A 59,133-nucleotide genomic window follows, 5' to 3' on the forward strand; every position below is an offset into this window, starting at 1 on the left:
TTCTATATTGGATGCTTTATGCAAAAGCCATGATGTTGACAAGGCAATTGCATTATTGAAAAAATTTAAAGACTTGGGTATTCAACCAAATATGTGCACATATAATATTCTTCTCAATGGATTGTGTAAAAGTGGACGAATAAAGGATTCACAAAAGATTTTTGAATATCTTTTGGTCAAAGGCTACAATCTAGATGTCTATACATATACCATTATGATACAAGGGTTTTGTAACAAGGGCTTGTTGGACGAAGCGTTGGATTTGTTTTCAAAAATGAAAGACAATGGCTCCATTCCAGATGCTTTAACTTATGAAATAGTTATTCATTCCCTCCTTGAAAAATATGAAAATGAAAAAGCGGAGAAACTTCTTTGGGAAATGATTGTGAGAGGTCTTCTTTAAGACTGAAACTAGGTGAGATATTTTTCTATTTAAACTTTATTATTTTGAATCAATGTTTCAACATTATTTTATCATTTCAATCAATTTTGTTAAGTGTGTTTATAATTCACAAATTGGTAGATCGGTAGTTCCAACTTGAGAGAAATTTGTAGAATATTAAAATTATTCCTGTCTTATGAGTGTTAGGTTTTTTGTTTTTTTGCATTAACTGTATTGCATAGCCAATACCTTCAACAATAGTAAATATCATGATGGTTAACTATATGATAAAAATTTGATTTCCATTGAGACCAAGAGGATGAATCAGATAGTCTTGTTGTAACTGATAGACCGTAAGCTCTGGTTTATGATTATTCTTTTTTATTCTGCCATTCCTGATATACTGTTTTGGAATCTTTACAAATACATGTAAAATTTGATGGGGATTATGGATATAAATTAGCTTGTTGAGGCCTAAAAGCACGGTCCATAATATACCGTTATGATCCATGGGTTTTGTAACGATGACTTGTTTGATGAAGCTTTCGCATTGATGTAAAAAATGAAAGACAATGGATGCAATCCAAATGCTACAACTTATGAAATAATTATCCGTTTTTATAAAGATGAAAACGAAGGCAGAGAAATTTCTTGATGAAATGATTGCGAGAGGTCTCCTTTAAGACTGGAACTAAGTAAGATGTTTTCTAGAAACAAGGTTAGTGTTTAGAACTTGAGTTCTTTGTAGAAAGCATTATCCTATTTTCTTTGTAATTCCTGATTTTGCATTGTTAGATGAGTATTTATCTTAAACTTTGGTTTAAATTTTTCATAGAACCTGTACGAATTTGTATATAAACTTTTCAAAGATTTAAGCATGAATTCATTCCCCAAAATCTTCGTACTCAAACGGTACTAGTAAGGTAGGCTTGTTTGTTATCTTCTTTGCTTCTGCTTGGTTCAAGAATTCATAAGGTTCTAAAATTAGTATACATGACAAAAATCAATCTGAAGTTTTGTAATTATAGTTAAAAGTTAAATGAATTTAATCAAAGTTAAAAGTTTTGTAATTATAGACTTTTTTCATGTTTCAACTGTTTATATCTGTTTAGTACAAATATCTTACCGTTCTTATATCGATTGGCGCATAGTAAATCAGCACCATGATGAATTGTGCCATTGTTCTGTCTGCAACTCATGACAGGGACAGGGAACAAACCATCGGTAAAACCAGTGACATATTCACAATTACATGTTACATATAAGGTTACACACTTACATCGATGTTCTTTAACCTACTTTTGCTTATATTTGATATCTGAGTAGTAATTTGTATCATGATAGTCATTTGAACCTCTACTAAACCTATTTGTTATCAGCACAGGTATCCACACACTTTGTATTGCAAAAATATAACACACAAAACCCAAGAATGTGTACAGGTGGCTTCTAAGATGATGGAGCAGTTAAGTCCCTCACTTGCGTACCATTAATAATATACCATTAGATCACAATTGATGCATTTAAGTCACAATTGAGATATATCCTTTTGTCCAATTTATAAATTATGTCCGATAGGAAATATATTATGATTGACAAGGAGATAACTTTCACATCTCAAAACAGCATTCTATATACAATACATATTCACCACAAATGAAAGTATTTTATATTAAACAGACAATTATGAACCTGAAGAATCAACCATTTGCTGACCATCAACAATGACAATATGTACCTTCTTGTTCATTGGATTTACTTCCATCACTATATGAAATATCATAATAATCTAGAAACGCTATATAAAAAGCTCAATGCAAAATTCAATGGTTTGATCTAGTGGTAAAAAGATAGGTATTGGGTTTGACATGTTGCGGGTTTGATCTCCGCTTGTCCTATTAAAGGGAGGCAAATGTCGTCGTAAGGTTGGACTAGTGCACCATGCTCTAGATGTGTATACCTTTGATACATTGGTTGATGCTTTTTATTAGGAAAGAAAAGTGAAAAAAGCTAAAATTGTGGTTGCAGTGACGATAAAAAAGACATAAAACCGGATGTTGTTACATATAACACTTTAATGGATGGATATTGTTTGATAAATGAAGTGAACACAGGCAATAGTATATTCAACATAATGGTCCAAAGGGAAATGACTCCTGACATTCAAAGCTATAGTATCATGATTAATGGATTTTGTAATATTAAAATGGTGGACGAAGCTGTGAATCTCTTTGAAGAAATGCAATGTAAAAAATTCATTCTTGATGTGGTAACTTAGAATTCTCTTATTGATGGTTTGTGCAAATTTGGGAGAATCTCACATGCTTTGGAGCTTGTGGATGAGATGCATGATATAGTTCAACCACCTAATATACTCACTTACATGTAGAGTAAACCTGCCTTTATCTTTTATTGCAAAATAATCACTACATATCCACTTGATGATTTCATACATGTATCCTTGTGGTTCTGTCATAAACTGAACAATACATGAATTGGTTCACACATCACACTAAATTATACATATCTGTGGAAAGATACATGCGCGATCCACGTTTGCAACCTTCAACATATCCTGATGTTCACTCTATGCCTCAACCAATCCCACAACAAAATATCATGCACCAAACACCGTCTTTCTCATCACCACAACATTTTCATGAAGCTGCAGATATACCGACTCAATACTACGTTCCTTCAGTGCCACTTCTGGAAAAAATAAACATGCTGAAACTAAATTTAATGCTTTTAACTTCCATCATTAATCATCATTCCTTTGACACATCTTTAATCTCTATAGTTGTGCATGAGATGTGTCCAAGGGGTCTAAGGTGTATCGAAGTGAAGAAAAACAAGTTTTATTTTTGTGACACTTATTTGAGGTGTCGTATGAGTGTCAGAATGATGCATGTCAGACACAACGATAAATCTAACCTCAAAGATGTATGAACTTCATAGTTCATATCCATTTCTATTTTGTAATTAGAATGTTGAAGCAGGTCAGTTATTTTCTCAAACTGTTTGCATTGATAGTCTTTTTTGTCAATGTGCATTTTTTCTTACTTCTGATAATTTTCCTACCAGCGGGTTGATATTGAGAAAACAAGACATCGGACTGCTGTCACTTCAGATGTTCGACATCAAATCATGGAAATGAATAGGAAAGCAAGGGAAGAGTGGGAGAAAAAACAGGCTGAAGCAGAGAAGCTCCGGAAACCGAAAGATGTGGGTCCCACTTCGTACTACGTGGAATTTTTGTTTAGTTGATGATACAATACCCACTCTGGTCCTCAAACATTTCCTGTGCATGTTTATATTTTATATTTTTGCATCCCAGACTTAAACCTATGTGCTTAACATTGTAATGCTATTTTGTAAGTATAGGTAGATGGTAGTTCTGGAGTTGATGGTGACAAGGAGAAGGATGAAGGTCGCAATAAAGCAACAAAGGTATTTCTATCTCATTTTTGGCAATGCAGTTCACCTTTATCTATGTGCGAAGTCTTTTTTTTTTATTAAGATGTTGTAGGTGAACAAGGAAGTAGATGCCAAGATGAGGACAAACGTTGCGGCCAGAGCTTCCGTTGGGGGACCTGACATGCTGTCTAAATTGCAACTTATGGCCAAGCAAGCCAGGCAGAAACGTGAAGGGGGGATGGACGCTGCATCTGATTCTCAGCCAACTAAAGATGTGAGTCGCAAATCTCCATCGCCAGGAAGGAGCACAAAAGAGAAAATGTCCAACTTCTCTTGGGAATTCGGGTGTGTTTCTTCTTGGTTGTTTCATATCATTTCAGGTATCCACACATTGAGTTTTTATCATTTTCCTTTTATACAAACTAGTTAGTTATGCTGTGGGTGCACGAGTCACATTGATGTTGATGCATATATTAAAACAACTTATATATAAATATTTACTTACAAATAAACATCAATTTTATGTCTATTGCCTAATATTCATATTTAATAAGCGGAATAAAAACTCTGCAAAATGCACACTTTCGTAGCAGAAAAGCAGTAGAACAAAACATAAAGTCCGAATGAGAATAAGAGAGGAAGAATGTACTGCCATCAACCAATATCAAACTAACTTATAAGTTATTATCAATGTAGGAAAATAAACCAAGATACCAATTCTCAAACAAATGAGGAAGAAGATTGGAGGACTTAGTGATGATCGCACATAAAAGGAAAGAGGCAAAGAGCTAAAGCTTTTGTTAATATTTGTTGTTTTTGGCTGAAGTGGTAAATATAAAAAACTAAATGTGGAATATCTTTCTAGTCTCAACTTTTTTGTTAAATAACATTGTAGGACAGTATTGCTTGTTTTACCCCATGTTCCCCAAGATCTGGTTGTCTGGAGTTTTGTGAAACTGATTCTACACGATCAAAATATGCATGAAAAATAAAAAAAGTATTGTAAAATTCAAATTTCACGAGTAAAACTTCATACCTCCAGTTTTATTTAGCAAGAAATTGTGGTGGTCTCTAGATAACTCATACTATACAATGTGTTTGTACCTGGTCTAATTATGTTGTGCAACGTTTTTGTTGATATTAAGTCCCTGTGATCTTGTTGCGAACAGCCGCTGCTAGGAAATTTGGTAAAAATCATTCCCTTGGATCTCAAACTTGCGTAGCTCGTAGCATCTCTGTGAAGGGGGATTCATTTACATCAGCTTGTAAACCGATAGTCAGTTGGCAGAGGGAATGTCTTTCTGAAGGAGCGCTTGTTCTGGGATTATAGAGATCACTCTCTGTAATAGTTCTTATTTCAGTCAATAATACGATTTCTTTTTATCTTGAATTCGGTTCCATATAAATGATAGAGTCATGTTTGTTGCTATATCAAATTAAGTAGCATTTACTGTTTCAATCTCCAAATATTCAGTAGCACAGTGCATTGGCTACACCTGCACTTAACTGTTCAGCTCAAATTTCTGTAGATAACAGGATATTGATGTACATCAGTAGGCGTGTAAAAAATATTTGATTCATTCAGTAGAAAGATACCTGATTTTTTATTTATTTTATTTTTTTATGTTTTAGTAACAAACATTAGCATTTCGCCTGCTGGACACAACAGGAAGGAAAATGTGTGTCGTGCTCGTTTTTCACAACAGTCATCCCTCATATCATTTGCTTCGTGGATAGGTGCCAAATTATAACATAGACGTTCAGAAAATCAGTTTTGGCGTACTACTGTAATTGGGTGGTGAAGAGTGTATATTTTTTATATCAACAAGATTGTGTATAAATGTGTGTATCTAGCATTGTTTCTACCAAAAACCAGTGTTTTTATTTTTTTATTATGTATTGAATGACAGTAACTAGTGATATTTATGATAAAGGTCGAATTGGGGAACGAACTCAGCTAAAATAAATATTCTTCAGTTTTAAATATAAGAGAAAATAGTCAACAAAAATAAATGTATTTGGTCTAAATTTTAGATTAAATACATCAACTTTTGTTGACCAGACTTTCTCTTATATTTAACATTAGATGAAGTATAAATTTTAGAATGAAAATAAAATACTTTCAAAAGATATAACCGATGTCCTAGTTGATTCTAAATGGTGAATTAGTTCATGAACATCACCAGTTGATTCTAAATGGTGAACTAGTTCATGAACATGGGTGACTTTGACATCACCGGTTGATTCTAAATGGTGAATTAGTTTATGAACATGGGTGAATTAAGCATGAATTTATTTTCTCCTTAGTACATTCTAAGCGTACTTTAAACATTTGCTTTATTGATATGTGTAGTACCTGGGTAAGGAATTGTCTCTCGATATTTCTTTCAGACGAATCACCTCTAGTTTTTTATGTAATTTTTAGAAAACGTTCATCTTCTACTACCCTTTGCAAATTTTAATTTGATGAGATTTGGTAAGAATGTAATTGTAGAATGAAATTCAAGTCTCTTGGTAAAGAATGGCAACATTACAATTTAAAGAAATTTGAATCTGTCAATTAATAAAGTCAAAACTACTACAGAGAAAGGTGAATTATCCTTGTTTTGTTTGATCCAATTATTATCAATATAAAAATATATTTGTTATGTTCTATAGTGGAGAATTTTGATGGTATTTCTTCTATTATAGAGAAAGATTGAAGAAGTAAATCAAAGTTTAGAGAATGAATTTTAATTCTTGAGGTACCTGGAAAATTCGTTGATGGCATACATGCTAAAGTGTTCATCTATTAGCTAAATCGATATCAAAGATATATCATTTGAATTGGGAAGTAGGTTGAATAAATTTAATTCAACTCGTGTATTATCACAAAGTAAATATTTAATTTAATTTTGGAAATTTTAAATTTATATTAACTTACCCGTTTATATTATTAATATTTTAGAATGATTCTTAAAACTACAAAATTGTGTTTACACTGACAAAATGACAAAAGTAATAACTTTTCATTTTAGTTTTAGTTGAATTTTCAATTTTCAATTTTTTTTCAATTTTAATTCTTAGTTTAATTTTTAATTTTTATTTTATTTAAACTGAAACATTCTCTTTACTAAGTGTCATTATGAATTCACTGAATATAAAAAAATATCAACACGTAAAAATAATTAAAAAAGACAACATAAAATAATAATAATATTATTTAATTATTTTAAAATAATTCATTATAAAATTATAATTTATTTAGTCACAATAATTTTAATAATAGTAGTTGAAAGTAGTAGCCGTAGAAGATGAGTATCATAGTAATCATCGATTCTCGAAGACGGCTGCAACTAAAAGAAATAATTGATAGTTGGAGGTAGTGGTCGAAGTGTGACAGACGGTGACTATAGTGGTGGACGGTGGTTAGAGATAGTGGTCGGTAGTGGTAGCGATGGTTGGAGGTGATCGAAGATAATGGTAGCAGTTCTTAGAGGTGGGTAGTCATAAATGGTGGTTGGTTGTGGTAGTGATGGTCGGAGGTGGTTGATCAGTGATTTTGGCGGTGGTTGGAGGTGGACGGTTGGTGATGATGAAGGTGGTTATCTATGGTCGGGGATGAGTGGTGGTTGGAAGCAATAGTTGTTGATGTTGTTAGAATGATGTGTATGTAACTGATAGTGATATGATAATTTTAAAACAAACTAAAACTAAAAGGTACACATATTTGGCGGAAAGATTATAGTTGGTATTATATACACCAAAAATTTCGATTATTTTTTAAAAACAAAATCGAAAAGTTCAGGAAAAAGTAATTTTGATTTTTTTTTCTCAAAAACTTTCCAAAAACTGATTTTTTGTTTTGTTTTTTGAAGAAACAAATTTCAATTTTTTTTAAATTATGTTTGGTTAATTGATTTGTTTTAAATATGTGGTTCAATTCATCAATTATTTAAATGATTTGATTTTTTTTGGTGCAGTGCAATTCAATTTATTGATATGGTCCAATTAACCATATATTTTACACACCTCTATTTGCTGAGACAAACTCCATATTTAAAGTTTTGATGAAAATAAACAAAGGTTAATTAAGAAAGTTAATTATGATTCTAAATTGTTATGTTAATTTGGCTTGTGCTTTTAAGTGAATTTAATTAAGAACAAAATCAAGCAAAGCAGAAAAAACAGCAATGAGAACATTCTGCATAAAAACAGAGAATGATCTCTTGTTTCAAGAATGTTCATCACAGCATATTGACCAATCATTCTCCACCTCTTTAACAAAGATTCTGCCTCGAAATTTCATTCAAATAGAATCAGTACATGACAAGGAACAATTAGGATTCATCCCAGCTCAAATAGGATATCAGATCACTAAAATAAAAGAATTTGAAACAGTCAAAGTAAAACAGTTTTGGAACTCTAAAAGTCAAACTGTCAAGAAAGATTGATCAACCTTGATATATGATAAGACATTACAAAGGACATCCAGAATGATCAAAACAGGAACTATAGATTGATCATCAAATCTCCAGAAAGATCAAAATGACAGATCCAGATTGATAATCAATCTCCGTTTCCTGCATAACTCCAGCAGCAATCTGTTCTCTTCTGCAATGGCTTATAATCTTTCTCCAAACTTCTCTTGGCTACATTCAAGACTCAAGATCGAAACTGTACCATCCTAGATTAAGGGAGAAACTTCAAAGGCTCTTTAACTAGAAGACAAAACTGATTTAAAAGCTGTAACAGAATAGTCAAAGCAGTTGTAAATCAATTCAAGGCTGGATTATTTTTATTCTGAAATATTGGTTTCAGTCAAAAATACAGAGCACTACCAACAACTCTTTTTGACCTTCATTAAATGCTTCTAAAGCCTATAAATAGAAGGCCAATATCCAGGAATAAAACAAGAAATTCAAGTGCTGTAAAATCCCACAAATCAATCACATACACATACTTGAAGTTCTCAAATTTCGCAAAGAAGAAGCAGTTCTAAAGTCTCATATCAGGTTGCTTGATCATTACTGAATTCTTTGTAAAGAATCAAATCTCAAACAAGAGTTGAGCTATCTCAGATTCTGTCAAAAAACAATCTTATTGTAAAAACTCAAACTATAAGAGTTTATTTATAGTTTGTTTAGATTGTATTGAATCCTATCAAAGTTAGATAGGAGCTGTTGTTACTTTCTGGGTGGAAAGTAATAGAGATTGAAACAGATCAAAGGTGATCTAGACTAGGTGCTGTAAAATCAAGAAGCATCTTTGTTTTAAACACTCAGTGGAAAAACTCACAGTGTGAGGACTAGATGTAACCCAAGTTGGGTGAACTAGGATATATCTTTGTGGTATTCTCTATCCTATCTCTTTATTTGTTAAACTTAACTGATTAACTAAGATAAAACACAAACCGACTTTCCCGTTTTAAACTAATCAAGGAACGTTCTCTGTTTTTGATAAAAACCAAGAACGTTCTCCGTTTTTCTGTTTTCATAACCAATATCAATCTTGAGTTATTTTCTTAAGTTTTTAACAGGAATTTAAAAGGTACATTTACAATTCAAACCCCTCCTTTCTTGTAAATTGACACTGTTACTTCAATTGACATCAAAGCTCGGTCTCTAGAAAGTTCAAAAAACACCTAACAAGTGCTTGAGAAAATATCTAGAAGAATGTCGAAAGCAAAATACATTGTTGAAGGAGGATCCTCAAACATACCACCATTCTTTGATGGATCGGATTACTACTTTTGGAAAAACAAAATGCAATTGTTTCTAAAGTCTCAAGACACAGGAATGTGGCGCATCATTACAGATGGAGACTTCATACCAAGGGTTGATCAAGATGACTCAAACTCTACCATGAAGAAAGAAACTGACTGGACAACCGATGATAAAAATAAGGTACTTTTAAATTCTAAAGCTCAGTTATTCTTATCATGTGCTTTAAGCAGAGAAGAAAGTGAAAGAGTAGATGAATGCACAACTGCAAAAGAAGTTTGGGATACACTGCAAACTTATCATGAAGGAACAAGCCATGTCAAAGAAGCAAGAATAAACATTGGCATAAGGAAATTCGAATTATTCGAAATGCAAGAAGGAGAAACTATTGATGAAATATACTCAAGATTTACTACAATAGTAAACGGAATGCGTTCTCTTGGCAAAACTTACACAGTACAAGAAAGAGTAAGAAAGATCATGAGGTGCCTTCCAATCATATGGAGACTGTGACACCCTAAACCCCAAAATAATATATATAATAATTTATATCATATTTCTATAAAATTTGCAGCGGATAAATAAAAATATGTTTCCAAGAAAATAAAAACTTTAATTTTTAATTTAGGATATCACGTTTCTCAAAAATCAAAAGGAACACTTTAACTTCTTTACTCCATAGTGCAATCTCAATAAGCTTGAGTTAAGTATAATTACTTGATTTAATTCTAAAAACCTACTAGTACTTATATGGTTTTCATACAAAAGTTGTTTCAAAATAAATAAGTAAAATACAAATTACAACCCTTATTCCCGGTATCACGTATCAGAGTGGGGTTCCTCCCAAACTTGAACTTCAAGACTTATTAACCTGTAATAACTGCGATTTCGCAAACGCATGGCCAAACCAGTCAAACACAAACAACGAAGGAGGTGAGTTTCAAAATCATGTTAATAGTATAATATAAGTAAGAAGAACACGCAACAATCATAATAGACCGTATCATAATCACATTACGATATATCAAAATATTTAAGTAAATAGTATCATATTATAACATCAAATTCACTCAAGTAAGATAATCATCTCATTATAATATGCATCAAATCATCTAAGAGTAATTATTATTACTTTTGAAACACATCAATCACCACAAAACAATCACAAGTAAATGCAATGTTATGCATGAGCTTAGACTCTACTTCACAATGTGGTACCATTCTAACTCTGAAGTACTTGTCTAGGAGGCTTGATACTATGCCACCATCCCGGTGGACGGACAATTCAAATTGGCCCTGTCCTCATAGGTCCCCTCAACTCAACCCAAGAGACATATATGCGACAGTCGAGGTAAACATGTGTTGCGTGGTAGCTCCCGACATTTGGAGTGCGACCTCCAAGTCACCTAGGAATTCCCCACCCGAATACCTCCAAGGGCTAACAATCTTGCCTTAAGGCTCGACAGCAGACCACCACGATCAAGCTCATTCAGTTGTACTTCCCCGGAATCACTAGGCTTGTGAAGCCCTACCTATATGATGACAAAATAATCTCCACTTCACAAATTCACAATATTTATTTTCTCCCCTCGTTGGTATATGATACTCCATTAAAATTGTCATCTCAAACACAATTTGAAATTACCATTATTTCATCAACTATGAGGTTAATTCAATATTCTCATCACAATATCACTATCATTAATCATATCTCATCACTTAAACTCATCACAATTTTATAGAATCACTATCATAAATCAAACGTCATCATTATTATCACATAAATTTATCATAAATCACACATCATCATCAATTAAACTTACATTATACACTGCATTCACATAAACTCATTTAATCAAACATATGCACTAAATTCATTTGAAATCAAATATCACAATGATATCAAATATCACAATAACATCAAATATCACAATAATTTTAAATATCACAATAATATCAAATATCACAATAATGTTAAATATCACAATAATATAAAATATCACATATTTAACAAAATTAAATCAACAAACACCTTATAAATATTTCTATTTTACATTTTAATCTCACAATTTTCTTATTTGCAGATTAATTAATTTATCACTTAAAGAGCTACTGCCGTACGTAGCGAGCCCCGGATGAATCGTTGGGAAATACGGTTTTCCCGTTCATCTCACAATATATTATACTCATGAATTCAAACGATCTCTCACCCCTTACCTTATTTCGACGCTTTCACACACGAATACGATTCCACGAGCAAACAGCCTTTGTTCATTGACTCTTTGTTAAATTAAAATATATTTATTAAGTATATTAATATTTGTTTTAGATCAGAGTGTTCAACCACTTGTCCTTTGGTGAAGCATTTGTTCCCAAGTTTAGATTCCCTAGATTTTTGAATTGGTCAATCTTACAGTGTCAAAAGAAAACAATATTAAAAGCATTTCAAAATAACATGGTAAATAAAAGGAAGAAGGAAGAATTATGGAAGAAATGGAAGATGAATGTGTTTATTTTTGTAGAAGAAAATAATAAAAAAAAAATAAAAAAAAAAGTGAAAAACAGAGACAAAAAAGGGGGAAAGTATAAAAAAAAAAAAAAATGAAAAGAGATATTGTGTGGGAAACCAATGATGCACCCAATAAACCAAGCCATACTCAAAACCAATGATGCACCCAATAAACTAAGTCCAATTTTATACACAGCATCGACCAGCTCTTAACTAAATGAACAATTAGAAAATACTGAATAAATGGATTTGTGATGACTTTTTGTTTATAATTTACTTAAAAACAATAAGTTAAAGTGACTAATTTTACTTAAATATGACTTTTTATTTTTTATCAATGCAATGATAATGATTGAATAAAAAAATGAAAAAAAATTAAAGGATTTTTTGTATTGTAGTTTTAAATCAAATTACAATCAACAGAACTCTATAAAATCTATATAATAGAGTAGAAAAAAATAAAATCTATTTCTTTCTACAATACTATCTGGATATTGTAAAATTAGAAAATATTATTTTATTGTTTTTTACTTATTCTATCAAATAAAAAATAAAAAAGATTTAATTGGACCAATCTATAAATAGATTTTCATATATCTATAAAAATCTATGGAATTCAAATTTCATAGAGTCTATAATTTTTCTTTGTTTCATCTAATTGATATTTTTTTTTTTTGTATTGGCTCCAATCAATTCAAAATAATAAAAATAAATTTCTATTCTTTTTATTTTAATTTTTGGATTTCTCATTCTTTTCAAAATTTTGATAAATAATAAATTAAAGTAATTGTTTTTGTATTTTAAAAAATTGATTGATTAACTAATTGACAAATGATACAGCGATTTGATAAAAAACTTTTTCATATTCCAAAAAGATTCATGGTAACTAGTTCATCAAAATAGAAATCTTTAAATGAATTTGGTGGGAATAGAAAACCATTTCCGATTATTTGTATCCCCTTTACTTTCAAAATAGGAAAATGGGAACAGTTTAAATTTTTGTTTCATTTAAAAAGTATTTTCAATATTATTATACATAAAATACATCATGAAATTAAATAGAATTTCAAAAGGCAAATAGAATTGCATTTCATTAATGAGTATTAATAAAATAATTAAATTCAATAGTTAAAAAATTACATAACTCCGCTATAACACAATTCACACAGTTTGATCATTTAACTCAATTAGTGTATCCTTAGAGTCCACTTCTTCCCCATACTACAAGGGAAAGTGAAAATGTAAAAACCACCATTAAAGCAGTCCAAGCAAGACTTACTATATCCATGTAAATTTTCTCTCCTATCTCTGTCAATATGAATGAATTATTTCATTATTGTTTACTAATTTTTCTTGTATTATGTTCTTCTTTTTTTTCACTAAAAATCGGATAATATCTAATAATAATAGTGGAATCGATGGTATAGAGTCAAATAAAAGATTCCATCGTAACACTATTGACGAAACATCCAATTAGAACATCTAACAAATTCTTATCTTATTTCTAGTAGAATTAAAAAACATTAAACATAAAAAATAAAAATACCATTGGAAATAGGGATGGAAATAGGCTAGACCGTCTGTCAGATGCCTATGACTTGACGTTTGACATGGTCTGACCTATTTAATAAAAAAGTTAGACTTAGACTATTTTTAAAATCTATTTATTTAAATAGGTCAGACTCAAACTTATAAAAAAACCTATTAGGCTTGACAGACCGACCTATATATATTTTATTGGCTAAATTACACCAGCGGTCCCTTAACTTAGTTTCAGGTAACGTTTTAGTCCTTTATTTTTTTTTTCCCGAGTTGGTCTTTTATTTTAATTTTAAGTGACAATTTAATATTTTATGTTTTAAAATATCAACAATGTTATCCTTTGTTTTACAAAAATTCAAAAATATCATCAAAATTTTCAACCAAAACCCATAAAACTAATAATCATCTTCAATATAATGCAAATTTCATCAAATTCATAACTCAAATATTCAAATAAACTCATATTTTCATCTCCAACAACATCAAATAAATAATGAAAATATGAGTTTATTTCAAGATTTAAGTTATGAATTTGATTAAATTTGTATTTTATTGAAGATGATAATGAATTTTATAGGTTTTTTAAAAAAAATTTGATGATTTTTTTGAATTTTAGTAAAAAAAAAAGGAAAACATTGTTGACATTTTAAAACATAAAATATCAAATTGTCACTTAAAATTAAAATAAAGGATCAACTCGGAAAGAAAAAAAGAAGAAAAAAAAGATAAAGGACTAAAACGTTAACTGAAATGAGATTAAGGGACCACATATGTAATTTAGCCTATTTTATTATTTATTAATATTATTTTTTATTATTATTTATTAATAATATTATTTCCTATTTTAAAGTCTATCAATTAGACAATCACTCAGTAGTCGTTTCATATTCGGTAATCGTTCCATATTCGATAGTCATTCAATTAGGCAGTTGTTTCATATTTGTTTGAGAGGTAATAATTGATGCATTGGTTTTAGGAAAAAAAATCAATTTTTTGAAATCAAAAATTATTTTTTAGGGTTTAAATGGTGTTTGCTTCAGATTTTTTTTAAATTATTTTGTTAGAAAAATCATTTTTTGTTTAATATATATAGATATGTAAAATATAACATTTAAATATTTTAATGTTAATAAGGCTTTTAAATAGGCTTTTAGACCAACCAAACTTTTAAAAATGTTAGGTCAGACCGAAAAAAAAAAAAAACAAAAAAAACCTGTGATAGGTCGTAGGTCAGACTTATGCCTAAAAAATTAATTGTATGTCAGACTTAGGTCTTTCAAAGTCTGATTCGGTCTGACCTATTCTCACCCCTACTTGAAAATAGCAAGGGAATGAATTTTACTAATAGGTAGGAAGAAAAAGAAGCACCTATGTTTTATTTTCCTCCCCATTTGATTAAAGTAAAAAATATCAAATCAAGGTCGATTCCTTCACATACTCATACTCTACATTTGCATCTCTTATTTTCATTTGATCTAATCCTTATTGTCTCCCGATTCAATCTAATCCTTATTATCTCCCGATTCGTTCTCTAAACCAATTGAAGAACAATTTCTGAAATTCTTTCACTAGTAGAGATTAACCAAACAGAAATAATTTTATGTTTCTTAGTATGGAAATAGAAAAGAAAATATTTTAAAATTATATTAAATTAAAATGAAATTCGTGATAATAAAAAAAAAGTTTGTTGTATCAACAAAATAGAATAAACTATTTTTATTCTCTTGTCGATCAGAGAACACCCGAATTTGAATTGGGAAAAAAAAAATTGCAGTCCATGCCTTACTTTTCGACCATACCGTCAAAATGATAAAAGAAAATATAAGAGAATACCTCTCCTCTCAAAAAACCAAATAAAGGGATATAAACTTCTTTTTATGTGTGTTTGTATCTTAAATTCAATTTTTTTATTGAAAAAACAAACGTATACCTTTCAAAACGGAACAAATTATAAGCCTTGACTCAAAATTCCTGAATAATTCTTGAATATGAATCTATTCTTTAAAAAATAAAAATAGAAATTAATACATAACTAATCAATTTTTCTTTTTGAATCATTCTCTATTTTAATTGTAAGGGCAACTATTGATATATGTCAACCCCATAACATAAATTTTTATTGTCACATAATTATTATATAATTGGGTATCTTATTCGTATATATCCATATTTATTATAGGGATTTTTCAATAAATTCTCGTGCTTTCATTTTTTTTGTCAATTTTTTTTATTAAATAGATTGATGAATAAATAGGAAAAACAAATTAACACCACATGTAATATCTGGATCGAATAAAATTGCAATAAAGTAATAGACAAATATAGATAGTTATAGCTGAAGTTAGATCTATACATCTTTAATAAATTCAAGTTTTTTACGCATTATAATCGTATTCTTAAATTCTTAAAAAAAAAGTATTTATATATATATATATATATATATTCTTTGTAAATTCTCCTTCTTTTTTAAACAATGAAAATCATAAAGTGCTAATAGAATAAATAGAAACTAGTGCATTTTAACCTTGTTACATCGTGGATATTAGATCCGTTGTTATACGTCCAATGTAATAAGCAAGATGGTGGCAAATTTGTTATTATGGTAAATTTTGTTAGATCTGTTCTAATTGAACTGTTCTAACAAACACATTAAAAAAATAAAACTACAAAAAAAAATTGTAGTAAATTTATTATTATAATAAATTTTATTAGATCAGTTCTAATTGAACTATCTAACATACATATTAAAAATAAAAATTTATTATTGTAATAAATTTTGTTAGATCTGTTCTAATTAAACCGTTCTAACATATACATTAAAAAAAAGACTACACACAAACAAAAACACTGAAAAATTTGTTATTATTAGAAATTTTGTTAGATCTGTTTTGTTAGACCGATCTAACAAGCCTTTAAAAAAAAATTCTCTGACTTAACTAAAAAATAACAACTCAGTGTGCCAACACTTTCATTTTTTCATCACATCGTTCCTTCTCTCTTCATCCTTCTGCAAACCCAGGAATCCAAACCCGCAAATCCAAATCCATTTTTCATCCTTCAACATTCCTTCAACATTCGTTTTTTATCAAACCCAACCACATTTAACCTTCATCCTTCGTGAAAACAAACGTTTTCATCCTTCCACATTTAACCTTCATCCTTCAGTGAAAATGTGAATCGTCGGCGAGTTGATCCGCCGCAGCTTTCAGTCAATTTCTTTCAGAACTCAAAACAAGGGCGTAAAGCAACTCGTCTCTAATAGAGCATGTTGTTCGGAGTCAAGAAGGGCAATGCATTCGGATGCTTCATTTAGGAGGAATTCCAGTACATCATGGCGTGGATAACCATAAACATAACCAAATGCAAATGGAATTGAAATGAATGAGATTTAGGAGAGGAAGAAGAAGAAGCAGACGAGTACGGTTATCATCATTCTGGTCAACATATCCAGAATTCCGGCTCGGTGCATCCTGCTATAATGCGCCTGATGCTCAGAGATGCCATGCTCCGGCTCCGTAACAATGGCTTCAGCATCCTAGCCCTCGCTATGAAGGTGAAGTACGCCGAGCTTGTGACTCTTAACAAAAACAATATGACGGTCTTCGCCGTTGACGACCTTTCGATCTTCTCCGGTTCTCACTCTTATATCATATCAGCAACATCAGGTTCCACATTGTGCCGAACCATTTCTTGTCGAGAAGTGTTTGTGGCTTTCTCCGGTAATTTTCTAATAATTTTTGTTTGTTACTCAACAATCTAAAATTATTTCCTTGTTAATTATTCTTATTATTAATCTTTAATTGATGGAGAAATTTGAGTAGTAGTACTTATCCTAATTTTCAATCATCCTTTAAAACTGCATGTTATGTGTTTGTGATATTGTCTCTGTTAATAATAAGTCTAATGCTATAATTTTTTAAACACATTTGTCAATTTGAGTTTGTGATTTGTGTTGGTTGTTGCTTAATTTGTTCATACTCTTATTTTTGAAATTGTAAAATATATCTACTATAATAAAATGTCAGAATATGTTCCTTTTAAGCGATAAATTAGAGCTTTTTGGTGATGCTAAAAGTAATACAGAGAGAGGTCTGGTCCAAAACTCTGCCATAGAAGATCTAATGCATCATCATCAGGCTTAGTTCCTAAAACAAGATTTCCAGATTCTAAGAGGATAGCTACCACAGAACCTGACTTAGGAGAACTCACGTTTGTTGACCATACTTGTTTTGAAGACTTGTTGAATAGAACTAAATTACCAGCTGATATATTTAACGTGGCAGTGTTTTTATCTGAGACAGGGTTGTCTCTGTTGGCTACCCAAACAACTGTTTGCTGGGTGATTTTTTTGTACCATATACCTATGTAATAGTTAGAGGAATTACCGGTCTTGAAGTAATCCAGTTCAAAGATTTCCCCTTCAGAGACTAGAGTTTGATCACCAGAGAAAGGTTCCTTTTGTTCTTTTTACAATATATATATTTTTCTTTTGTTACTTTCTCATTCCTCATTGCAGATTCTTTTTTCACGAATTTTCAGTACTAGAATAAGTTTTAATTTTAACACGGGCATGAAAAAGCAATGGAATTTTAGTCTCTCCATCATCATGTTGTTCACTGCAGCTGATGAGTAAAAAGTGTCTGAACTATTGAAAGTAGCATCAAAACACATAGTCACACCATATGCATCATCTTGACAAAATAAAATATATGATGAGTTAATGAAGTGAGCGAGCACGTATATACAGACTTGTATTTGTATTAAATTATTCATGTGCAATTAATATATGTAATGTAACTTGTGATGTCACAATTAGAGCAGCACTTATATTATTTTCTGAAATCTCTGGTTGTTTTTGCTTGTTAAACAAGGTATCAGTTGGTAGAATAATTAACAAGTTAATGAAACATGCTACCAACAATTGAAACATGGAAGAAAAACTGTTTCTTCTTCCTCGGATCTGCACGATGCCGTCCCGAAGAAGAACTCTGTTGAAGGTCATCATTCTCGGTGACAGCGGGTTCGTCTCTCTCTCTCTCTCTCTCTGATTCTTCAATTCTAGGGTTCGCGGAGGAGAATATTCTATAGATCCTTTCACTTTTCATGTTTTCCAATAACACTCCAATCTTATACTACTACCTTAATTTTCAATCCTTTCGTTCCAATAACTTGATTCCTAACTACGATTTTGTTTCCTTCTGATGGTTTTTATTCTTCCTGTTGATAATTGATCTCTGTTCGATCTCATTTAGTGATATGCAACCACAAAGTTGGATCGTAGTCTGTGAATTTTCTTTTTCTTGTTTGGATCATAAGAATTGCATATAATAAAGTAACTTAATGTATAGAATTGTTTAGACACTTGTAACCATGCTATTGCTAATGTTAAGTTGATTTATGAGTTGAATTATTTCAAATTATCTGTCAGTTCTTTAATTTTTTTAACATCGCGGTGTTGTTGATGATTTGCAGGGCGGGGAAGACGTCTTTATGAATCAGTATCCTTCGATTTTTGTCTAGAAACTCTGCATTCTGTATTTGTTTTCAATTTTCAATAGGTTTCTGTATTGTATAAGGCTATGCTTTTAAAATATTAAATATGTGGCATTTTTGTTTCTATTAACCTATTTATTTTAGATATGTGAATAAGAAGTTTAGCAATCAGTATAAGGCAACCATTGGAGCGGATTTCTTAACCAAAGAAGTGCAATTTGAAGATAGGCTTTTCACTTTACAGGTTTGTGAATGGTGCTGCCTTGGGCTTGGTTTATTTTTGCAATGCATGACCGAGCCTTGTAAATGATAGGCCAGATTTACAAAATTATGAAATTCTTTTTGTTAGAGAGTTTATCTTACTGATATTACCTAGATATCGTGTGCATTGAAATAAGAGTGTATGGATTCATTGATCCGTGTTTCATTCAGAGTGAATATGATTCTATTGGGGCTCAAAAGTACATATAAAATAAGTTGCAGCAGGATCAAAAAGAGTGTTATCTATTACCTTATCTCAACAAGTAAGTAAAATTTTATTATAATTTATCCATTACAAATTTATAACATAAATGTACTTAACATTTTTACCTTTTTGCACAATGTAGTTGTCATTGGCAATTGCTCGTTATTTGTCCTAAGAAGAATACTATAGTCTTCTTATGTTCGTTGGGAAGGAAACCAAATAAAAATATCACGCACATCGTCGATTTGTAAGTGTTTATTGTATTTTCGGTATATGTATTTCAAATGCACATTTAGATCTTTTTAGAAATGACTATACTGGCCTTCTACATGCTTGATGGTACAACATTATTGTATATCAAAACTTTTTTAAGAGGCTTATGGCTTTAAAGGTAGTGAATAATATAATAATATAATTCATCTCTATATGATTTGGTAAACCATCCATTTTTCTCATTGTTGATGTAAGAGCCCCTGAATCTTAAAAAATGGGAGGCATAAAGAGGGAAAGGGAAATAATTAGTTAGTGGAAATAAGATTATTGCAAGTTTGTTCATATTCAAATAGCATAATTATTTTATTTTTGTAGAGCTTTGGGTGAATATAATAAGTCGCGAAGATTAAGAAAGAACAAGCCCACATGGAGCATTCCCATTGTAAGTTGTTTAGATTATATATATAGAATTTCAATTATAATTTATATGTTTTTATCTATATAATATTTACTCATTATAATTTACATATAATATTCAATTTTAGTGTTAAAGACAACCTAAAGGTTATGAGTGTGGTTACTACATTATGATACATATGTTGAACATTGTATCTAGTGGTCTTGTTGATTCATGGATGCGGGTATATGATAGATTTTTTCAAAGTTAGTATTAATTAACTACTTATGATTTTTATGGTCACATAATTTAGATAACTTTGTTATTTCAATGTTTATAATTCAGATATTTGGAGAATCAAAACCATTCGAAGATGAAGAAATGATGAATGTCCGACAACGCTGTGCAAACTTGATTTTTAAACTAATAGAAAATGCTTGAAGCACTTGTATCATTTTAGTATCTTTAGATTGTTAATAGAAGATAATGTTTTTTTTTAACTAGTGAATATTATGTAGCTCTAAATTTGATAATTTAGATTTTGTAAAAAAATTATGACTCATTGTCATTGATTTTTAAATGTAAAGCTTCATATGAAGTTTTGTGTTTTATGCTTGAATGAGAAATTCTAGTTAATAATGTAATATGTGAAATTATGAGGATGCATATGTAATGGGTGAAAGTTATAAAGAACAAAAAATTAAAAATTTAATTATTTAAATTGATTGGGTCATTGATAAAATAAACAATTTTGAATATGATTTGTTATATTGGTTCAAATTTAATCGATCTAATAGATTAATTTTGAATTTGACTTGTTATATTGGTTCAAATTTAACCGATCTAACAAATTATTTTTGAATTTGACTTATTATATTGGTTCAAATTTAACCGATCTAACAAATCATTTTTGAATGTGACTTGTTACATCTGTTATTTTAACTGATTTAATAATTAACTATTTATTACAACGCTTGATGTTAGATCGGATAAGAAACCGATCTAACAAGTACATAGGAACCGATCTAACAAGGTTTAATTGCACTAGTAGAATAAATAGAATTCATTTTTTTGTTGAGATTCTCACCTCGAAGTCTAGGTGAAATTTACCAATTTGAGTCTAAAATTTTCTCCTTTCATAAAAGATATTTGATTTTATTAATAAACGTTATTAAGTAAAATTTCATATGATTCAGTAAAGAAAAAAAAAATCATTATTGCTAAATCATTCCTATGAGTTGACGAAGAATCACGGTAAATCGTGGAATACTTTTTATAAAATAAATGGGGAAATTCAAAATAATTGGTGTTGGGAATGAAGGAATATCTACACTACCCGAATTGAATCAAATACAATTTGAAGGGTTTTCTAGATTCATTGATCGGGGATTAGCATAAGAACTTTTAAAGTTTCCAAAAATAGAATATACAGATCAAGAAATAGAATTTTAGTTATTTGTGGAAGAGCTAAAAGTCTAATCTTGTGCCAGTATACAAACCAAGGGATAATCTTAGTTAGACAGTTTCTATGGGGCGTAGCCCTCCCAAAAGGTAACTGAGGCGTGCAAAGGTTTCCTCTGGCCAAACGGAGATTGGCCCTCGAGTGCAAAGGCAAAAGGAGCTTGACTACAAGACCCACCCATCAAGCAGGGACAAAATTCAGCCTTAGTGATCTAATGGTGCCGAGTGGAAGGGTCGTCGCTCAACGGATAAAAGTTACTCTAAGGATAACACGTTGATCTTTCCCAAGAGTTCACATCGACGGCAAGGTTTGGCACCTCGATGTCGGCGCTTCGCCACTTGGAGCTGTAGTAGGTTCCAAGCGCTGGAATGTTTGCTCATTAAAGCAGTATGTGAGTTGGGTTGAGAACGTCGTGAAATAGTTCGGTCCATATTTGGTGTAGGCGTTAGAGCATTGAGAGGACCTTTTCCTAGTACGAGAGGACCGGGACGGACGCACCTCTGGTGTATCAATTATCATGCAAACGGTAAACAATGGGTAGCCAAGTGTGGATCGGATAACTATTGAAAGCATCTAAGTAGTACGCCCACCCAAGATTAGTGTTATCCTATTCCGACTTCCCCAGAGCCTCTGGTATCACTGCAAAAGATCCCAAAGCATGCGAGGGTGGAACAAAAGAGGTTTTGAGAATTCAAGAGAAGGTCACAGCGAGACAAGCCGTTTTTCATTAACGACATGTGTCAAGTGGAAGTGGAGTAATGTATGCATGTGAGGCATTCTAACAGACCGGTAGACCTTGTTCCTATATGACCTGATCAATTCAATCAGGTACTCACCATCTATTTTTATTGTTCAACTCTTTGACAACATGAAAAAACCAAAAGCTTTTCCCCCCATCCCTTGAATAGATATGGATGGACGGGTAGAGGCCTTTTGTGTCCCCTCCAGTGAAGCTAGTCAATATGCTTTTTTCTCAGGCTTTTACTTCGTTCATGTTTGATATTCTAGTGTCATAGGCGTAGAGGATAATACTATAGGGGAGGCCCTACGAAAAAATAGCTCGGCCACAATGTTGGAGGTTTGAATCCCTCCTTGCCCACAACTGACCAAAAGGGGAAGTCCCTTGGGGGGTAGGAAAATCAATCATGATCGACCTAGTGGAACGAGAGCTATGAAACTTGGGAAGAATAGCAGATGAAGTGAAGGATTAGTAGCATAGAAAAAATGTGTTCCTCATCATTAATATGTTTGCTCATTGTAATTGTGTGTGGTCTCTTGGGAGAATTGATGATTGCATAAAAAATGCATTGATTAGCCCTGGGACTGTAGAACATAGGAGTATCCCAAAACTACACCTTGTTATTGACCATGCGTCTCAAAGATTGCATAACAGAATGGTATACGATGAGATATAATGTAATAGAAACAAAGATAGGGGGTCATGTTACTTTTCTTACTTAACAAGTGAACTTTTTCCTTCTAAATTTTCTTATTCGGAATGAATCAAATCTCCCCAAGTAAGATTTGAACCTACGACAAATCGGTTAACAGTCGACTGCTTTACCACTGAGCTACTGAGGAACAACGGCAAATTTTTTCTCTTAGAGTTTTGTTTCTTTTCTCAACCCATTACCAATATGAGACCGAAGTTTCCTTTATAACTCCTTGAACTTCTTCGTAATCTTTACACTGCATCCCTCGTTACATAGGTAACCTCAAAGTGGGTCTATTTCATTATATTCCATCAATATACTAATTCAAGTAATTGAGATAAGAGAGATAAAGAGATATCCTTTGGGGTCTGTCTTTTTCTATCTAGAAAGAAATAATTAAAAAATACTAGTTATCATATAATAAGACATCGAATCTAATAATATCATAAGAAATAAAAAATAAGAAATAATAATATTATATAATAACACATCAAATGCGAAATAAGAAATAATAATATCATATAATAATTCCAATTAAATTGCAATAAACCATAAAACTGTAGAGAGGTTTACGATGATTTATCAATTGTTTATATTAAACAAGTTAGTATCGTTTTGTCTTCAAATAATGAATTCAATGGTTGTGGTCAGACTTTATTATGGATTTTTGACCACGTTCTGCATAGGACCCTGTTATCTCTTAATTATTCGAGCCTGGGCTATGAACTAAGAGGCCAAGATGGAAGTATCAGCAACAACCGGATTTATTAATATTACTGATAATCCATCACGGATAAATTTTTTATTATAACTATATATTTGATGTTTTATTTGAAACATATTTTGTATGTATTTCCTTCACGAGAAGCTGTGTTTGAATGCGCAAAAACCATTGGAAGAGAAAATCGAATTTTAATTGTTACCATTCGTTCAGATAAAGTAATTGGAAAGAGGGGAAGAAAAGACAAATTGATTTTGGGATGCAAAAGAGGTGGAAGATATAAATCAAAATCAACAGTAACTTGTTCTCATAAGGAAAATTGTCCGTTTACTCTCAGATGTATACCGTTAAGTGTCGGTGAAGGATGAAAAATAAGTGTTCGTTGTGGAACACACAATCATAATCTACTTGATACCATAACAAGTCATTCTTATTTGGGGCATTTAAATGAAGAAGAGATAAAATAAGGGACAGTATGGTCTTTTCCTTATAGTTGGGGGGTATGAGGTAAAAGAGGGTGCACAGTACAACTCTCTTATATCAATTTATTATGCGCCTTTATTATTGGACTCCTCATGATGTTTATCAATAAGAAATAATCTATTATTGAGTAGACCTCGTACAATAACTGTCCTAACTCTACCATATATTTTCTTAATTTTCGTACACAAAATAATAAACAATATTATTTGGATTCCAGTTTATTAATTAAATATAGTGACTTTCTATTACTAATACTTAGTATTAATTATAAATTAATATAATAATTTCGTATTATAATATCTCGGGTGCTAATGAAATTTAACTGTCTCAATTTTTGGGGTATTGCAAAAAAAATTGAGTGCCTTATAGATTTCTTTCTTTATTAATGATAATTGCCGCTTTATTATCATACTTTATTAGTATACTATTACTACGATTAAGTTGTTTACAAGTACTTACAATCACAACTCTGAAACTTCTGATCTTTCTAAAGGTGTATTGGTTTTTTATTACAACACCAATAATGTCACCAATATAAGCATATTGTCCATTACTAGCTCTTATGATTCGAATACACATCAAATCTCGAACTCCGCTATTATCGACTACATTTGAAAAGGTTTAATCATATCATTTTTTTAATCTATTAGTCAAAAAGTTGAAGTAAACAAAATATTGTGTTAAAAAAACCAACAATTACAATTTCTTTTTCATACTAATGACTTCTTTTGTTTTAATTATTATTCTTTTTAAAAGAATGAATCCAGTTCATATAGATATTTTTTATGCTATTAATGGAATAGCCTTTCTAGCGATATTTTCTGCGACCTATCCCATTTTATTAAGTATTTTGTTGGATTTAATGACAAGCACTCAATATTCGGGAGATCATTTTCCCGAACCCATACGGGTTTCGGTTTATCTTACTGTAACAGGTTTGTTTGGAAATATGTGTATCCTGATATCCATATTTGTCCACCCGACAAACATTTCGTGACATTACGCATTGTCCCGCTTCTATTTGTCTAGATGTGATCCAAGCACCCTGAAGGGCCTGAATAACATATTTTCTTAAGCAACTTTTTTTACCTCAACAGGTTTTTCCTTTCATTCTTGTTTACAGAAATTGGTTTTTTTTGGAGTTATAGTTGATGGCTCTTTCTCAATTTCATCTCTATTACAGAAATGTACATAAGATCTTCACCTCATACGGATCTTCATAAATAAATCGATTACAAAATATTTAATCAATAAAATAATTTAAATAATATACAATAACATGTGTATGTTTAATAAAAATAAAAAATATAATACAATCACGGGATTTTTTGACATTTCATTAAATATATTGATTTATTAGAAATTTATCTATCTTCTTTAATATATAACGAAATATGTATTATTTTTGACCAGTTTTGCTATATGTATATATATAGATAATGTTGTTCCGATAAAAGATTCTAAAGAATATATATGTGTTTTTTTTTTATTATCATATTTGATTAACAAAAATTTATAAATTCAAAAAAAGTCACTTTTACTCTTTCATTATCAATTTAAGATGTAATGTTGGATCAGTCTAGTTTCGTTCACCATTCCATCTAATGAATCATTAAGATTTTTAAATTTTTTTTAATACAATCTTAGGTATTAATAGGTTCCATCGTTCCCATTGCTTTTTGATTTATGGTTATTCTTTTGTTGTTGAATCAACCTTTTCATTGTTATTAATTCTTTTTTAGATTTTCTATTTTGACAGGTTCTTTATACCGTGATAGCGATGAGTAGGTTATTAGTTCTTTAGTAATAAATTATACAAGGTTTTTTAAAATTTAACCAGTCTAAAAAACACCAACACTATAAACTTATTAATCAAAATTTTTTACGAAGGACCTTGATACAATCTCGTATAAAAAATTGAGTTGTACCAAGTCTGAAACCAAGCGGGCATTTTCTGCTGCACAAAAAAAATGGAATAAATCCATAAAACATTTTCTGCTGCACCAATTCACACAAAAAAGGAATACGTTCATAAAGCACTATTATCATAACTATTTTGATTAAAATAAATAAATAAAAATTATGAATTACGATTAATACTTTTTGTTGTGAATAAACACAACTATTTTTTGCAATGGTATACCCAATCATTGTAAGTGTAATCGTAGATGCTTTGGACCAAATTATTATTTTTCTTTTATTTCCCTGTAGCTTTTTTATGTTTCTTAATAAATCGTTACAATATTCATTCCGAAATCAAATCGATAATGATACGTAATATTAAAAATGATACGTATATTAAACCTCACATCGTCACAGAAATTCAATTCAAAAAATGTTGGCGAACTGATTCAGAAATGAGATAACAATATCATTAACCATTATTATCATTAGCGCAACCATAATATTCCTTACCGCACATAAACTAATATTAAACCTCACATCGTCACAGAAATTCAAAAACATGTTGGCGAATTGATTCAGGATAACAATGTCATTAACCATTATGAATTAGTTTGACAAGATCAACGCGCAACCATACCATATGCTTACAGATAAATACAAAACTTAAACAATAGTGCAAAACTAATATGGAATAGATATGTGAAAGGTCCAAACAAAAATGAAAAAGATCAAAACCTCTAAATAGTTCAAAAGCAAATACCATATTAAAGAATTAAGCAGTAAGAACAACAGCACCACCAGCTTCTTTAATTTTCTTCTCAGCGATCTTTGAAATGAGTTTAGTCTTCACAACGAAGGGCTGATTCTGAGGCAAAACACCTTTACCCAAAAGTTTGAAGAAACCAAACTGAGTAACATCAATAACAGGTGCCTTGTTCTCTTTTGAAGCTTTATCCTTGACCTCTTGTGAAATGAGAGAAGATAGTTTGTCTATGTTGACAATAGGGCAGTAGAACTTATTGCGAAGCTTGTGGAAGTAACGCATACCGACCTTACCAAAATAACCAGGATGGTATTTGTCGAAGAGGATACGGTGGTGGTGCATGCCTCCGGCGTTACCTCTACCTCCAGGATGCTTTCTGTGTTTACCGACACGACCATGACCGGCGCTGACGTGGCCTCTCTTCTTCCTGTTCTTTTTCAAACTGGTCGTCATCTGTTTCTCTTCCGGGCGTTTCTCGGCGGCGGCTGAATATTAGGGTTAGGCGATAATGGTGTTTCCAATTTTCAAGTATATACTCTATCAGACCCGAACAACTTTTGTAATTTTTTTTAATTGGGCCGAGCCCCAATAACCAAAGGCCTACTTTCAATTTTTTATAGAAACTTCTACCTCATGCCCCCTAATTATACCAAGACCCCCCAAATCAAGAATGAAATGATGTTTTTGTCCTCGTTTAAATAAAAAAAAACTTTAACAAATTTACCATTTCTCATTTCAAGTTATCTGGAACTCAAGAGTGATTTTTTTTTTTCTAAACTTCTAGATAACTTGAATAAAAGTTTTCTGGTACACAAAATACACTCCGGAAAACTTGTTTGAAGTTCTCCGGTATAGAAGCATATTTCGAAAAACATTTTTTGAAGTTCTCCGGTATAGAAGACTCTTCCAAAAAACTTTTTGGAGCTTCTCCAATAGAGAGGCTTGTTCCAGGAAACTTGAGGCTTAACACTTTCGGTAGTTATCGAAGAACTTGAGCCTCAAGTTCCACGGAAGTTATATATATATATATATATATTAATTTTATAACTAATTGTGATTTATTTTTTTTTATTTATTAATTTTTCAGTGGGTGCACGAGGAAGAGACGGCAAAATCATATGAATTACATGTGACACTGATACTTCTATATCATCCGCGATGAATCCTCTAGAGAGGATTCGACCGACAACTTCAAGGAGAAGAAGACTGATGATAATTGAAGACGATGATGAGTGACATCATGATCATGGATTTATCCCAGATGCGACTATGTAATTATTTTAATTAATTATAATTTTATAACTAAGTGTGATTTATTTTTTTTTTTAATTTTTTCAGTGGATGCACTAGGAAGAGACGACAAAATCATACAAATTACACGTGACACTGATACTTCTACATCATCCGGGATGAACCCTCCATAGAAGATTCGACCAACAGCTTCAAGGAGAAGAAGACGGATGATAAATGAAGGCGATGATGAGGGACATCATGATCATGGATTTATCCAAGATGTTACTATGTATCAGCAAGAGAAGCCTTCTATAGTGCCTGAGGAGGAAGAGGTGCATGAGCAAGAGGAGGCTGCACCTGCTCATAAGGGAGAGCATATGAAGGAGCTGAGGGACCTGGTGAGGTCACACGATATCCTAGAGGAACTTATGATTTGTTTGTCCTTACACGATAGCGTCATCATGTTTCAGCTAGACTATAATTTGGTGAGGTATATTAAATTAATTATTATTTATAGTACATTAAAAATATTTAAATTAATTATTATTTTTGGTCTATATTTAATTTAAAACCATATATTTTCTTTGTATACAGGAGCGACCATTGTTGAAAATTTGTGTGCATAGAAATAAAATGCAATAATTTACCTCACTGGTACTCCCGCGACCCATAGAGAACTAGGTGAATTTGTCAGGTTTGAACCCATTACAACGAGGTAGTTTGAAGATGATCCACAACAACCTGATTTTTGCGTTTGTGGAAATATGGCATTCCAAGACAACAACCTGATTACACATGTCATTTGGTGAAATGATGATTACTTTGGATGATATTGTCAATCTTCTGGGGTTGCCTATTAGGGGTGAGTTCTACAGTCCACCCCATGTAGATAGAGTAATGGCATGTAATCTTGCCATGACTTTATTAGGAGCGAATGCAGAAGAGATCTGGGAGGAGACCAAAAAGACTAAAGGTGCGTACTATAGACTGAATTGGTTGAAGGAGATCTTCAGAAGGCAGTGTGCAGAGAGATTTAACTGTGTTGCTAGGGCATATATATTTAGTAGGGAGTACTATTTTCGCTTATAAGAGTCATACTCTAGACTCTAGTTGATGTGCAATATCTTCATTTATTCAGATATTTAGATGGTACAGATAAATATGCATGGGGTATTGTTGCACTCGTAGTGCTTTATGACTACCTCCCAAATGCATGTTGTTATGATACCAAACAGCTAGGTGGATATATGACGTTGCTTCATGTATCAATTATTTATTTAATTTTTATTATTAAATATTATGTTAATTATTGTAATTATTTATTTTTATGTTTAATTATTAGTATATCATTTATTTATTTATTTTTATATTTAATGTATTAATTATTATTTATGTTAATTATTAATTTTTTTTTTGTTTATCATTAATATATTTATTTTTATTTTCAACAATGTTGGATTTACAAATATTTTTCAAATATTTGTAATAGAGATGACTAGGGTGCTGACGTAGAATGTTTTGCCCGAATAAATAGATGGTTCTACAAACAAGGCAAGCACAAGGTCCATGAGTACAGATGTAGCATTGATGCATTGACACATGCGGATGTTATATGGAGACCATGGAAGAATCATATGGGTGACATTCCTTTTGATGATATCATACTTTATACTGATCACCTCCGATTCTGCAACATTGTAGTGAAATATCTGTCAGAGAGGTGTTTGAGACAATTTGGATATATCCAATATATTTCATCACCGCCACTTCCAGATCCTTCTAGATTATTTGATATAGATGTGGAATGGTTGGGATATGTGACACGAGTGATAGAGATATTTCACAAGCTTCGTCCAGCTACATATCCATCTGAGTGTGAAGATGGATATTTGGAGTGGGTCTATCAGGTGTCTCATCCATTGCTGGTGCGACCAGATGGTGTACCTCAGGTCCCACATTATAGTGTACTGTCCACCAGTGCAGATGCTTCTAGTTCACAGTCGTCACTTATCCTACAGCAGATCGGTGATCTCATATAGCAGGGGTTGAATGAACATGAAGCTAGTCCGAATGATGAGTTGTATATTCACTTTTATAAAGCTTTGTATTTATCACGTAGTCACACTAGTTAGTAGTAACACTTTTATAAATTAGTGTTATGTCGATTACTTTTTATAAACACTTTATGAATTATTGTTATGTCACTTACTTTATGCGTTATTGTTATGTCGGTCACTTTAAATTGTTTGTGATGAAATATAAGAAAAATAAAATAAATAAATTACAAGATAAAATCGAACCACAAAAAAACTAAAATTAATTAGTAACAAGTGATTTTGTATCAATTTTAAAGCATTAGACTTCATCTAATAACATTGCATATACGGGTTCCCTAGGTGGATTTTGGGTAACACGTGACAACCGACCTAATAAATAACCCCAGTGTTGTAGACGACGTGTATATGCTATTGCCTAAGAAGTTGCTTCATCGGTGCGATATTGCTTCCAACCTGGTGCAATATTTGACATTAGAAATCCATATTTCATCTTTAACTGCAAAAATTAAATAAATTAACAAAACAGAAGAAAATAATTACGGAAGAAAGTTGATTCATTTGATTATTTTAAAAAATTAAAACAAAAGAAAATAATTACCGAAACCCAGTGATTTCCATTAACAAAACCAATACAACAAATGTGATCATTTTTTGTCGATCCTGAATGTGAACCCTTCATGGGAAATAAAGTCATTGAAAATGTCTGACCAAACGTGACAAGAATAATATTATATGTTGTCGCTATCACATAAACCATATCAGATATAGACAACCATTTATCCATGGGTTGAAGACCTAAGTCGGATATCTTCAACGAATCTCTTACTTCTCTAATGCGTCCTATTATCATATGGAGTTATATGAGAAGTAATCTTCTGGTCCAAACTATTGTCGACCAAAGACCAACATTCTTCATTGTGTCCAAACAATAATGCAATAACGCGAAAGCCATAATTTACATTCGCTGCCAGATCAAATATGTCATCAATGTGTGGCTGAATAACATCAAGAAATTGTCTCCAGAACTAATGTTTTGAAGATTGAGATGACTGAGATGGTTGTTTCTTTGATTGAGATGTTTGTCTCTTCTTTGATGACTAAGATGGTTGGGAACCAAGATCTTCACAATATGTTGCATTAACATGCTCAAAGTAAGAAGGGTCTTGATATACATCATATCCATTCGACTTCTTACCCTTACTCTTTTTCACTCGTCCTTTGGTTTTGATTTTTTCAGGTGGTGGAAACATTGAACTTTTACTTGGAAAAGCAAGTTCACGCACTTTACTTTTCAATACTCGTTTCCATGTAACAACAAGTGATCGAAAACGTTTCTATAAGACATTCATCTCAGTAGACATATCCAACTCTGATCCATCTTCTATGTCTTGGGTGAGTTCACATTCCATGCTTAATTTTCTCCATTAAATATGCACATAATCTAGAGGAATTTGTTCATCCATCAATTTATATTTTGTCAATTCACAAACACAAGGTAACTCGTATGCCCTTCTAAGAGAGCACCCACATACAGATTTGTCAGTACCCACCCACTCAACTTTCTCGTATTCTTCAGCAATACGTCTTTGAGCTTTTCTTGATACAAATATATTCAATCTCTGATAAAATAGATTTATGTGCTCATGCTCTTCATCATAAAAACTTTTTTCAAACGAGACCCTGATTTTTTTAGGTTGCAACCTTATCATGTTGTTCATAGCCTTCCAACATTTACACATATCACCCATGTTGTTTTCTAACATTAACTTCAGTTTTCAGTGAGCTGACTCAACCATATAATAAAATTTTAGAGTCAAATTACAAAATATAATAAAATTCAACAATATATAATAAAATTACAAAATCAAAGTTTTAGAGTCACATTACATATCTATTAGTCGTTGTGTTCCCCAAATGTATCACTTGATTTGTCCATGCTTCAAAAAAAAAAAAAAAAGAATCCTTATGAGAAGTCAACCAAGTTTCTTTTACATAGTCAACAAACACTTTATTATCGACACATGATTGCTCAAACATGTGCAAGCGCATGATATACTATTTTTCATCATTGCAATACATAATGTCTTTCCACATATTCAATACTAACTCTTGTCTATCCTTTAAGACATATTGTTTGCATTTTGCTCCAACATTTTTGTTGATATGAAATCGACAAAGCAAATTAACAACACATGGAAATACAATAACAATTGCATTCATTAACGCAAGATCTCTGTCTGTCACAATTACTTGAGAAAATTTATTTTGTGTAACAAACAAATCTCTTAGTCTCTATAATGTTCAGCAAAAGTTTTCTTCATTTGTCACAACCTAATATTAATTTATTTCTCCTTCTTTTTTATCTTGTCTCTATATCTGATCTTCTGATAATAATAATAACTTTATTTTTTATACCGATTTCTGTTGTCCAATTCACAACAGCCTCCCTTGTGTCAATATCTTAAATAAAATAAATTATAGCTAATCACAATAATATATTTTTACAATATTAATTATATTTATTCATACTTGATCTGTGTCCAAAATATTTGTAGTATCGACACATGTTTTATCCATTAATAGTAGTGGTTTATCCATATCTGTTAACATTTTAAAAAATTAATAAAATTCAAAAAACTTAAAAAACAAATTAAAAATAGGTTTGTACCGGAAAACTTGTATATGAAATTTTTCGGAAGCAACTACTGTACTGGAGAACTTGTGAATGAAGGTTTCCGGTACACAATTTTTTCCTTTTGTACTGGAAAATTTTGTTTTAAGTTTTCCAATATTAACCTTTTGTACCTGAAAACTTAAAAAAAAAATTTCGAAAACAGACTATGTACCAGAAATCTTCTAAAATGTTTTTTTGAAAGTTACTAGAAAACCTTAACCTACCACAAAACTTTTTTACGGCTCCGGAAATGATAGAATGGTGAGAAAAAAAATTAACTTTAGCTTGTGTGATATAGTAAAAAAAAATTTGTGAGTATTCTTAGCATTTTGAAAAAAATTTGGGGGTACAGGGCAAATTATGGGGGTACGTGGCAAATTATGGGGGTACAGGGCAAATTATGACACACAAAAAAGAATATTTAATTTTGAAAAAAAAAGTTTTTATTTAATATGTATTTACAAAAAAAAATGTCTAATTTTATATTTATACTTTATATTTAGAATACTTGAAATTATTCTTGTAATTCTATTAATATTTCTCTATCTTCCCTATTAAATTTATTAAAAAAAATTAAAAAATGAATAATTATTAACAAATTATATAAGTTTATAGAATAATCGTGGTTGATGTGGTTTGATATATGCTAATTAATACAAAGATTGTGGTGTATGTTGTTGTAATTTTGAGTTTTATAATCAATATTTTATGAGTTAAATTATTTTTATGAGTTAAATTGTGATTGTTGGGTTATTGTTGACAATATGTATGTTTGAGTCTAATATGTGAATATGACATGTTATTTGTGCATTTTTTATTCTTACATGAATTAATATAGCCAAATGACATCATGTATTTGGATATGTGTAGATATTCATTATATCATTTGATACGAATATATGGATTAAAATTTAATTTACAATTTTTTTTTAATTATTAAAATTTCACTTTTTTTTATTATACTCAATTTTTAATATTAGAATAGAGCCACCAAAATCTTTAAGATGACCCTGAATCAAATTCATCAATTTTTTTGTAAACCAAATTATAATTTAGATGTGTATCATTAAAAAATCGAAGGGAATAATTTATAAATAAAAATATTACAAAGACAACTATTATACTTATAAAATAAAATAAATTTTCCAACTTAAATTCCAACTAATTTTTAATTATTAAAAATATCAATCAAAATTTAATTTACTACCTCTCTTCAATATATTTATGTAAATATACAACTTAAATTTTTTATATACAATTTAATATTATATTTTTTATTTATTTATTAAAATTTTAAGTATTTAATCACCATGATTTAGTTTAAGATTCTCCACTTTTTGAACCTTCGTAAGATTGAGATACAACTTATGTAATAGATGCTGAGGTAGTGGATTAAAAAACTCGAATACATAAATTTATAAAACAAAAAGAACTTTTAAATATTATAATATATGAAAGGTGCAAGACATTTAAAAACTTTTAATTTTTTTATATTTTAACTATTTTGTTGTAAGAGATTAAGAGGTCGTTCTTAGATGCGACCTTATTTTTATAAACGAATAATTATTAATTGAATAAATATATAATAATAAAAATATTTAAAAAATAATTATATTAATAAAATCAAATAAAATAAATTTAATAAAAAAAATATATCAAAAGTAATGCGGTTGATTTGATTTGTTAAAATAAATAATATGTTATATTATTTTAATAAATTTCTCTTATTTTATAAATAAATCTATATTATTTTAATAAATTCCTACTATTTTGCAGATAAAATAACAACTTAATTTTATTTTGTTAAAAATTATATCATATTTTTTTCAGAATCTAATAAATAAAAATAACAATAAAAAAAGTAAATTATATTAATAAACAAAATACATTAAATTGAAGTCAATATATAAAATACATTCTTGTTTATCACCTTCATCCATTCTTATTTATCACATCTATTTCTTCCATTGTTGTTTAGTACAACTATTTCTTCATACATTCAAAGTTATATCAACGTTCTTTATCAAAATTTATCTATTTCTCATGAAATTATATACGAATCACATAGTTGAAACTCAATACATTAAAGTATTTGTAAGTACTTTATATATTTACTCTAATGTATTTTATATATTTACTTCACTTTAATGTATTCTGTTTGATTTTATTGATATAATTTATTATTATTATTATTATTATTATTATTATTATTATTATTATTATTATTATTTATTAGATTTGAAGAAAAATAGGAGGAATTGTTAATAAAATAGAATTATGTTGTCATTTTATCTGTAAAATAGGAGGAATGTGTTAAAATAATATAGATTTATCTACAAACTAAGAGGGAGTTGTTAAAATAATATAACACGTTATTTATTTTGGCATATCTACTGAACCGTATTAAATTTTGATGTATTTTTATTCTATTAGAGGTATGTTGTTTGATTTTATTAATATAATTTTGTTATTTTAAATATTTTTTATTTATTGAATTAACAATTATTTTTTTGTAAAAAAAATAGTAATAGATGGTCGCATCATCGGGATGCGATTTTCTAGTGCATAAAAAAAAATAAAGTAGAATATTTTGGTATATAAATTTTAATGTAGGTTATATTGGTTAGTTTCTTTTAGAAAGAGGATATATATGTAAAAAATCCAATATCTAAAGTGCACGAAAACTATTTTTTTGACACTCGTCCAAATATATATCAATATATATCTTGAGAAAAAAAAATAAAAATAGTGACACAAATGTGATAAATATAATATATTAATGATACATAAAAGTAAGTAGATAGAAGAAAAAATATTTAATTGTAATTTTAGTCCATTTATTTTTACTAACTCTTAAAACTAATATTCCTATTTTAAAATCCGATGGTTTTGGTCCCTTTGTCGTAATTTTTAACTAAAAAAATGATAATTTAACATATTTTTAAATGATGTGACATGCAATTTCATTATGTACAATTATCTAAATTGATTAATTATTTATATGTTATTAATTTAATTAAAAAAATAAATCATTTTTTAAGTTGAAATTAAAGTTTTTGAAGTGTTTTATTGCAATTTTTTTATTTAGAGAGGGATCCAAATTGTTCTCTTCGATTAAAAATAAGGAACCAATTCAAAAAATAAATGAATCAAAGTTGTAATTAAGCCAAATAATCGAAAATATGTAATTTGGGGCTTTGCCCTCTCTTCAACATCAAAATAAACATTTATAATTTTATAAATTTAACAGTAAAATTAATTTTTATTATATAAATAAATTTTGTATATCTTCAAAATATAAAATTTAATTATTATTTAATATTTTATCAATACCTTTAATTCAATGCAAATAAAATTTTCGAAATAGAATATACAGTTTGAGTGTAACCTTTTTCTTTTCAATTTTATTTAAATTAATTAGTTATAATTTTGCCTATTTTTATTTAATCAAATAATATAACTTTTTAAATATATAGAGTTATTTCAAATATATATATATATATATATATGATGAATATTACAGTTCTAATTGATGATTATTGACACAATATATTAAACATTAATCACATAAATTTTATACAAATATGTGGAGTTTTAAAATTTAAAATTATATAATGGTTTATCAGAGTTTTAAAATTTTATAAAGATTTGTAGAGTTGATCTACTCAATAAAAACTTTTAAGTTGACGGTTTAATGAATTAAATTGATTGTTTATATTGAGTTATTAAGCGAACTAAATCATTAAAAAGTTATTCTTAAAGTTAATAGTTCTCACATCTCTTTATATAAAATAAGTTTTTATATATTATTTTTTCTTCATATTTTCTCATTCATTTAAATTATTTTCATTCTAATAACTTTTTTGTTTCCTTCAAACAATCATATACAATTTTGTAATTTTTATTATTTTATCAATAAAGCAAATAGACGTGTATGTCAATGTTTGTGTGCACACTAGTAAACTACTCCATTCCGTATATTCGATCTATAATATCATTTTTTGTTGACTCAAATATCTATTTTTGAAAAGAATAGATGTAGCATAATATTACATATCATGATATCCATAAACATCCAAATCTATAATTATATATGAAGGATACATAATTTTGATGTGTTTTTTATTTTACTTTTCACTTAAACTATTTTATTAATAAAAATTCAGCTCAAACCTACATTAGATTATTGGAATAATAACCCTTCATGCTTGGATTACATTTTTGTGAAGGATATATTCTTGTTAAGAAAAATGGATGCATTTATGAAATTATTTACTAACATATTTTTAATTATTTGATAATAAACAATTAAATATATTGAGAATTATAAGGTGGTTTGAGATGGTTAGAGTGACAAAAAGGTCATGAATTTAAATCCATTTCTAACAAAAATTAATAATTAGTTATTAAAATTGACTATTTAAAATGAAATAAAATTAGATATGTTATATTTTAATAGAACATACAAATTGTTTATCCTGAGGCTATTGCTTTAAGGGTTGGTGATATATCCAATTCATGTGAAGATGGTACTTCAGAATTACATGTGGAAGGGAACGCTAACGACGGAATAACATGTCTTTGTTGAGCAACAAACGAAGGAACGTATCTGCAGGAACACCAATAACTTGATATCCAAACTGTCAAATTTGTGTTCAGAATTCTCTTGGTGACTATGTTACTGGTTATCACTTGTTTGGTAATAATGATCTTCCTCTTGCAATTTTAATAAAGAAGATTAGTTATCAAGAGAATGGAAGCGTTGAGCAAGATGAGATGGACTATGAATATCAACTCTTCTTAAAAGATCTACAAGAAAACTGTAATCTCACGCTCTCCCCTCCACCCCGCCTATAAATAAACAACTGTGTTTCATCAAAGATGCCATCAGATACTTAGTGAAGATGATAACATGATTGATAATGGTGGAGTAAACAACACTGAAAATGGTTTTTTGAGATCTTTCATGTAAGCAAGTAACTCACAGTTATGGTTTCAATACAGTGAAATTGACAGTAACTGAAAATTAGTATTATTGATACTTATTGATGTATTTTGATTGGGCTGTAACTCATTTCTCTTATTTAGTCTTTGCTTTGTAATCCACAACTGTGACGTCCTCTTGGTGGCTGGCATGCCTTAGGCCCCGTTTTATTATATCATTTCGCTTTTTCAATAAAAAAATTGCTATATTTTTGAAACTTTTGGGATTAAATGTGTTGTATTTATATAGAAGACAGAAAGAGCGGTAACGTGGGAGTTAACACTACTCAACCAAATCAACATAACAGAAGACAAAATAGATGGATCGAAGAATTATTTAAGGACTCTTTAGTAGATTTTTAAAGTTTCGGAACTAATTTGAAGAGAGTCTAAAGCTAAGAAAATGGGGACAAGTTACCGTCGTATATTATGACCCAATATCAAGTTAGAGAGGAATGTAATAAAATCATAATAAGAATGACAAAAAAAAACTCCCATATATTAAGAGAAATTCTATACTAATTGCAAGAACTATTTCTTTTGAATATAACTACGTAAGAATTTTATGATTTTATTCTCATTGAACTTCGACTTAACTCCGCCATGTCCTACTTACAATCAACCTTAATTAGACTGGTACAGCTTCAAGTTGACTCAGATCCAGAGGTGGATTCTGGGTCGAACACCTCTAAAAACATGAGTAACAAAAAGTGGAATATGAATGAGAAGACAATACTAAAAAAATCCAGGCATACATACCGGCAACCAGTTTCTTGCTCAAATTCTTCGCCCTCAAACTCCTCTGCATTGTCAGGATCATCATCATCAGCCTTGTTGTCGAGTTCTTCTTTATCATTTTCGTTAGTGGATTTCCCTGTCACAACTAGGTTTCTGTCCATCTTCCTGATTTCATTGCACTGCAATGGTTTGAGCCAACATTGAGAGGGACGGATAGGAGGTAGAGAAAAACAAGACATTCAAAGAACACCTATAAATATGGACACACTACCTTGCATATGAATTATCATGCATTCCTTAATACTCTAATGTGTATGTGAGTGACTACCGCCTACTATCTACTAGTTCAAAAGAATTATCAAACCTATGCACCTAAATTCAAACAAACATAAAAATGCTAATCTCGCAAAATAACTGATTTTCTCTGAAGAGATTTTCTCTGATTTTCAGTCCTATTTATGAAGATTATTATTATAGAAGCTCTAATATTTCATATTGTATCTATTAGTTATTAACTTCAAAATTTGCAACAGAAATTCGTTAAAGGAAAAAACTATAGACAGGAAAATTAACATTTGGTGAAAGAAAAAAAATATTTTTCAAACATCATATCAGTGAATCCCAAACATTACCTTGACATGGCAATTAGGAAAGAAGTTTAGTGTTTAACACGGTAATCCAGTGTTTTTGAATGCAAAACGCGTTTTGAAAGAATGATAAAACCTATAAATAAGAGAGGAGAGTACCTTTTCTTCAAAATCAAACTCTTCCATAGCGAGGAGGAGTTCTTCATTTTGGGGCTGAGGCCACTGAGAGGGTAGCAAATACAACGTAATCGTCCACTGCGTCCTATAAGCCAGAAACTGTAACATATATATGCCAGAAACGGTAACATATGTAACATTTTGATTCGCTCTTTTTGCTTATTTTCTAAATCACCAAAAACCAAAGGATTCATCGCAAAAGATTCATTCCGAAATCAAATCGAGTAAAACGCATCCCGTTGCCGCACATCACATAATCGTTCTAACCAAAAATTAAAACTCACAGTATAAACCCAAAAAAATGTTGCCGAATTGAAATTGATCAAATTCAAAAATTGATCACTTTAGAATGACATAACAATATCATTAACCACTATGAATTAGTTTGACAAGATCAACGCGCCAAAATAAAAAACTTAAATAGTCAAAAATATGGCATTAATGTAAAAGGTCCAAACAAAAATTAAAGAGGGATCAAAACCCTAAATTGTTCGAAAGCAAAATCAATATCATAATACAAATTAAGCCGTAAGGATAACAGCACCACCAGCTTCTTTAATTTTCTTCTCAGCGATCTTTGAAATGAGTTTAGTCTTCACAACGAAGGGCTGATTCTGAGGCAAAACACCTTTACCCAAAAGTTTGAAGAAACCAAACTGAGTAACATCAATAACAGGTGCCTTGTTCTCTTTTGAAGCTTTATCCTTGACCTCTTGTGAAATGAGAGAAGATAGTTTGTCTATGTTGACAATAGGGCAGTAGAACTTATTGCGAAGCTTGTGGAAGTAACGCATACCGACCTTACCAAAATAACCAGGATGGTATTTGTCGAAGAGGATACGGTGGTGGTGCATGCCTCCGGCGTTACCTCTACCTCCAGGATGCTTTCTGTGTTTACCGACACGACCATGACCGGCGCTGACGTGGCCTCTCTTCTTCCTGTTCTTTTTCAAACTGGTCGTCATCTTCTTCTGTTTTTCCTCCGGCCGCTGCAAATTAGGGTTAGAGGATCATTTGTTTTTTCAATTTTCATTTATATACTCAAGTTTTGTAATCAGAAAAACCTTTCTATTATTTTTTATAAATGGGCCGAGCCCAATAACAAAAGGTCTACTTTTCAATTTTTTTACGAGGTTTGTACCGTGCACTCCCCACTTTGACCTCCCACCCCTCATTTATATGGAAAAGACCATATTTTCCCTAGTTTCATATATAAAAATTTCAAAAAAAATTCACTTTTATTTTTTCACCCACTTCATTCGGAACTTTTAAATATTCGAATCTGACTCTATCAAACCTTCGAAATATTGAAACATTCGAAATACAAAAGTAAGTAAAAATTCGTAATTTTCAAATATTTGAAACAAGATTTTACTAGAAATTTGAAAGTTTCTATGATGATGAAACTTTCAAGTCCATTTTTCTCAGAAATAATGAATCTTTCAAAACTTTCATTGAATATGAAACTTTCGAAATGCATAAAGTTTCGAACAATATGAAAGTTTCGAAAGTTTTGAACAATATGAAAATTTCGAAATGGAAAACTTTCAAACTTATTGAAACTTTCAAAAATTCAACTTTCGAAAGTTTGAAATTTAATGAAAGTTTTGAATTTTTAAAAATTAGTAATAAATTTAATTAATAATAAATTTAAAAAAAATTGAAAAATTCGAAAGTTTCAAAGATTTTGAAACTTTTGAAACTGACATAATTCGAATGTTTGAAATTTTCGAAGAATATGTGTTCCGGAAATTTTAGATTCATCGAAACTTTCGTAATTTTCTGAAATTTGTGTTTCAAAACTTTCAAATTCATCCCAAGTTCCAAAAGTTATAGATTCAAACGTTTCACATTTTTTCAAACTTTCGAAAGTTTCTGGAAAAGTTCATTTCGAAACTTTCAAATTCATTGAAAGTTTCAAAATTTGTATTTAATTCTGTTAATTTACATTTCGAATGTTTTGAATTTAACTAAAGTTTCGAAATATAAAAAAAAAACCCACTTTGAATAATTTCGAAAAGTTTGAAACTTTTGAATATTCTGAAATTTTTGATAAGTTTCGAATGTGGGGGTGAAAAAAGAGAGACTGATAAATTTATTTTCATTATTTTATATAAAGTCAAAAAGGGTAAGATAGTCAATATAAAAAATCGAGGGGTGAGAGGTAAAAACGAGGGGGTGCACGGTACATTTCTCTTTTTTTATATTATTGACACCTAACAAAAGGATTTTAATTTTATGTGTATTTTTGAACTACATAAAAATTGTGTGTTTTTTTAAGAGATGAGAAATGATGCAATTAGTTTTTCAGTTTTAAGAGGGGATAATATATATACATTTTAATACTTCTACATTTTTGTTATAATTTGGAGGTTGTATCAATAAGTATTTGTTACTATTTTATTTTTGGTAAAAGTTGTTAGTTTTATGTAATATATTTCTTGCTGTATTTCATATGATTCAAAGACAGTTGTCGTTTCTTGCGTGGTATTCGTTCAATTAATACATCGCGTAGACTTGATTATGTGATTAATATTAATTGGGTAAGTAAGCTTCCTTCTAATTTATTGGTAATGAGATTATTCTTTTTGATTTGTATCATTGTTAAATGTTGAACTAATCTTTATGCGTGATCTGTTGATGTGCGAATGTTTTTCTTTCAATTTGCAGGACCATAATGGGAGGATGGGATGGGGACATGGTCGTAAGGCATGCATGCGATTTGTTGGGAAGAGAACAAGACGTTTGAACCTTCGTGAGTTTGACAGGGTAACTTATGTAATTAAAGAACTCAAATATATAAATTTATAAAATAAAAAGAACTTTAATATATAATAATATATGAAAGGTGTAAAACATTTTCGTGGAGACAAGCTAAGAAGTAGGATGGGATATTACAAACTTCAAATAAAATTAAGCTAAAAAAAACTATATAAAATAAAATAAAAACTGGTACTATATATTTTGATATACTTTTCATGAAGACCAAAAACCAATAATGAATTTGATGAACAAAACAGATAACCTTGGTGGAGTAAGTCGGCTTTGGTTACTTGGCAACGTCACATTTATTGATGCATATTGTTAGCAGCATTTTGGTGGGTTGAATTTAATATAAGTTTATTAAATATGTGCGGTATCATTTTAAAGCAATTTATTTATTTAATTTTGAAAAATTATATTTAAATTTCACAATTTAATTTATATATTGTATAAGTATCGTTCCTTCTTGATGTATTTGTTATGAGAGCTTGACACAACTCCAATAATTAGAGATGCATATGTTTGAATGAAGTTGAAAAATGTTTTATTACAAATATACTATCGGAATACAAAGATCACTTCGTTTCCCGTTGGATCCACATTGAACAAATTTGAATAGTAAGATATCAATCCATCGACCACCCACTTGTTAGACTACGAGAATTAAAGATGAGAATAGATTAGGCCGTTCGTTAGGGGCCTATGGCATGACCTACTTATGGTCTGACCTATTTAATAAAAAGGCTAGACTCAAGCTGTTTTTAAAGTCTATTTAATTAAATAGGTCAGCCTTCAGGCTTATAAAAAAACCTATTAGGCCTGACAGACCGACCTATATATATTTTATTATTTATTAATACTTTTTTTTATTATTATATTGATAATATTATTTCCTATTTTAAATTTTATTAATTAGACAATCATTTCAGTGAACATTTCATATTCAGTAGTTGTTCCATATTCGGTAGCATTTTCATATTCGGTAACCGTTCAATTAATCAATCACTCAGTAGTCGTTCCATATTTGTTTAAGAGGTAATAATGAGTGTGTTTCAGAAAAAAAAAAAATATCTATTACTTGACAAAAAAAATTATTTTTTAGGGTTTAAAAAATGTTTGTTTTATATTTTTTAAAAGTTATTTTAAATAGACTTTTAAATAGGCTTCCAGTTCAGGCCAGACCGAAAAAAAAGCCTATGATAGGCAGTAAGCCAAGTCAGACTTAGGCCTAAAAAATAAATCGTAGGCCAGGCTCAGGTATTTCAAAGCCTAGCCTATTCTCACCCTTAACGGGAATGTATGGAACATCGAAACTGGCGTTAGAATTTTGGTGCTATAATGCACCTCTCATGTTAATAATTAACGGTTAATAAGAACTGTTCCAGCACTAGCACCATTTTTTTTGCTTCACATATTGCACCTGAAGCATAAGCTTCCATTTAATATGTTGGTTGGATTAATCTGTCAACATGATTTTGTACTTTAAATTTCTCATGCAATAGGTTTGTCTTTATCCTGCAAGCTACTAATGATGAAACAATTGTAATTATTTAGAATAATAATACACTCTAATTAAAATTCACATCCACATAATTTAATGAGATATATATGAATTTTAACCAATAAAAAAATATATTAGAAAGTGTGTATTCCTGACAATCCTCAATTATTTAATCAAAGTAACCTATATTCAACATGCTTCTATAACACTTCATAACATGGTCCAAAAATTTAAAACATGTGCAATAATATACTTTAAGGATTTCAAATCATTATAAAGGGGATTCAGGTTATCTATTGCATCCAATTAAATAAATCAAATTTCTATAGAATAAATCAAATTTCTATGGAGGCGAAAGTTTAACCTGTACTCAAATACATTGAAATTATTTGTAACACAAGATTTAACAAACTAAAAATGGCCCTATAATAATAATTTAGTCTACAGTCAAAAACATTGGAGCTTGAAATGATAGTGCAATTTACTTCAAAAATTTCTTAAAGGAATTCATGGTTCACTATTTCATCCAGTTTGCATAAACTGTTAGAGACAAATTGTACCTAAAGCTTAATGAGCCCACACTCCGCTTTGAAATTATTTGTGCAATCATCTGTAATAATTTCACCTCGGATGGCTCATATCAAATTTTGCCATATATATATGTGGTAGATAAGAGTGATTGAAGTTAAGAAGTTGTGGAGTGTGAATTATATGAAAGAGCAAATGCTGCATGTATTGCAGCACCAATAGGAAGCACATCTTCATCAATGAAAAAGTGAGGACTATGACCTGGATGTATGGATCCAGTCTCCTCATTTTTTATCCCCAATAGGATAAATGCACCAGGCACTTTTTCCATGTAATATGCAAAATCTTCACTCCCTGTCAAGGTTGGGGCTAATTTTATGTTTTCTTCTCCAACAATCATGCTTGATGCTTGCCTTGCTATTTTGTATATTCTCTCATCATTTGTAATTGGAGGAACTGTTGGTTGTTCTCTACCGAAGAATTCGACCTCCGCGGAGCACCTATGCACTTCTACTTGCCCTTTTATAACCTACACAATGGAAAAAAAATACTTTTAGTATGCTTCTCAATTAGTTCATAATCAAAATATGAATCTGACGAAAAAGAAGATTTTAAATTGCAGTTGTTGATTTTGTGATTCTTCATATTACCTCTCCTATCCTTTTCCTTAGTGCAATGAAGCTCTTTGGGTTGAATGTTCGATAAGTACCTCCAAATGTAACTGAATCCGGAATAACGTTGTGATCAGACCCTGCATTGATCACTGACACAGAAACCACCTGCCAACACAATCAACATAGGAATTGAAGTGTGAAAACTTCGGTCTTGAAAATATTTTCTAATTGAATTTGAGATTTTGACTCCACCTGTGATTCTAAAGGATCCATTTCCCTCGAAACAATGTTTTGCAAGCTAATCACTGATGCTGAAGCGGCCAACACTGGATCAAGATAACGCTGAGAAATTCCTTCTAAACCTACTTTCCCACAGTTGATCTTCGCGTTGAAGCTTCCACATCCTGCTAAAAACTCTCCCGGCCGGGTTGCAACAACACCTAATGGATATTCGGGCATTAAGTGCAATCCAAAAATAGCCTCTACATCATCAAGCACATTTTCTGCAACCATGTCTTTCGCACCTACACCTCTTTCCTCAGCTGGTTGGAATATAAGAACGACAGTAGCCTGCATTTCAAAGACTTAGTTTATCGATCGAATATTTCCTAAAGTTCATTCAACATTTTCCAATTCCAATTTTACCTTTAACTTGTCTTTCATTTCTTGCAGTATCTTTGCACCCCCAAGAAGCATTGCGCTATGTGCATCGTGCGCACAAGCATGCATTTTTCCATCAACTTTGCTCTTATGATCCCAATCAACCAGCTCCTGTTCACAAGCAGTACTTAACAAATCATGTATTTGACAAGAACAAACACATTGTTCTATATCTATTGTTTAACAAAACAAGGAACAAATATTTCAATCAAACTAACTAAGCAAGGAGATTAAATCACTTCAATAACATATCATGCTCATACTTAGCTTACTGCAAGTGTTGAAAGTACTGCAATGGTAAATGGTACTATTAAATTATAAGACACCCTTTACTTTGTTGAACTAATGAGATTAGATTACTTAATCTCATTGTAGCTCTGCAATTACAAATTTACAACAATTATAGAAATTAGGTGATTTTTACCCTTTCAACATTAATAGAAAAAAGCTAAAAAAATTTGGTAGTGTGTTCAGTTGAAAACTGTAAACATGGTCCCACTTAAATGACTTTAATAATTACATTGCCACTATTTCTTTTTTCCATTCTCAAAATAAATTAAATAACATGGCAAAACAAGCATATTGGAGGCTTCTTTTTCCTGTTTTATCATCAAACAACAAAATTAACCCCACATCTTGTAACTCTTCAATTAGATCCAACAACACCTCTACCCTTTTTCAGAGGAATATTAACATAATTGAACAACACAACAATTTTTTTTTTCTCTTTTATAATTTTTGCTTACCCAAAATTTAACTACTTTGTTTGACATCTTTGTTTGATTCCTTCTCAATATTTTTGCCACAAAAATATTACAAGATAAAAAATTGCATGCATCATCTATACCATCATTTCAAAGAAAAACTAACATGCAAACATTAAAATGTCCTTCATACTACTGCATGTTTCAATTGGCAGTGAGTTTAGTACAATCAAAGTGTGTTACTGTCATTTTAACAAAAACTACACTTTCGAGCTTCATCAAAATCAGGGTGCTGCCTTGTTTTCATCAAACTCAGTCTATGAATGATCAAAAATTAAAAACAAAGAACATAAAGTAAAAATTAAGAAACAGAACAGAACCTTGAAAAAAAAATGTTTTTGCAACATTGTTTTTTACCTGAATAGGCAAAGCATCCATGTCAGCTCTAAGAGCAACAAAAGGAGGAAAACCAGAACCAATTTTAGCTACAACACCAGTCTTAGCAACAGGCCATTGATAAACAACACCAAGTTTATCAAGCTCACGCCTTATGACAGAACTTGTCTTGAATTCTTCATATGCAAGTTCAGGGTACTCATGGATTTCTCTTCTTATACTCTTCATCCATTTCAACATGTTCGGTGTGTTAGCTAGCTCTAGAATCTGATTTTTCAGTGAAGATGTTTGGTTTGAAGATTCATTGTTGTTGTGTTGAAAAGTGAAAGATAAACATGTGGAGTGGAACAAGAAGAGTACTAAGAGAATAACTCTCATATGATTAATTTTGTCCATCATGCGGTTAAGTGGTAGGTTTGAAATTGAAGTTGAAAAATGATATTGAATATATATATATATGGGTGAGTTTTATCATTAACCAATACTTAAAATTATTTAAATACTTACTAAAAAAAAATAATTTATAACGAAAAATACATATTTATTTTTTTATTTTTATTAAATTGACATTTTAATCATAAAAATAAAATAATTATTAATATTTAATCTTAAGGTATCATCTTAATCATTGAAATAAGATGATTATTAATATTTAATCTTGAGGTATAATATATGTGGTGATTCGAAGTTTTAAATATTTTCCAACATTCATACACAATGAACTTTGGTAAATATTAAACTTTTGCTTTCCATTTTTTCTATAGTAATGCTTTTCCAATTTTAACTCTTGGTCTCTTAATTTATATTATTATAATTGAATTCAATTTTTATTTAGAGGCACGCTTAATTTATGTATTTTTTTTGTCAATGCTTAATTTATGTATTGAATCATGAACTCTCAACAATTGTAAATAATGTTTTTATGTTATTACTTCGTTTAATAAAAAAAAAAGTATACTTTGTTATTACGGAAAGCTTATTTGGTACATTGATACATGTAAATCTTCTAGATGAATTAAAAAGGGACCAAAATTATACGTGGTCGGTCATGTAATTCGTTAATAGATTCGTAATTATGTTTAGTAATGTGGTATATTTAGTATTGGTACTTGAGATGTATTTATGGTTGGTTTGGTTTTTGGGTTTGTGGCATGTTTTTGGGGTGATTAAGATTCAACTCAATTAAAGACTTGTCTCATTTTAGATGTTCAGTTGCATTTGACTCATAGAATATCGAATATTTTCGAGGTCTACGAATAAGTTTTAGAGTTTAGTATAACTCATCTTACTTACTCACCCTCTAATTTTTATATAAAGTTGACTAATTCACAAAAATTGATTGAATTATTTTACAAATTTATTATTAAAAAAATAATTTAATTTATGTTTATATTATAGTATTTATTATAGATTATAAAAAAATATAAAATAGGTAAGAGTATATTAGTTATGAAATAATTAACTCAGTTAAAAATTTAAAAGATATCTGTAAAAAAAATAGACAAATTTCAAGAACATTTTATATTTAAGGATAGAGATGTTAGTTTAGTACTTACCACTTGAATCACTTTATTTTGATATATGAAAGACCACTTTAATTTTAACAACATTCAAAAAACAACACTAGTTTTTATATATTTCTTCTTATTTTGGTTAGATTATTTTCTTTTATCCCTTATCTTTGCTTCATAATCCATATCAGCCATTTAAGTATTAAATGTTATATATGTGTTGGTTCCTGAAAGTATTAGCGTTTGATCAATTTGGTCCTTTTATTATATTTGAAGTTAACCATTTTAAGATTTTATTCCTCCCTTATTCCTTACTTATAAACATCAATTGTAATAAAAAATTGTCAATAGATATAAACTTATTTTCAATTTATTATATATATTTTAAAATATAACCTTAATTAATACTAATAATTTATTTTAGAGTAAAAAGGTCAATATCAAATACATCTATAAATAAATGACAACTTTATATTTCTTTAAATAAACATATTAACTACATTACTAATTTTTTTTTAATAAAAATATCGCATAGGTATTTATATTTAAGGATGGGGAAGACATGGCAAACATAATGCCACTTAACTTTGTATATATTTTGAGTATTAATTTGTTTCTAGAAAACCCACAGGAAGTACTAGACAGATATAATGACACTTGACTTTCTATATTCTTTATGAATATTTCTTTCTAGAAAACCCACTTTGTCAATAGAGCTTGTTTTTTTTTTTTTTTTTAAAAAGGTTTTTCAATTTTTAAAAATTTATAAAGAACAAATTTGTTTGAAAACTTTTTTTCAATAGAATGTTTTCTATATAGAACCATTTTCATTTTTACTAGATTTAAAATCTAAAAAAGTACGGGTCTCCTCGATTCTCTTATTAAATATAGTTTTTTAATTAGTTTTTAAAAACTAAAATATTTGTGCGATTATAATATTTTGTAATACAGTTTTTAAAAAGTATTTTTAAGTTTTGTGGTTTTTAAAAGTAAAAGAATTAAAAGAGCTCATGCATGTTTTCCTTTTTTTTTCTCTGTATTTGAAATTTGAAAATCAGAAAACATATGGAAAAATAGTTGTTTTTATTAATAGTACAAATGTAATACTATACCTAATGATAAGCATTTTTTATAAAAAAGAAATTGGTTTAAATATATGTATGGTACTTGTAAGTTAGTGTTTTTCTTTTTCTTTTTGTTTTTGTTTTTAATTTTATAATTGTTTTTTGATTTTAATTTTATAAATTTAAATTTATTTTAAAATCATCCATACTTTTAGAAAAGCTGAGATGACAAATGGAAAGGAGACAAAAACAAAAAAAATCTAAAACAAAAATGCAAACTTATAGGAGGAAACATATAAGTTTTCATTTGATTTTCATTCATATAATTCCGCACTTTGTTTTCGTGAGAGACGATTTTAAAACAAATTTAAAATTCCAAAGTTAACATTAAAACAGAAAAAAAATTATAAGAACGAAAAAAAAAAAACGCTAACTTACATAGACTAAACATATATTAAAACCTAAACTTAAATATTATTTCAATTTAATAGGTGTATTTATTATTTTTTCTTAAATATACCTATTATTAATACTATTAGTTTATTTTAAAATATAAAAAGTCAACCGTACTATATTCAAATACAAATATTATTTTAAAAACATTAATTCATAAAATAAATTTATTAACTGACCTATTAATTTTTTGTTAATTTTAGTAAGAGTAGAAAATCGACAAATACTTACAATAAAGAGGGGAGGTAGTATTATGTAACTCCATATGCTTTCAAAGTCTAACTTCATCTTACAATTTCGTTGACCAACGTGTCTGGGAAAATTTTAATTTGCGAATTGCGATTAATGTGACTTTAAAAAAAAAAAAAAACTAACGCGTTTTATGAGATTGTATATGTGAAAGCATATTAAAAATTATAAATTTATAAAACTCTAAAATTAAAAGTAGTGTATCATTTGTTTCATATTATTCTACTATCAAATTCTTCAATAATTAATAAATAAAATAAACTTCAACACCCAATAAACCATATATATATATATATATATATACATTCATTTTGATAATACCATGCATGTCATATAATTGCAATACATAAAATGATAACACCATGTCATCTCTTGTTACCTCATGTCTTTTTCAAATAGAATCATAAATTTTCAAAATATAAAGAGACATCTCATGTCTTTTTCGAATAGAATCATAAATATTCAAAATATAAAGAGACACAAAAAGAAAGATACAACCATTAAATGAAATAAATATTAATATATTATATCAACTTTTCAAACACAGTAAAATCACAATCCAAACCAAACTCATCAACAACAAACAAGTGGCTAATATTATTTTTATTTTTAAAATTTACAAACTTAACATTCAATATCAACAATATCTTGCACAAATCTTTTAACACTTTTTTTTCCCAAACCACTACATTTAATATGAATCACATGACCTGAAAATTGGTATTAATTCTTTTATAGTATTTAATTAGTCTAATCTAGGTATCTATCCTATCAATAATAAAATTATCTTAAGTGATATCATCTAATACCCTCCCATACATTGGTGCATAAATGTTCAGTAAACCCAACTTGTAAAATATTTATGTTTTTTATGAAGACAAATATCAAAGAAAGTGATCAAGTTGCAAGCTCAAAAAGAAGTCAACAATACAGTCAACTATGGTCAATATGCTAGAAGTCTTATAAAGTAAGGTATATGATGCAATCTAATATTAATATATTTCAAATGTACATGAGAACATTTCATTTTAGCATATGCATCAAAAGAATTTTTAAAGTGTCAAAATGCATGAACAATGTTTGAAAATCAAGTTTTTGACAAAAATCAAAGTCGTATTCGACTATAACATATTGTAGCTAAATACAGACTCAAGTCAGTAGCTAAAACTGAATATCTGTATTCGACTATAAAATGGTGTAGCCGAATACAAATGTTAAGTCAATAGCTAAAACTTCACTTTTGTATTTGATTACGAGATGGTGTAGCCGAATACAAATGCTAAGTCAGTAGTTAAAACTGCACTTTTATATTCGACTACTACATGGTGAAGCCGAATATAAAACCAAGTTAGTGGCAAAATTCAATTATTTGTATTCGACTACAAGATGTTATATTCGAATACAAGGTTAAAATTTTCAAATAAAATTGAACGTTACAAGAGGTGTATTCGACTGCACTTCTGCAATAGCCGAATACAGCTATAAAACAATGCAATTTTTCAATTCAGATTCAACTTGGATCATAGCATATGTTCATCAAACCTATAGGAACGACTGCCACTTATCTGAAGTGATATCTAAGGAGTATAAATACTTCATAGCTTCAAATTTAACGAATCAATCATTTCCAAATCCTTTTATCAATCTTAGAACAACTTTGAACAAACTTTCTGAAATATTTTGATTTATTCAAAGTCTTAGTTTCATATTTCAAGTACAAATTTTACATTTTCATATCATTGATAAATGTTCTCTATTGTACTTGAAATTATACTAGACTGTTATGTTGTACTCAATTGTTATGCACTCTAGATTTCAGTCAAAATCATTATTGTACACTCTTGAGGCGCGAATGGATAGTAACATCAACGCGAAATATGCTTGGGGCGCGCTTCAAGCGCATAACATCTACTATCTGACGTTGAGTGCATTTTTCTCCCCCTTTGAGTCAGAATTTGGTTTTGGTGTCTTTATGAAAGTTGTAGCTATGGATCTTATCTTTCATTTGCACATGGTTTGACTCCAATTGAACATCTAAAACTCCAGATATGGCTGAAATACTCCACATAGATCATGTTGATTTCTCACCAAAATTCAGCACTGCATTAAAACAAAACAACGCAAAACTCCAAAAAATCTCTACTTAATCAAGGAAATAAGAACATAAATATTTCATTAAAGCAAATAAATAAAATTAACAAAATATATCAAATAACTTCTTATATTAACTAATGAATAAAAGATAAATAAGACTCAAAACAATGAAAAGTATGCATATGATGAAGAGTCATCACATCCCCAAACTTAATCTATTGTTTGTCCCTAAGCAACAATTAATTTCAGATTTGGTACAATTAAAATCAAACTTAAATTCAATTTCTCAAATCAAATAAACTCAATTATGAAAGTTTCAGCTATTACAAAACATTCATCATGCTCCATGGTTGTTTATAAAAAAAAAAAAAAAAAACACAATTTGTATACTTTAACATTCATTCATCAAGTTCAACTATCTCTTCACACAATCTCACCAAATTTTTTTTTGAAGTATTTAGCAATGGTTATGATTTATCACTCAAATCCTAGAACATGCATCACACTACCATAGGCTTGAAAAAATTCTAATTAGCAATCACAATGCAACAACACACATACACTTTTGGAGGACTTTTGGGGTTGTAATGGGGCTTAGGTAAAAGTAGGAAATTTTGGGATAGTAGGCTTTACTACTTGGAGTTAGGCATACATTTTCAAATTATTCTACCACTTTTTTATTTTTCTTCACCTTTTCATTGTGGAGATTCTCGAATATTGACAAAAGAACCAAGAAGATATTATTTATTAAAGTACACAAACTGATTTCCCCCCCCTTTTTTTTTTCTTTTTGTGAGAATCACCACCCCAAACTTAAAAGGTTTCTATCCCATGAGCAACCCCAAACTTATAACTTTATCAAGACAAGAATTTTTTTTTCTACCTAACTCCAAGTAAGATGATTTAATTAAAGTTAGATTTTTGGATTGTAATGTGGATAGTAACCGAAATAAAGGGGGAAGACTCAAAGGGGCTAGCAAATGATAGAAATGCTCAAACGACCAAACAAAATTGTCTTAGTGTATGCATAAATTACAAGTGATGCAAGTCAAAATTAGTGCAAGTTCTGAAGGGATAACACATGTCTAGATAATCACACAACAAATAATTAAAGTGTTTAGGCTTAAAAACTCACAGCTAAGATAATAAAAAAAAGTATGAACTATCTAAATGATTTCAAACATGCCGATACAAAATTTATTAAGTTTTTTTTTTTTTTTTTTATAAAAAAATGGCAAGTTGTTAATAACTTTTCATCATAGTGCACATTTACACACAATTAGAAAGAAACAAATTCAAATAACAAAAATAAGATTGCAAAAAATAAAGTTACTTGTACCTGTGGGTTGCCTCCCATGAAGCGCTTCTTTAAATTTATTAGCTTGATGCCTCAACTATTTGTTAAGACAAACTCTCAAATTAAAGTTTTGATGAAAATAAACAAAGGTTAATTAAGAATGTTAATTATGATTCTAAAATGTTATGTTAGTTTAACTTGTGTTTTTGAGTGAATTAATTCAAAGATAGGAATCAAGCAAAACAAAGAAAACAATTAAAAACTGAACAAATAAAGAAACAAGAATATTCTGGACAAAACGGAAAATGATCTCCAGGTTCAAGACTGATCATCATAGCCTCTTAACCAATCAATATCCACTATTTCAACGAAACTTTTGCCTCTGAATTTTATACTAAGTTCATCAGTACATGACAAGAAACAAGTAGGATCCATTTCAGTCAAAGAAGGCTTTCAAATTATTAAGATAAAAGGTCTCGAATCAAGTTAGTTGAAACAATCTGAATCTTCTTCAGCCAAACTGTCAAGAAAGTTTAATCAATCTTGATCTGTACAAGACATCAGGAAGATATTCAGAATGATCAAAACTGAATCTCCAGATTGATCATCAATCTCCAAAAAGATCAAACTGACAAAATCAGATTGATAATCAATATCCGTTTCTGCAGAATTTCAGCATTGATCTCCTTACTTCTGCATAAGTTTATAATCATTAACCAAACTGTTTTGGACAGAATCAATGCTCTAGATCGAAGCTGTAACATTAATGATTAAATGAGAAGCTTCAAGGATCATTAAACTCAAAGGCAAACTGATCAAAGAAGTCTATAACAACATTAGTCAAAACAGATTCAAAATGTTCAAAGGCCGGAATATTTTTAATCATATATATTGGTTTTGGTCAAAACTGATAGAGCACTACCAATAACTCTTTTGACCATTATTAAATGCTCCAAATGCCTATAAAAGAAAGGCCAATGTCCAGGAAAAATGCAGAAGTTCAAGTGCTATCAAAGTCTCATAAATCATTCACATTCTCATACTTGAAGTTCTCATTTTCACAAAGAAGATTCAGTTCTGAACTTTTATATCACATTGTGTTATTACTATTGAGTTCTTTGTAAAGAATTGAAACTCAAAAGAGTTGAGACATATCGGATTCTATCAAAACAATCTCATCATTATTGTAAGACTCAAACTATAAGAGTTTAAGTATAGTTTGAATAGATTGTAACGAATCCTATCAAGATTGATAGGTGATTAATTTACTTTATGGGTAGAAAAAAATAGAGCTTTAACAAATCTAGGTTGATCTAAGCTAGGTGCCGTAAAACCAAGAAGGTTCTTTGTTTTGAACATTTAGTGGAAAATCTCAGAGTTGTGAGGACAGGACGTAGTCCGGGTTGGGTGAACCAAAATATATCTTTGTGTGATATTCCTTCTCTTATCTTTTTATTTATTAAGCTTGATTGATTAACTGAAATAAAACATAAACTGAATTTCTGTTTTTAAGCTAGCAAAGAACGTTTTCAGTTTTCTGGTAAAAACCAACAATGTTCTTTGTTTTCAATTTCTTTAACCAAAATCATTCTTGAATTAAAACTTGAGACTTTTTCATAAATTTTTAATAGATACATCGTTAATGCAAGATCATTCAAATTGACGGTGAAAGAGGCATAAACAAAATCATGCATTTAAGGCAAGAACTCATCATAGCTTTAGGGGTTGTTGAGGAAAACATTTCACTTGACCGATGACGTGGGACGTGTCAATGTTATTATTTGATAGGCCAATTTATCTATTAATACGAGTGTAGGACCTTATTTTAGGGGATATTTATTTATTTTAAGAAATCACTTCTAGCAAAGATTATTGAATCTCTTTCAAAATTCTTAAGTACGCAGTTTACTTCCTTGCAATTTTTTCTTTTCCTTTGTCTACTTTCTTGCATTTAAGTTCTTGCAATTTTTCTTTTCCTTTGTTTAATTTCCAGCAATTTACTTTGTGCAATCTACGTTCTGTGCAATTTATGATTCTTATACTTTATAATCCTTACATTTGTATTACTTGCATATGTGGATCAATCCCTTACATTCATGTATGAATTTGTTTCTTTTGAAATATTTTAAAACCATGCATTATTTTTCCTACTTCAAATCACTATTTTCCTCACCAAAAAGTGTGCATTGCATTACCAGTGATCTTGGATTTCTCTCAAGTTTCACATCATCTTACATTCACAATTTATTCCATTGCATAGCATAAAATACATTTTTATTTGCATTTAAAATCTTTTTACTGTGTTTTTACTTTGAAAACATGTTTTCTGCATAAGTTGCTTTTCATCAAAATCACTTTTACTTAAAAACATTGTCATTTTCAATCCATTCTCCATTCCATTTGAATTTTGCCATCGTAATTGATAGGAAAAATCTATCACAAAATTATTTTTGAGAAGTAGCTATCAAATTGCTCCATCCTTAAGCAATTATTGGTCAATTGATAAATAATATTTGTCAAGACCCCATATTTAAATATTCTGTTTATTGATATTTTGATAAATTCTCTATTGAATTTAAAATCAATGTTAACGCATGTATATATTTTATTATATTACATGTATATATTTTACTATATTTTTCTGTAATTTTAGAGACGACTTTTATAAATTATTTATATTTTTTTAATTATATTTTTGTACTATTATTAATAATATAGTAGGGTTTGTAGTATACACGACTATAGATACACACAAATAAGAATGTGAGCAAATTGATTATACACAGTTAGAAAAAATTATTATTTTTAGAAGCATATTGTGTTAAGTCAAAACTATTGATGGTAATTTGTAAATTAAAGATAGTCTTGGTATATATATATATAGCGATGAAGTTAGCATGAATTTACATGGGAGTCAAATATAAAAAATTTGATATATTTTTAAAACTAATTAATATATTAAGCTTGACTAATAAGGAAAACAATTCACGATACTTTTACTTTTATAAATATAAATTAAATCAATTCAAAGGAAATAAATATTAATAACATATAGAAAAGTTAAGTTTGACATTTCAATGTGTCCGATTCATTTATAATTGGAGTTGTGCACAAACTATTATTTTATATACAAGAAACTTAATATTTATTTTATTTATGAGTTTTGCCTTGACCATTTGTTTTATTAACAAAGTTATCTCTGTAGTTATTCTAGAATTCTGAATTGTCAAAATAGGGCATATATATATATATATATATATATATGAACATAAATCTTTTTTACTATTATGTTTCTGCTAATTTTTTACAAATATAGTTATTTAAAGTGGTTAAATATATATTACTGAGGTAGTTAAATATATAAATATACTAACTTTTTTTAAAAAATAAAATATTAGAGTTGTCTACCCATATGCTTACACTAGCTTTAGCTCTTATATACATATATATATATTTCTAATACTTTTAAATAAAATTATTTAAGGATATTTTTTTAAATAAAATTGACAAATATTGATAATGTTTATAGTACAATTATTAAGATTCTCAATTTTTAAAATAATTTTTTTTCTTAAAAGTTATTCTAAAAATTATTTTTTAACATAAAATTTCTGTATTTTATTTTTAAAGAAGTGTCCATGTATCTGAAAAATATTTGTAAGTAACATGTGCTTTATATCCATTCCATAGAGTTGTCGGTATAACTAGGTAAGGCACTCGAAGTATGAATGGTCCATGGTTGGATGATATTGATGCCAAAGCATTATAAGAGATTGTTATATGATACCAGAAATAATAATGAAGTAAAAAAAAATTAGCCCTTCATTGTTAATATCATTAGTCATCCAGTCACCATGGACGTACGATAGACACTGAATTGGAATTTCAATTTGTAAAACTTAATTTAATTAATAATTATTAATATTGTTAAAATCTCATAATTATATAATAAATTTATTTATCATCTTACGAAGACACCCGAAGAGTACCTAAAGAGATATTTCACCTACAAATTGACATTTCATAGCACATTAGCTACATGCCTACATGTGTGGCTACCTTTTTTGAATAAAGAAAGAATAATGTGTGGCTACTTTTTGTTTTTGACACATGAAAATGATTTTCCTCGTTATTATGACACGTGAAACATTTTGAACTTTTGAATACAATTAACATGTGATGTAATTTATTTAGAAATCACATCTATGACACTTATTTTAGTTCTTTAAATAAACTGCACTCAATTTTATTATATTATTTTCAAAACAATTCAACTACATCTTTTAAATATTTATTCAACTCCTCAAAAACTCTAAAATAACCCATTAGAAGATAGGAACTCCGCAACTAATAATTTTACTTAGACTATTCTTTAGATAAGTGAATGATAGACTCACAATTTGTAAGATTTTAAGAGTGTATTTATCTGCTATTTGATTTTATTTTATAGTTTTTATTCCTACTTATGTTCTATATTTCTCACTTGTGAAAATTGATTATGAATTGAAAAATAATACAAAGTGGTGAAATCTTGTAATTTCTGGAAGCAAATCATACAAGACCTAAGTCTAAAATTTGAACCATGTATAATTAAAATAATTTATAATAATTTATATTTACACTATATTATATTTATTTTGGAGAATTTTCTATATGTTTAAAAGATGGAATAGATTGGATATACAAATGGAAACCAAAGTTGCGTGGTTATCTATTATCATGCATAATATATATAATATAGACAAAAAAAAAGTTAAAAATCAAAGTTTGTAAAGAAAGAAAAGAACCTGAAGCATGTGTTGCCCAAAAATAGAAATTTTTTGTTGAGTGAGATATAAAAAAGGAGATAGCAACACATTAAAAGAAACGACACAAAGGAGAAAGAGCAAGAGAAGAGGAAGAAAAAAGAGATTTTCAAAACTCAGAGTTGAAGTAAAGTGTCCCAAATTTTAGAGTAAAAATTATTTTATTCACATGTTTTTATTTATTTTTTCTTTAATTTGATGAATACTATTATTTTTGTTTTGATTTTTGTTATAATAATGAGTAACTAAATTCTCTTCTAGGGTTATTAGTGGATTTTGTAATTAAGATATTTTTTACTATGTCTTAGTTATCTATTTTAATTTTATTTTAATTATTTTTTATTTTTCAATTAAATTTTCCTATTGCTCTAATCACATGTTAGGATTGATCACCATTTGAGTGTTCTTAATCAATTAGTTGTTAGCGATCGTATTACAATTAATTAGTGGATCTGTAGGATAATTGAGACTATAAATTATTGCATGACCAAACTTAATTTTAGTCTTTCAATCATTCGACCTTTTTATACTCTATGATTTTCTTGAATTTAAATTCTTTGCATGACCAAACAAATGGTTAATTTAGGAAAAAAAATATTAATCACGGATGATCAAACGTGTTAATAGTTTTACTAAAGAAATAAGTAATTGAATCAAAAGAAAAGAATTTCAATAGAATTAGAATTGGGGGTAATCAAAGTTACAAGTGAAATCGTGACTCAAGGCTTCTCTCTATTGATCTCCAACTTTACACTTTTATTCATAATTTCTTGTTATTAGTTATTTGGTAGCCATAACAAATCAATCATTATTGTCAGTCTAAATAATAACACAACAAGAAAACAAGCATTTTGTGAGGGCTTTTACCCTCACAAAGGGGTATAATCAGCCACAAAGGTGGATTTTGTGAGGGCTTTTGGCAGCCACAAAGAAGCTGGTCACAAAATTTTGTGAGGGCTTTTGGCAGCCACAAAGAAGCTGGTCACAAAATTTTGTGAGGGCTTTTGCAGCCACAAATTGCCCGAAACAGGTTGGCATTTGTGAGGGCTTTTGCAGCCACAAAAGTCTGACTTTGTGAGGGCTTAGGCCGCCACAAAGGACAGACTGATTTAAAAGCAGCTTTTGTGAGGGCCCAGGCCGCCACAAAATCCCTCCTT

General features: G+C 29.5%; 8 protein-coding genes, 1 non-coding gene and 1 pseudogene across 52 annotated transcripts in view; 4 read left to right on the forward strand and 6 right to left on the reverse strand.

Moving 5' to 3' along the window:
* Window positions 1–403, forward strand: part of LOC101508177 (uncharacterized) — a 1,565-nt gene extending 1,162 nt beyond the window's left edge. Inside the window, exon 2 of the mRNA XM_012718428.3 lies at window positions 183–403. Coding sequence (XP_012573882.1) covers window positions 183–403 — 221 coding nt within the window. The remainder of the gene's footprint in view (window positions 1–182) is intronic.
* Window positions 7–5,410, forward strand: LOC101507015 (transcription initiation factor TFIID subunit 4b-like). 35 transcript variants are annotated; one of them, XM_073363452.1, is made up of 8 exons: window positions 7–415; window positions 1,009–1,100; window positions 1,587–2,767; window positions 3,183–3,381; window positions 3,467–3,607; window positions 3,767–3,832; window positions 3,912–4,179; window positions 4,969–5,410. In XM_073363452.1, exons 4-8 carry the CDS (start codon window positions 3,328–3,330, stop codon window positions 5,127–5,129), a joined length of 690 nt encoding a protein of 229 aa, XP_073219553.1. In that variant the 5' UTR covers window positions 7–415; window positions 1,009–1,100; window positions 1,587–2,767; window positions 3,183–3,327; the 3' UTR covers window positions 5,130–5,410. The 35 variants fall into 35 exon arrangements, 33 of the variants coding, with proteins under 33 accessions (XP_073219553.1, XP_073219557.1, XP_073219556.1 ...); XM_073363456.1 differs by lacking the exon at window positions 1,009–1,100 and having other exon boundaries at window positions 1,587–1,648; window positions 1,762–2,767; XM_073363455.1 differs by lacking the exon at window positions 1,009–1,100 and having other exon boundaries at window positions 1,587–1,648; window positions 1,767–2,767.
* Window positions 5,411–9,453: 4,043 nt separating this feature from the next.
* On the forward strand, window positions 9,454–10,014 carry LOC140918714 (uncharacterized). The gene has a single exon (XM_073363510.1). It carries the CDS (start codon window positions 9,454–9,456, stop codon window positions 10,012–10,014), a length of 561 nt encoding a protein of 186 aa, XP_073219611.1.
* Window positions 10,015–16,478: 6,464 nt separating this feature from the next.
* Window positions 16,479–20,730, forward strand: LOC101494531 (uncharacterized). Of its 8 annotated transcripts, XM_073370783.1 has the most exons (10): window positions 16,479–17,271; window positions 17,836–18,003; window positions 18,424–18,572; window positions 19,025–19,050; window positions 19,190–19,289; window positions 19,478–19,569; window positions 19,654–19,758; window positions 20,100–20,166; window positions 20,270–20,365; window positions 20,467–20,730. In XM_073370783.1, the coding sequence occupies exons 1-2, from the start codon at window positions 17,031–17,033 to the stop codon at window positions 17,919–17,921; spliced, it is 327 nt and encodes a 108-aa protein (XP_073226884.1). In that variant the 5' UTR covers window positions 16,479–17,030; the 3' UTR covers window positions 17,922–18,003; window positions 18,424–18,572; window positions 19,025–19,050; window positions 19,190–19,289; window positions 19,478–19,569; window positions 19,654–19,758; window positions 20,100–20,166; window positions 20,270–20,365; window positions 20,467–20,730. The 8 variants fall into 8 exon arrangements, with proteins under 8 accessions (XP_073226884.1, XP_073226882.1, XP_073226883.1 ...); XM_073370781.1 differs by lacking the exon at window positions 20,270–20,365; XM_073370782.1 differs by lacking the exon at window positions 20,270–20,365 and having other exon boundaries at window positions 18,431–18,572.
* Window positions 20,731–21,468: 738 nt separating this feature from the next.
* On the reverse strand, window positions 21,469–22,156 carry LOC140918715 (uncharacterized; annotated as a pseudogene).
* Window positions 22,157–23,092: 936 nt separating this feature from the next.
* On the reverse strand, window positions 23,093–23,164 carry TRNAN-GUU (transfer RNA asparagine (anticodon GUU)). The gene has a single exon. It is a non-coding gene; the product is annotated as a tRNA-Asn (tRNA).
* A 3,535-nt stretch (window positions 23,165–26,699) lies between these two features.
* Window positions 26,700–27,411, reverse strand: LOC101509460 (large ribosomal subunit protein uL15y). Its single transcript, XM_027336675.2, has one exon. The coding sequence runs from the start codon at window positions 27,339–27,341 to the stop codon at window positions 26,898–26,900; it is 444 nt and encodes a 147-aa protein (XP_027192476.1). The 5' UTR covers window positions 27,342–27,411; the 3' UTR covers window positions 26,700–26,897.
* A 10,902-nt stretch (window positions 27,412–38,313) lies between these two features.
* On the reverse strand, window positions 38,314–39,591 carry LOC101509134 (uncharacterized). The gene is made up of 2 exons (XM_004509827.4): window positions 39,320–39,591; window positions 38,314–38,752 (listed from the first exon to the last, which is right to left on the reverse strand). The coding sequence occupies exons 1-2, from the start codon at window positions 39,443–39,445 to the stop codon at window positions 38,480–38,482; spliced, it is 399 nt and encodes a 132-aa protein (XP_004509884.1). The 5' UTR covers window positions 39,446–39,591; the 3' UTR covers window positions 38,314–38,479.
* A 154-nt stretch (window positions 39,592–39,745) lies between these two features.
* Window positions 39,746–40,351, reverse strand: LOC101508813 (large ribosomal subunit protein uL15y-like). Its single transcript, XM_004509826.4, has one exon. It carries the CDS (start codon window positions 40,300–40,302, stop codon window positions 39,859–39,861), a length of 444 nt encoding a protein of 147 aa, XP_004509883.1. The 5' UTR covers window positions 40,303–40,351; the 3' UTR covers window positions 39,746–39,858.
* Window positions 40,352–44,081: 3,730 nt separating this feature from the next.
* Window positions 44,082–46,911, reverse strand: LOC101509784 (IAA-amino acid hydrolase ILR1-like 4). 3 transcript variants are annotated; one of them, XM_004509829.4, is made up of 5 exons: window positions 46,525–46,911; window positions 45,389–45,514; window positions 44,996–45,313; window positions 44,780–44,908; window positions 44,082–44,658 (listed from the first exon to the last, which is right to left on the reverse strand). In XM_004509829.4, exons 1-5 carry the CDS (start codon window positions 46,900–46,902, stop codon window positions 44,287–44,289), a joined length of 1,323 nt encoding a protein of 440 aa, XP_004509886.1. In that variant the 5' UTR covers window positions 46,903–46,911; the 3' UTR covers window positions 44,082–44,286. The 3 variants fall into 3 exon arrangements, with proteins under 3 accessions (XP_004509886.1, XP_027192352.1, XP_027192351.1); XM_027336551.2 differs by lacking the exon at window positions 46,525–46,911 and adding an exon at window positions 45,667–45,818; XM_027336550.2 differs by lacking the exon at window positions 44,082–44,658 and having other exon boundaries at window positions 44,771–44,908.
* Between the last annotated feature and the right edge of the window lie 12,222 nt (window positions 46,912–59,133).

Source organism: Cicer arietinum, chromosome 7, assembly GCF_000331145.2.
Source record: "Cicer arietinum cultivar CDC Frontier isolate Library 1 chromosome 7, Cicar.CDCFrontier_v2.0, whole genome shotgun sequence".
Classification (NCBI taxonomy): domain Eukaryota; kingdom Viridiplantae; phylum Streptophyta; class Magnoliopsida; order Fabales; family Fabaceae; genus Cicer; species Cicer arietinum.

Coding starts and splice junctions, on each gene's coding strand:
- LOC101507015 (XM_073363442.1), top strand. CDS start 3,328: ATGAACTTCATAGTTCATATCCATTTCTATTTTGTAATTAGAATGTTG. Junction 3,608..3,766: donor AGCTCCGGAAACCGAAAGAT/GTGGGTCCCACT, acceptor TTGTAAGTATAG/GTAGATGGTAGTTCTGGAGT. Junction 4,180..4,968: donor GTTGTTTCATATCATTTCAG/GTATCCACACAT, acceptor TGTTGCGAACAG/CCGCTGCTAGGAAATTTGGT.
- LOC140918714 (XM_073363510.1), top strand. CDS start 9,454: ATGTCGAAAGCAAAATACATTGTTGAAGGAGGATCCTCAAACATACCA.
- LOC101494531 (XM_073370783.1), top strand. CDS start 17,031: ATGCGCCTGATGCTCAGAGATGCCATGCTCCGGCTCCGTAACAATGGC. Junction 17,272..17,835: donor AGTGTTTGTGGCTTTCTCCG/GTAATTTTCTAA, acceptor TTAACGTGGCAG/TGTTTTTATCTGAGACAGGG.
- LOC101509460 (XM_027336675.2), bottom strand. CDS start 27,341: ATGACGACCAGTTTGAAAAAGAACAGGAAGAAGAGAGGCCACGTCAGC.
- LOC101509134 (XM_004509827.4), bottom strand. CDS start 39,445: ATGTTACAGTTTCTGGCTTATAGGACGCAGTGGACGATTACGTTGTAT. Junction 38,753..39,319: donor AGTTTGATTTTGAAGAAAAG/GTACTCTCCTCT, acceptor AAACCATTGCAG/TGCAATGAAATCAGGAAGAT.
- LOC101508813 (XM_004509826.4), bottom strand. CDS start 40,302: ATGACGACCAGTTTGAAAAAGAACAGGAAGAAGAGAGGCCACGTCAGC.
- LOC101509784 (XM_004509829.4), bottom strand. CDS start 46,902: ATGATGGACAAAATTAATCATATGAGAGTTATTCTCTTAGTACTCTTC. Junction 45,314..45,388: donor AAATGAAAGACAAGTTAAAG/GTAAAATTGGAA, acceptor TTTGAAATGCAG/GCTACTGTCGTTCTTATATT. Junction 44,659..44,779: donor TAAGGAAAAGGATAGGAGAG/GTAATATGAAGA, acceptor TCCATTGTGTAG/GTTATAAAAGGGCAAGTAGA.